We start from the raw sequence: 70,522 nt of genomic DNA, 5'->3' as shown, positions 1-70,522 counted from the left end.
CCAATAGGGGAGAGGCGTTGTGTCGCGAGGTGTGGCTTTATCTGTTTTTTGAAAGCAGGTTTGCTGTTTATTTGAGGAATATGAGATGGAAGGAAGAGCCCATGCAATAAGGGCTCTATATAATACTGTACGCTTTCTTGAATTTGTTCTGGATTTGGGGACTGTGAAAAGACCCCTGGTGGCACGTCTGGTGGGGTAAATCGACTATGGAAACAATTTAGGATTTAACACGTTAATGTTTAGCAACACCTATCTACAGAGTCCTACTATTGCACCCTAGCAACACTATTTTCAGAGACCTGCTATTGTTCCTAAGCAACACCCATCTAAAGATATCTACTATTGTTCCCTAGCAACACCTATCTACAGAGACCTGCTATTGTACCCTAGCAACACCTATCTACAGAGACCTACTATTGTACCCTAACACCTATCCACAGATACCTGCTATTGTACCCTAACAACACCTATCTACAGATACCTGCTATTGTACCCTAGCAACACTTATCTATAGATACCTGCTATTGTACCCTAGCAACAACTATCTAAAGACGTGCTATTGTACCCTAGCAACACCTATCTACAAAGACCTACTGTTGTACCCTAGCAACACCTATCTACAGAGACCTACTATTGTACCCTAGCAACACATATCTACAGACACCTACTATTGTACTCTAGCAACAACTATCTACAAAGACCTACTGTTGTACCCTAGCAACACCTATCTACAGAGACCTGCTATTGTACCTTAACAACACCTATCTACAAAGACCTACTGTTGTACCTTAACACCTTCTATCTACCAAAAACTATTATTGTACCCTAGCAACACCTATCTAAAGACCTACTATTGTTTCCTAGCAACACCTATCCAAAGACCTACTATTGTGTCCTAGCAACACCTATCTACAGAAACCTACTATTGTACCCTAGCAACACCTATCTAAAGACTTACTATTGTACCCTAGCAACACCTATCTACAGAGACCTGCTATTGTACCCTAGCAACACCTATCCAGAGAGACCTGCTATTGTACCCTAACAACACCTATCTACAGATACCTGCTATTGTACCCTAGCAACACTTATCTACAGATACCTGCTACTGTACCCTAGCAACACTTATCTACAGATACCTGCTAATGTACCCTAGCAACACCTATCTACAGTGACCTGCTATTGTACCCTAGCAACACCTATCTAAAGACCTACTATTGTTTCCTAGCAACACCTATCTACAGAGACCTACTGTTGTACCCTAACAACACCTATCTACACAGACCTACTATTTGAACCTAGCAACACCTATCTACAAAGACCTGCTATTGTTCCCTAGCAACACCTATCTACAGAGACCTACTATTGTTTCCTAGCAACACCTATCTAAAGACCTACTATTGTACCCTAGCAACACCTATCTAAAGACCTACTATTGTATTCCCTAGCAACACCTATCTAAAGACCTACTATTGTTCCCTAGCAACACCTAGCTACAGAGACCTACTGTTGTACCCTAGCAACACCTATCTACAGAGACCTACTATTGTACCCATGCAACACCTATATACAAAGACCTACTGTTGTACCCAAGCAACACCTATTTACAGTGACCTACTTTGTTCCCTAGCAACAACTATAGACAGAGACCTACTATTGTACCCTAGCAACAACTATCTACAGTGACGTACTATTGTACCGTAGCTAAACCTATCTACAAAGACCGACTATTGTACCTTAACACCTTCTATCTACCAATAACTATTATTGTAGCCTAGCAACACCTATCTAAAGACCTACTATTGTTGCCTAGCAACACCAATCTAAAGACCTTCTATTGTTCCCTAGCAACACCTATCTAAAGACCTACTATTGTTCCCTAGCAACACCTATCTACAGAGACCTACTATTGTACCCTAGCAACACCAATCTAAAGACCTTCTATTGAACCCTAGCAACACCTATCTACAGATACCTGCTATTGTACCCTAGCAACACCTATCCACAGAGACCTGCTATTGTACCCTAGCAACACCTATCCACAGAGACCTGCTACTGTACCCTAACAACACCTATCTACAGATACCTGCTATTGTACCCTAGCAACACCTATCCACAGAGACCTGCTATTGTACCCTAACAACACCTATCTACAGAGACCTGCTATTGTACCCTAGCAACACCTATCCACAGAGACCTGCTATTGTACCCTAACAACACCTATCTACAGATACCTGCTATTGCACCCTAGCAACACCTATCTAAAGACCTTCTATTGTACCCTAGCAACACCTATCTAAAGACCTACTATTGTACCCTAGCAACACCTATCTACAGAGACCTGCTATTGTACCCTAGCAACACCTATCCACAGAGACCTGCTACTGTACCCTAACAACACCTATCTACAAATACCTGCTATTGTACCCTAGCAACACCTATCTAAAGACCTACTATTGTTCCCTAGCAACACCTATCTAAAGACCTACTATTGTTCCCTAGCAACAGCTATCTACAGAGACCTACTGTTGTACCCTAACAACACCTATCTACAGAGACCTACTGTTGTACCCTAGCAACACCTATCTACAGAGACCTACTATTGTACCCTAGCAACACCTATCTACAAAGACCTGCTATTGTTCCCTAGCAACACCTATCTACAGAGACCTACTGTTGTACCCTAACAACACCTATCTAAAGACCTACTATTGTACCCTAGCAACACCTATCTACAGAGACCTACTATTGTACCCTAGCAACACCAATCTGCAGAGACCTGCTATTGTACCCTAGCAACACCTATCTACAAAGACCTACTATTGTACCTTAACACCTTCTATCTACCATGATCTATTATTGTAGCCTAGCAACACCTATCTACAGAGACCTACTGTTGTACCCTAACAACACCTATCTAAAGACCTGCTATTGTACCCTAACAACACCTATCTACAGATACCTGCTATTGTACCCTAGCAACACTTATCTACAGATACCTGCTAATGTACCCTAGCAACACCTATCTACAGTGACCTGCTATTGTACCCTAACAACACCTATCTACAGATACCTGCTATTGCACCCTAGCAACACCTATCTAAAGACCTTCTATTGTACCCTAGCAACACCTATCTAAAGACCTACTATTGTACCCTAGCAACACCTATCTACAGAGACCTGCTATTTTATCCTAGCAACACCTATCCACAGAGACCTGCTACTGTACCATAACAACACCTATCTACAAATACCTGCTATTGTACCCTAGCAAAACTTATCTACAGATACCTGCTATTGTACCCTAGCAACACCTATCTAAAGACCTACTATTGTTCCCTAGCAACACCTATCTAAAGACCTACTATTGTTCCCTAGCAACAGCTATCTACAGAGACCTACTGTTGTACCCTAACAACACCTATCTACAGAGACCTACTGTTGTACCCTAGCAACACCTATCTACAGAGACCTACTATTGTACCCTAGCAACACCTATCTACAAATACCTGCTATTGTTCCCTAGCAACACCTATCTACAGAGACCTACTGTTGTACCCTAACAACACCTATCTAAAGACCTACTATTGTACCCTAGCAACACCTATCTACAGAGACCTACTATTGTACCCTAGCAACACCAATCTGCAGAGACCTGCTATTGTACCCTAGCAACACCTATCTACAAAGACCTACTATTGTACCTTAACACCTTCTATCTACCATGATCTATTATTGTAGCCTAGCAACACCTATCTACAGAGACCTACTGTGTCCTAGCAACACCCATCTACAGAGACCTACTGTGCCCTAGCAACACCCATCTACATAGACCTGCTATTGTACCCTATCAACACCTATCTACAGATACCTGCTATTGTACCCTAGCAACACCTATCCACAGAGACCTGCTATTGTACCCTAACAACACCTATCTACAGATACCTGCTAATGTACCCTAGCAACACCTATCTACAGATACCTGCTATTGTACCCTAGCAACACTTATCTACAGATACCTGCTATTGTACCCTAGCAACACTTATCTACAGATACCTGCTATTGTACCCTAGCAACACCTATCTACAGTGACCTGCTATTGTACCCTAGCAACACCTATCTAAAGACCTACTATTGTTCCCTAGCAACACCTATCTAAAGCAACACATGGAGTAGGTTTTTTTCCTGTTTCCGGTCACAACTTGCAGACTTGTTTACGCTGCTGTGCGTTTTGTTGCCGATCTTACTTTGCTACCTGACGGTTTTTGACTTTTTCATTACCGTATATTTTTACTTTTTCCTTCACTCAACTTTTTTCATTCAACTTTTCACCCCGGAGGTTTTATCTGGACATGGTTTGTCAGGACTTCAAACAGCCGAAGCTAAGTAACATTAACATGATGCCTTCTAATTGCAGTCGTTGTACCTATAATATACAGGAGAACGATCGCCTTACGGCGAGGATAGCTGTGCTGCAAGCCCAGCTTCAGACGCGATCGTTAGGCAAGGGTAATTTCAGTGTAGGAAAGGATGAAACAGCGTCTGTGCCACCAGTAAGTACAGATAGTAACGTTAGTATAAACCCCCTCGCACGGTCCCCGCAGCCGGACAACTTTCTCATGGCTTCTGGAGGGAAACGCTGTAGGAATGCTCAACCGGTGTCGCTTATTCAGCCGACAGAAACTTTCAACCGGTTCTCCCCATTAAGCGAGTCGGAGTCGGAGGCCGAGACTTCTCTGGTCTCTACTCCTCCCGTTGTGGGGTCTGAGACGCCGACGGCTCCCACCATTAGCTCTGACAAATTGAAAACCCTAGTCATTGGCGACTCCATTACCCGCAGTATTAGACTTAAAACTAATCATCCAGCGATCATACACAGTGTATACCAGGGGGCAGGGCTACCGACGTTAAGGCTAATCTAAAGACGGTGCTGGCTAAAGCTAAAACTGGCGAGTGTAGAGAGTATAGAGATATTGTTATCCACGTCGGCACCAACGATGTTAGGATGAAACAGTCAGAGGTCACCAAGCGCAACATAGCTTCAGCGTGTAAATCAGCTAGAAAGATGTGTCGGCATCGATTAATTGTCTCTGGCCCCCTCCCAGTTAGGGGGAGTGATGAGCTCTAGAGCAGAGTCTCACAACTCAATCGCTGGTTGAAAACTGTTTTCTGCCCCTCCCAAAAGATAGAATTTGTAGATAATTGGCCCTCTTTCTGGGACTCACCCACAAACAGGACCAAGCCTGGCCTGTTGAGGAGTGACGGACTCCATCCTAGCTGGAGGGGTGCTCTCATCTTATCTACGAACATAGACAGGGCTCTAACTCCTCTAGCTCCACAATGAAATAGGGTGCAGGCCAGGCAGCAGGCTGTTAGCCAGCCTGCCAGCTTAGTGGAGTCTGCCACTAGCACAGTCAGCGTAGTCAGCTCAGCTTTCCCCATTGAGACCGTGTCTGTGCCTCGATCTAGGTTGGGCAAAATTAAAAATGGCGGTGTTCGCTTTAGCAATCTCACTAGTATAAAGACCTCCTCCATTCCTGCCATTATTGAAAGAGATTGTGATACCTCACATCTCAAAATTGGGTTACTTAATGTTAGATCCCTCACTTCCAAGGCAGTTATAGTCAATGAACTAATCACTGATAATAATCTTGATGTGATTGGCCTGACTGAAACATGGCTTAAGCCTGATGAATTTACTGTGTTAAATGAGGCCTCACCCCCTGGTTACACTAGTGACCATACCCCCCGTGCATCCGGCAAAGGCGGAGGTGTTGCTAACATTTACGATAGCAAATTTCAATTTACAAAAAAAAAAACTATGACGTTTTCGTCTTTTGAGCTTCTAGTCATGAAATCTATGCAGCCTACTCACTCACTTTTTATAGCTACTGTTTACATGCCTCCTGGGCCATATGCAGTGTTCCTCACTGAGTTCCCTGAATTCTTATCGGATCTTGTAGTCATAGCAGATAATATTCTAATTTTTGGTGACTTTAACATTCACATGGAAAAGTCCACAGACCCACTCCAAAAGGCTTTCGGAGCCATCATCGACTCAGTGGGTTTTGTCCAACATGTCTCTGGACCTACTCACTGCCACAGTCATACTCTGGACCTAGTTTTGTCCCATGGAATAAATGTTGTGGATCTAAATGTTTTTCCTCATAATCCTGGACTATCGGACCACCATTTTATTACGTTTGCAATTGCAACAAATAATCTGCTCAGACCCCAACCAAGGAGCATTAAAAGTCGTGCTATAAATTCTCAGACAACCCAAAGATTCCTTGATGCCCTTCCAGACTGCCTCTGCCTACCCAAGGACGTCAGAGGACAAAAATCAGTTAACCACCTAACCGAGGAACTCAATTTAACCTTGCGCAATACCCTAGATGCAGTTGCACCCCTAAAAACTAAAAACATCTGTCATAAGAAACTAGCTCCCTGGTATACAGAAAATAGACAAGCTCTGAAGCAAGCTTCCAGAAAATTGGAACGGAAATGGCGCCACACCAAACTGGAAGTCTTCCGACTAGCTTGGAAAGACAGTACCGTGCAGTATCGAAGAGCCCTTACTGCTGCTCGATCATCCTATTTTTCCAACTTAATTGAGGAAAATAAGAACAATCCGAAATTTCTTTTTGATACTGTCGCAAAGCTAACTAAAAAGCAGCCTTCGCAAATGGAGGATGGCTTTCACTTCAGCAGTAATACATTTATGAACTTCTTTGAGGAAAAGATCATGATCATTAGAAAGCAAATTACAGACTCCTCTTTAAATCTGGGTATTCCTCCAAAGCTCTATTGTCCTGAGTCTACACAACTCTGCCAGGACCTAGGATCAAGGGAGATACTAAAGTGTTTTAGTACTATATCTCTTGACGCAATGATGAAAATAATCATGGCCTCCAAACCCTCAAGCTGCATACTGGACCCTATTCCAACTAAACTACTGAAAGAGCTGCTTCCTGTGCTTGGCCCTCCTATGTTGAACATAATAAACGGCTCTCTATCCACCGGATGTGTACCAAGCTCACTAAAAGTGGCAGTAATAAAGCCTCTCTTGAAAAAGCCGAATCTTGATCCAGAAATTATAAAAAACTATCGGCCTATATCGAATGTTCCATTCCTCTCAAAATTTTTTGAAAAAGCTGTTGCACAGCAACTCACTGCCTTCCTGAAGACAAACAATGTATACGAAACGCTTCAGTCTGGTTTTAGACCCCATCATAGCACTGAGACTGCACTTGTGAAGGTGGTAAATGACCTTTTAATGACGTCAGACCGAGGCTCTGCATCTGTCCTCGTGCTCCTAGATCTTAGTGCCGCTTTTGATACCATCGATCACCACATTCTTTTGGAGAGATTGGAAACCCAAATTGGTCTACATGGACAAGTTCTGGCCTGGTTTAGATCTTATCTGTCGGAAAGATATCAGTTTGTCTCTGTGAATGGTTTGTCTTCTGACAAATCAATTGTAAATTTCGGTGTTCCTCAAGGTTCCGTTTTAGGACCACTATTGTTTTCACTATATATTTTACCTCTTGGGGATGTCATTCGAAAACATAATGTTACATTTCACTGTTATGCGGACGACACACAGCTGTACATTTCAATGAAACATGGTGAAGCCCCAAAATTGCCCTCGCTAGAAGCCTGTGTTTCAGACATAAAGAAGTGGATGGCTGCAAACTTTCTACTTTTAAACTCGGACAAAACAGAGATGCTTGTTCTAGGTCCCAAGAAACAAAGAGATCTTTTGTTGAATCTGACAATTAATCTGGATGGTTGTACAGTCGTCTCAAATAAAACTGTAAAGGACCTCGGCGTTACTCTGGACCCTGATCTCTCTTTTGAAGAACATATCAAGACTGTTTCAAGGACAGCTTTTTTCCATCTACGTAACATTGCAAAAATCAGAAATTTTCTGTCCAAAAATGACGCAGAAAAATTAATCCATGCTTTTGTTACTTCTAGGCTGGACTACTGCAATGCTCTACTTTCCGGCTACCCGGATAAAGCACTAAATAAACTTCAGTTAGTGCTAAATACGGCTGCTAGAATCCTGACTAGAACCAAAAAATTTGATCATATTACTCCAGTGCTAGCCTCCCTACACTGGCTTCCTGTTAAGGCAAGGTCTGATTTCAAGGTTTTACTGCTAACCTACAAAGCATTACATGGGCTTGCTCCTACCTATCTTTCCGATTTGGTCCTGCCGTACATACCTACACGTACGCTACGGTCACAAGACGTAGGCCTCCTAATTGTCCCTAGAATTTCTAAGCAAACGGCTGGAGGTAGGGCTTTCTCCTATAGAGCTCCATTTTTATGGAATGGTCTGCCTACCAATGTGAGAGACGCAGACTCAGTCTCAACCTTTAAGTCTTTACTGAAGACTTATCTCTTCAGTAGGTCCTATGATTAAGTATAGTCTGGCCCAGGAGTGTGAAGGTGAACGGAAAGGCTGGAGCAACGAACCGCCCTTGCTGTCTCTGCCTTGCCGGTTCCCCTCTTTCCACTGGGATTCTCTGCCTCTAACCCTTTTACAGGGGCTGAGTCACTGGCCTACTGGTGTTCTTCCATGCCGTCCATGGGAGGGGTGCGTCACTTGAGTGGGTTGAGTCACTGACGTGGTCTTCCTGTCTGGGTTGGCGCCCCCCCCTTGGGTTGTGCCATGGCGGAGATCGTTGTGGGCTATACTCGGCCTTGTCTTAGGACGGTAAGTTGGTGGTTGGAGACATCCCTCTAGTGGTGTGGGGGCTGTGCTTTGGCAAAGTGGGTGGGGTTATATCCTGCCTGTTTGGCCCTGTCCGGGGGTATCATCGGATGGGGCCACAGTGTCTTCTGATCCCTCCTGTCTCAGCCTCCAGTATTTATGCTGCAGTAGTTTATGTGTCGGGGGGCTAGGGTCAGTCTGTTACATCTGGAGTATTTCTCTTGTCTTATCCGGTGTCCTGTGTGTATTTAAATATGCTCTCTCTAATTCTCTCTTTCTCTCTTTCTGTCTTTCTCTCGGAGGACCTGAGCCCTAGGACCATGCCTCAGGACTACCTGGTATGATGACTCCTTGCTGTCCCCAGTCCACCTGGCCGTGCTGCTGCTCCAGTTTCAACTGTTCTGCCTGCGGCTATGGAACCCTGACCTGTTCACCGGACGTGCTTGTTGCACCCTCGACAACTACTATGATTATTATTATTTGACCATGCTGGTCATTTATTAACATTTTAACATTTTAACATCTTGACTATGTTCTGTTATAATATCCACCCTGCACAGCCAGAAGAGGACTGGCCACCCCTCATAGCCTGGTTCCTCTCTAGGTTTCTTCCTAGGTTTTTGGCCTTTCTAGGGAGTTTTTCCTAGGGAGTTTTTGCTTGCTGTTTGGGGTTTTAGGCTGGGTTTCTGTACAGCACTTTGAGAATATCAGCTGATGTACGAAGGGCTATATAAAAATAAATTTGATTTGATTGATTTGATTTGATTTAAAGACCTACTATTGTTCCCTAGCAACAGCTATCTACAGAGACCTACTGTTGTACCCTAACAACACCTATCTACAGAGACCTACTGTTGTACCCTAGCAACACCTATCTACAGAGACCTACTATTGTACCCTAGCAACACCTATCTACAAAGACCTGCTATTGTTCCCTAGCAACACCTATCTACAGAGACCTACTGTTGTACCCTAACAACATCTATCTACAGAGACCTACTATTGTACCCTAGCAACACCTATCTACCATGACCTGCTATTGTTTCCTAGCAACACCTATCTACAGAGACCTACTATTGTTCCCTAGCAACACCTATCTAAAGACCTACTATTGTTCCCTAGCAACACCTATCTAAAGACCTGCTATTGGTCCCTAGCAACACCTATCTACAGAGACCTGCTATTGTACCCTAGCAACACCTATCCACAGAGACCTGCTATTGTACCCTCACTACACCTATCTACAGATACCTACTATTGTACCCTAGCAACACTTATCTACAGATACCTGCTAATGTACCCTAGCAACACCTATCTACAGTGACCTGCTATTGTACCCTAACAACACCTATCTACAGATACCTGCTATTGTACCCTAGCAACACTTATCTACAGATACCTGCTATTGTACCCTAGCAACAACTATCTAAAGACGTGCTATTGTTCCCTAGCAACACCTATCTACAAAGACCTACTGTTGTATCCTAGCAACACCTATCTACAGAGACCTACTATTGTACCCTAGCAACACCTATCTACAAAGACCTACTGTTGTACCCTAGCAACACCTATCTACAGAGACCTACTTTGTTCCCTAGCAACAACTATAGACAGAGACCTACTATTGTACCCTAGCAACAACTATCTACAGTGACCTACTATTGTACCCTAGCTAAACCTATCTACAAAGACCTACTATTGTACCTTAACACCTTCTATCTACCAATAACTATTATTGTACCCTAACAACACCTATCTACAAAGACCTGCTTTTCACCCTAGCAACACCTGTCTATGAAGACCTACTATTGTACCTGAACACCTTCTATCTACCAAGAACTATTATTGTACTCTAGCAACACCTATCTACAAAGACCTACTGTTGTACCCTAGCAACACCTATCTACAAAGACCTGCTATTGTTCCCTAGCAACACCTATCTACAGAGACCTACTATTGTACCCTAGCAACACCTATCTACAAAGACCTACTGTTGTACCCTAGCAACACCTATCTACAGAGACCTACTTTGTTCCCTAGCAACAACTATAGACAGAGACCTACTATTGTACCCTAGCAACAACTATCTACAGTGACCTACTATTGTACCCTAGCTAAACCTATCTACAAAGACCTACTATTGTACCTTAACACCTTCTATCTACCAATAACTATTATTGTACCCTAACAACACCTATCTACAAAGACCTGCTTTTCACCCTAGCAACACCTGTCTATGAAGACCTACTATTGTACCTGAACACCTTCTATCTACCAAGAACTATTATTGTACTCTAGCAACACCTATCTACAAAGACCTACTGTTGTACCCTAGCAACACCTATCTACAAAGACCTGCTATTGTTCCCTAGCAACACCTATCTACAGAGACCTACTATTGTACCCTAGCAACGCTTATCTAAAGACCTACTATTGTACCCTAGCAACACCTATCTACAGAGACCTACTATTGTACCCTAGCAACACCAATCTGCAGAGACCTGCTATTGTACCCTAGCAACACCTATCTACAAAGACCTGCTATTGTACCGTAGCAACAATTATCTACAGAGACCTACTATTGTACCCTAGAAACACCTATCTACAAAGACCTACTATTGTACCTTAACACCTTCTATCTACCATGATCTATTATTGTAGCCTAGCAACACCTATCTACAGAGACCTACTGTGTCCTAGCAACACCCATCTACAGAGACCTACTGTGTCCTAGCAACACCCATCTACAGAGACCTGGTATTGTTTCTTAGCAACACCTCCATTATTTTCCCTACTAATCACACACCTTTCTAAAGAAGGGCTGTAGGCGTTGCAACTGCATTCATTAATGAAATAACTGTCTGTGTATTCCAGTAAGATGATTCAAATCTTCCCTATTATCATATACTGTCATTAAAGCCACAGCCTGGCTTTTCGATAGATTCAGCCGCAACATACCTTCTAAAGTCAATCTGAGGTACATGGCGTGTGAGCCCCAGCCGTCCATCTCATTGAGTAAGTCTCGGCTCTCTCTCTCTCTTCGCTTTTGTTTTGCCGGTGAAGGTTGTGTTTCAGATGGGTTTTGACTGTGGTGTTCTAGTGCTAGCTGGCTTAAAATATGTCAGTTGGGCTCTGGCTTGTTGCTTTGCCAACCGTGGTGGTTTCTGTGTGGATTTATCTGAACGTTTCTGTTCCTCCTGGTTGTCATGTAACGCTGGCTCCTCTCGGTTACTCCTTTTTCAACTCTGCCCTGGGTTACTATGGTTCCCCCCCCCCCTCCCTGTTTTTTCCCCCAGACCAAGTACTACTTCCCCTTGCCTTGATCTTCACTTCCTGAATAACATGGTCTCTCCTCTGATGTTCTTATTCCTGGCTGCTCATCATGCATCCTACGTAGACGTTATTACCTGCATCGTGGCTCACGTTGTAACTGGTCTGTCAACTATACTACTGGTAGAAACATTTACTCTCTCGGGTCACACTTGCGCCCTGCTCCCAATGTACCATCTCGTACTGTAAAACCATGACTGCCTACACCCTCTTCAGCCACTGTCCATAAACTCATCTGTCAGTCTCACAATACTAACTTTCCTCTCCTCAATACTTGATCAATGAACAACAAAGCCCCCTTGCTGAACAATCATCTGACAACTAGCTAGACTCACCCGTTGAACTAGCTAGACTCACCCGTTGAACTAGTTAGACTCACCCAATGAACTAGTTAGACTCACCCTATGAACTAGCTAGACTCACCCAATGAACTAGTTGACTCACCCAATGAACTAGCTAGACTCACCCAATGAACTAGCTAGACTCACCCAATGAACTAGCTAGACTCACCAGTTGAACTAGCTAAACTCACCCAATGAACTAGTTGACTCACCCAATGAACTAGCTAGACTCACCCTATGAACTAGCTAAACTCAACCAATGAACTAGCTAAACTCACCCAATGAACTAGCTAGACTCACCGTTGAACTAGCTAGACTCACCCAATGAACTAGTTGACTCACCCAATGAACTAGCTAGACTCACCCTATGAACTAGCTAAACTCAACCAATGAACTAGCTAAACTCACCCTATGAACTAGCTAGACTCACCCAATGAACTAGCTAGACTCACCCAATGAACTAGCTAGACTCACCCAATGAACTAGTTGACTCACCCAATGAACTAGTTGACTCACCTGAAGGTGTGTTTATAACTAGTGAGCTGTTCGTTCATAAGGTCTGTTTATAACTAGTGAGCTGTTCCTTCATAAGGTCTGTTTATAACTAGTGAGCTGTTCGTTCATAAGGTCTATTTTATCTTTAACTCTCATAAAGAAATAGCGTTATGTCTGTGTCCCAAACGGAACCCTAATCCCTAATACAGTGCCTCTCTGTAGGCCGTCACTCTGGTCAAACGTAGTGCACTACGGAAGAAAAGGTGCCATTTTGGCTACATAAATTCTGTCTGTCGATGTATCACAAGGAAAAGAGGAAGACTAAAAAGCGCTGGTGTCCTTGAGCTCGACCCTCAGATGTGTCTTTAAAATAAGACCTTGAGCTGCCTGCTGTTTCCTCCATAACAAGAGGTTTCAAGAGGGAGGAGAGGGGTGAGGAAGGGGAGTCACGCCCTCACCCATACGGTGCTGAGACAAACCAACAACAGGATGACAACAAATCAAATTAACGTTTATTTGTCACGTGCGCCCGAATACAACAGTTGTAGACCTTACAGTGATATGCTTACTTACAGGCTCTAACCAACAGTTTAAAAAATGGTATTAGGTGGACAATAGGTAAGTAAGTCCTGATCTCAATCCTATAGAACATTTGTGGGCAGAACTGAAAAAATGTGTGCGAGCAAGGAGGCCTACAAACCTGACTCAGTTACGCCAGCTCTGTCAGGAGGAATGGGCCAAAATTCACCCAACTTATTGTGGGAAGCTTGTGGAAGGCTACCCGAAACGTTTGACCCAAGTTAAACAATTTTAAAGGCCATGCTACCAAATACTAATTGAGTGTATGAAAACTTCTGACCCACTGGGAATGTGATGAAAGAAATAAAAGCTGAAATAAATCATTCTCTCTACTATTATTCTGACATTTCACATTCTTAAAATAAAGTGGTGATCTTAACTGACCTAAGACAGGGAATATTTACTAGGATTTAATGTCAGGAATTGTGGAAAAACTGAGTTTAAATGTATTTGGCTAAGATGTATGTAAACTTCCGACATCAACTGTAGTCTTGGTTTGGCATATTTAGTCTATATCTGGACTAAACACATATCCTTTTACTGTAGAGAAGAGCACAGAGCACCTGTTTAGTGAATGTTATGTGGTATTATTGGAGAGGTCATGAACATGAATGGTCTGACATATTTAGTTTAGAGTGACCCTGGGGAATCACAGCTGATGTAGAAGCAGAAGTAGTGTTTCTTGTTTCTCTCCCAGTCCAGCCCTAACAGTAACCCAGTCTAACCCAGTCCAGCCCTAACAGTAACCCAGTCTAACCCAGTCCAGCCCTAACAGTAACCCAGTCTAACCCAGTCCAGCCCTAACAGTAACCCAGTCTAACACAGTCTAGCCCTAACAGTAACCCAGTCCAGACCTAACAGTAACCCAGTCTAACCCAGTCCAGCCCTAACAGTAACCCAGTCTAACCCACTCTAGCCCTAACAGTAACCCAGTCTAACACAGTAAAGCCCTAACAGTAACCCAGTCCAGCCCTAACAGTAACCCAGTCTAACCCAGTCTAGCCCTAACAGTAACCCAGTCCAGTCCTAACAGTAACCCAGTCTAACCCAGTCCAGTCCTAACAGTAACCCAGTCTAACCCAGTCCAGCCCTAACAGTAACCCAGTGCAACCCAGTCCAGCCCTAACAGTAACCCAGTCTAACCCAGTCCAGCCCTAACAGTAACCCAGTCTAACACAGTCTAGCCCTAACAGTAACCCAGTCTAACCCAGTCCAGCCCTAACAGTAACCCAGTCCAGACCTAACAGTAACCCAGTCTAACCCAGTCTAGCCCTAACAGTAACCCAGTCTAACCCAGTCCAGCCCTAACAGTAACCCAGTCCAGTCCTAACAGTAACCCAGTCTAACCCAGTCCAGCCCTAACAGTAACCCAGTCTAACCCAGTCCAGCCCTAACAGTAACCCAGTCTAACCCAGTCCAGCCCTAACAGTAACCCAGTCCAGCCCTAACAGTAACCCAGTCCAGTCCTAACAGTAACCCAGTCTAACCCAGTCTAGCCCTAACAGTAACCCAGTCCAGTCCTAACAGTAACCCAGTCTAACCCAGTCTAGCCCTAACAGTAACCCAGTCCAGACCTAACAGTAACCCAGTCTAACCCAGTCCAGCCCTAACAGTAACCCAGTCTAACCCAGTCCAGCACTAACAGTAACCCAGTCTAACCCAGTCCAGCCCTAACAGTAACCCAGTCTAACCCAGTCCAGCCCTAACAGTAACCCAGTCTAACCCAGTCCAGCCCTAACAGTAACCCAGTCCAGCCCTAACAGTAACCCAGTCTAACCCGGTCCAGCCCTAACCCAGTCCAGCCCTAACAGTAACCCAGTCTAACCCAGTCCAGCCCTAACAGTAACCCAGTCTAACCCAGTCCAGCACTAACAGTAACCCAGTCTAACCCAGTCCAGCACTAACAGTAACCCAGTCTAACCCAGTCTAGCCCTAACAGTAACCCAGTCTAACCCAGTCTAGCCCTAACAGTAACCCAGTCCAGTCCTAACAGTAACCCAGTCCAGGCCAGTCCAGCCCTAACAGTAACCCAGTCTAGCCCTAACAGTAACCCAGTCTAACCCAGTCTAGCCTTAACAGTAACCCAGTCTAACCCAGTCCAGCCCTAACAGTAACCCAGTCCAGCCCTAACAGTAACCCAGTCTAACCCAGTCTAGCCCTAACAGTAACCCAGTGCAACCCAGTCCAGCCCTAACAGTAACCCAGCTTAACCGCCAGCCCTCGCCCAGCCGCCCTAAGCCCAGTCAACCCGGCCAGCCCTCCCAGCCGCCCTAACAGACCCGTCAACCCAGTCCGCCCTAACGCCCGCCCCCCGCCCTCGCCCAGCCCCTAACGCCCAGTCCGCAGCCGCCCTAACAGTAACCCAGTCTAACCCGGCCAGCCTCCAGCGCCTAACAGTAACCCAGTCTAACCCAGTCCGCCCTCGCCCAGCCCCTCCAGCCCATAGTAACCCAGTCAAATCAAATCAAATGTATTTATATAGCCCTTCTTACATCAGCTGATATCTCAAAGTGCTGTACAGAAACCCAGCCTAAAACCCCAAAGAGCAAGCAATGCAGGTGTAGAAGCACGGTGGCTAGGAAAAACTCCCTAGAAAGGCCAAAACCTAGGAAGAAACCTAGAGAGGAACCAGGCTATGAGGGGTGGCCAGTCCTCTTCTGGCTGTGCCAGGTGGAGATTATAACAGCACATGGCTTAGATGTTCAAATGTTCATAAATGACCAGCATGGTCAAATAATAATAATCATAGTAGTTGTCGAGGGTGCAACAAGTCAGTAACACAAGAGTAAGTGTCAGTTGGCTTTTTCATAGCCGATCCTTGAGAGTATCTCTACCGCTCCTGCTGTCTCTCGAGAGTTGAAAACAGCAGGTCTGGGACAGGTAGCACATCCGGTGAATAGGTCAGGGTTCCAGCAGGTCTGGGACAGGTAGCACGTCCGGCGAACAGGTCAGGGTTCCATAGCTGCAGGCAGAACAGTTGGAACTGGAGCAGCAGCACGGCCAGGTGAAGTGGGGACAGCAAGGAGTCATCAAGCCAGGTAGTCCTGAGGCATGGTCCTAGGGCTCAGGTCCTCCGAGAGAGAGAAAGAAAGAAAGAGAAAGAGAGAATTAGAGAGAGCATATTTAAATTCACACAGGACACCGGAAAAGACAAGAGAAATACTCCAGATGTGACAGACTGAACCTAGCCCCCCGACACATAAACTACTGCAGCATAAATACTGGAAGCTGAGACAGGAGGGGTCAGGAGACACTGTGGCCCCATCCGATGAAACCCCTGGACAGGGCCAAACAGGTAGGATATAACCCCACCCACTTTGCCAAAGCACAGCCTCCACACCACTGGAGGGATATCTCCAACCACCAACATACCATCCCGGGACAGGGCCGAGTATAGCCCACAAAGATCTCTGCCACGGCACAGCCCAAGGGGGGGGCGCCAACCCAGACAGGAAGACCACGTCAGTGACTCAACCCACTCAAGTGATGCACCCCTCCCAGGGATGGCATGGAAGAACACCAGTAAGCCAGTGACTCAGCCCCCGTAATAGGGGCAGAGGCAGAGAATCCCAGTGGAAAGAGGGGAAACCGGCCAGGCAGAGACAGCAAGGGCGGTTCGTTGCTCCAGCCTTTCCGTTGACCTTCACACCCCTGGGCCAGACTACACTTAATAATAGGACCTACTGAAGAGATGTGTCTTCAGTAAAGACTTAAAGGTTGAGACTGAGCCTGCGTCTCTCACATGGGTAGGCAGACTTTTCCATAAAAATGGAGCTCTATAGGAGAAAGCCCAGGGCTGGACTGGCCCAGTCCAGGCCAGTCTAGCCCTAACAGTAACCCAGTCTAACCCAGTCCAGCCCTAACAGTAACCCAGTCCAGCCCTAACAGTAACCCAGTCTAGCCCTAACAGTAACCCAGTCTAACCCAGTCCAGCCCTAACAGTAACCCAGTCCAGCCCTAACAGTAACCCAGTCCAGCCCTAACAGTAACCCAGTCTAACCCTAACAATAACCCAGTCTAACCCAGTCCTGCCCTAACAGTAACCCAGTCTAACCCGGTCCAGCCCTAACAGTATCCCAGTCTAACCCTAACAGTAACCCAGTCTAACCCAGTCCAGCCCTAACAGTAACCCAGTCCAGCCCTAACAGTAACCCAGTCTAACCCTAACAGTAACCCAGTCTAATCCAGTCCAGCCCCAACAGTAACCCAGTCTAACCCAGTCTAGCCCTAACAGTAACCCAGTCTAGCCCTAACAGTAACCCAGTCCGGTCCTAACAGTAACCCAGTCTAACCCAGTCCAGCCCTAACAGTAACCCAGTCTAACCCAGTCCAGCCCTAACAGTAACCCAGTCTAACCCAGTCTAGCCCTAACAGTAACCCAGCCTAACCCAATCCAGCCCCAACAGTAACCCAGCCTAACCCAGTCCAGCCCTAACAGTAACCCAGCCTAGCCCTAACAGTAACCCAGTCTAACCCGGTCCAGCCCTAACAGTAATCCAGCCTAGCCCTAACAGTAACCCAGTCTAACCCAGTCTAGCCCCAACAGTAACCCAGCCTAACCCAGTCCAGCCCCAACAGTAACCCAGCCTAACCCAGTCCAGCCCTAACAGTAACCCAGTCCAGCCCTAACAGTAACCCAGCCTAACCCAGTTTAGCCCTAACAGTAACCCAGTCCAGCCCTAACAGTAACCCAGTCTAACCCTAACAGTAACCCAGTCTAACCCAGTCCAGCCCTAACAGTAACCCAGTCTAACCCAGTCCAGCCCTAACAGTAACCCAGCCTAACCCAGTCCAGCCCTAACAGTAACCCAGTCTAACCCAGTCCAGCCCTAACAGTAACCCAGTCTAACCCTAACAGTAACCCAGTCTAACCCAGTCTAGCCCTAACAGTAACCCAGTCTAACCCAGTCCAGCCCTAACAGTATCCCAGTCTAACCCAGTCTAACCCAGTCTAGCCCTAACAGTAACCCAGTCTAGCCCTAACAGTAACCCAGTCTAGCCCTAACAGTAACCCAGTCTAGCCCTAACAGTAACCCAGTCTAACCCAGTCCAGCCCTAACAGTAACCCAGTCTAACCCAGTCCAGCCCTAACAGTAACCCAGCCTAACCCAGTCCAGCCCTAACAGTAACCCAGTCTAACCCAGTCCAGTCCCAACAGTAACCCAGTCTAACCCTAACAGTAACCCAGTCTAACCCAGTCTAGCCCTAACAGTAACCCAGTCTAACCCAGTCCAGCCCTAACAGTATCCCAGTCTAACCCAGTCTAACCCGGTCTAACCCGGTCCAGCCCTAACAGTAACCCAGTCTAGCCCTAACAGTAACCCAGTCTAACCCAGTCTAGCCCCAACAGTAACCCAGTATTACGTTCTCCCCTCGGGTGTAGCTCGTCTGAGGAGGAGACGTAAATGCCTGGGCCTAAACACACCAGGTAATACAGATGAAAAGGGAAGAAATGTGGGGTGCAATGAGCGATAAATAAATCAGACCACAACCAGAACTCAATTTTAACCCTCAGGGGATGTTTAGTGAATTAGTTAAATAAACAATATAACACACCCATAAATAATTAATAAGAAACAAAACAACCACAACAAGGGAAGGTAAGAGAAGGGAAATGTTTGGGTTCGGGGTCCAAGTAATGAAAATAAACAAAAGGTCCCTCCTCTTCTACACACCTAATCCTTCCTAACACATTCTAAACCCTAACCCACTGTCCTACCTGGTTCCAAGAAAAATACAAGGGTGACACCCGCCCGGCTAACCTAGTGTATAAAACAATGGGTTATCTACGTGAGAATGTACACCCATGGGCAGATCTACCTTTTCCCTTCTCCAGGACCTAGGTAGGGTGGAGCGCCTCAGGAGGACAGGCTGAAACACAAGGAAATTAACACAAATAATCAAACAAAAAACAAGTGTCCTCTCTCTCTCTCTCTCCCCCTCCTCCCTTCTCTTCTCACACGGCAAACAGATATCCTCTCTGTAATCAGCTACAGCCACGCCCACCATCGTTAGCCGCAACTCGGTACACCTGTAATGCCCAAGACAAACACACTAGCAGGGGAAAAATGGGGAACAAGAAAAACGTAACACGTAACACCCAGCCTAACCCAGTCTAGCCCCAACAGTAACCCAGCCTTACCCAGTCCAGCCCTAACAGTAACCCAGTCCAGCCCTAACAGTAACCCAGCCTAACCCAGTTTAGCCCTAACAGTAACCCAGTCCAGCCCTAACAGTAACCCAGTCTAACCCTAACAGTAACCCAGTCTAACCCAGTCCAGCCCTAACAGTAACCCAGTCTAACCCAGTCCAGCCCTAACAGTAACCCAGCCTAACCCAGTCCAGCCCTAACAGTAACCCAGTCTAACCCTAACAGTAACCCAGTCTAACCCAGTCTAGCCCTAACAGTAACCCAGTCTAACCCAGTCCAGCCCTAACAGTATCCCAGTCTAACCCAGTCTAACCCAGTCTAACCCGGTCCAGCCCTAACAGTAACCCAGTCTAGCCCTAACAGTAACCCAGTCTAACCCAGTCTAGCCCTAACAGTAACCCAGTCTAACCCGGTCCAGCCCTAACCCAGTCTAACCCAGTCTAGCCCTAACAGTAACCCAGTCTAGCCCCAACAGTAACCCAGTCAGGGACAGGTTGAAAATGTCAGTGAAGACACTTGCCAGTTGGTCAGCGCATGCTCAGAGTACACGTCCTGGTAATCCGTCTGGCCCTGCGGCCTTGTGAATGTTGACCTGTTTAAAGGTCTTACTCACATCGGCTACAGATAGCGTGATCACACAGTTGTCCGGAACAGCTGGTGCTCTCATTCATGTTTGAGTGTTACTTGCCTTGAAGCGAGCATAGAAGTGATTTAGCTTGTCTGGCAGGTTTGTGTCACTGGGCAGCTCACGGCTGTGCTTCCCTTTGTAGTCTGTAATAGTTTGCAAGCCCTGCCACATCCGACGAGCGTCGGAGCCGGTGTAGTACGATTCGAACTTAGTCTTGTATTGACACTTTGCCTGTTTGATGGTTCGTCGGAGGGCATAGTGAGATTTCTTATAAGCTTCCGGGTTAGAGTCCCACTCCTTGAGAGCGGCAGCTCTACCCTTTAGCTCAGTGCGAATGTTGCCTGTAATCCATGGCTTCTGGTTGGGGTATGTCCGTACAGCCACTGTGGGGATGACATCATCAATGCACTTATTGATGAAGCCAATGACTGATGTGGTGTACTCCTCAATGCCATAGGATGAATCCCGGAACATATTCCAGTCTGCGCTAGTAAAACAGTCCTGTAGCTTAGCATCTGCTTCATCTGACCACTTTCTTATTGACAAGGTCACTGGTGCCTCGTGCTTTAGTTTTTTTCTTGTAAGCAGGAATCAGGAGGACAGAATTATGGTCAGATTTGCCAAATGGAGGGTGAGGGAGAGCCTTGTACGTGTCTCTGTGTGTGGAGTAAAGGTGGTCTAGAGTATTTTCCCCTCTGGTTGCACATTTAACATGCTGATAGAAATTAGGTCAAACGGATTTAAGTTTCCCTGCATTAAAGTCCTCCGGCCACTAGGAGCGCCGCCTCTGGGTGAGCGTTTTCCTGTTTGCTTATGGCGGAATACAGCTCATTGAGTGCCAGCATCGGTCTGCTGTGGTATATAGACAGCTATGAAAAATAAACTATTTTTGTAAATATCTTGGTAAATAGTGTGGTCCACAGCTTATCATGAGATACTCTACCTCAGGTGAGCAAAACCTTGAGACTTCCTTAGATTGTTTACAAATATACATAGGCACATTTTGATTTGATCAGTGATATATTTAACACCTGCTGTTTGCAACAAGCTTTTATCCAAATCATACACGCATACAATTTTATGAATGGGCGGTCCTGGGAATGAAACCCACTACGCTGGCATTACAAGGTCCCCGCTGTACCAGCTGAACTACAGAGGACCACTAAATTGTAATGTAAATTATCTTTATGGAAACGACATTGATATGCCCACAGGAAACAGATGTGAAGTTTTAACTAAACGTCTTTGTGGTGACTACTAGTTGTATTAAGTGCTCCCAATTGAGTTAGATCTCATTTAAGATTTAAAAGACTGGTTTCTGGAATCTCATTGAATACATTTCCAATTGTCTCCCATGACGTGTGTTTTTCTCTCTTCGGTCTGTGTGTTCATTAAGAAAAGGCCCCTGTGAAGGCTGCCTTCACGTTAAGTTTCCTATTTAAAAAATAAATTTAAAAAAACTGTAGAAAAAGGTTGTCAAGGCAAGACTAGTTGGCGTGGCAACAAGCTGGAATGATCGCAAACTGACACCCAGGCTAAGGTAAATGAAAGACATCACAACGGTCTTTATTTTCTGTAATAAATCATACATTGTTAAACAACCATTTATTTAAATATTAAAGACAAAACATCTCTGATTAATCGAAAAAAGCTAAGCAGAGATCACTCAATTAGGTAAAAAAAGCTCTTTCACCTGTTCTCATCATTACTCTTCAATACATTTTAAAACATTTTTTATTTTATTTACATTTTCCTCAGTGGAATACTTTCGAATAAAGACATTTAGTTAAAAAGTATGAACAGTATCACAAAGTTGTTCATCATACAGTCAAAAAAACATGACTGATTCCCATTGAAGTAATTCATATCCATGATTTCAAGATGTAAACAGTGCAATAAATATGTAAACAGTACATGAAAGGGGCATCCCAGGAGTGGTATGTAGTACTGATCAGTGTACAGTATAGGAATTAGTGATGAATTAATACTGCTATCCATCACTCATAGGTCCACACCTCATCTCACCTGAGTCATATTCACTAGGCACCGAACAGAAGAAATGGACTGAAACAGGGAGGGACTAACTGAAGGGCTGAAACAGGGAGGGACTACCTGAAGGGCTGAAACAGGGAGGGACTTCCTGAATGGACTGAAACAGGGAGGGACTACCTGAATGGGCTGAAACAGGGAGGGACTACCTGAAGGGCTGAAACAGGGAGGGACTTCCTGAATGGACTGAAACAGGGAGGGACTACCTGAATGGGCTGAAACAGGGAGGGACTTCCTGAAGAGCTGAAACAGGGAGGGACTACCTGAAGGGCTGAAACAGGGAGGGACTACCTGAAGGGCTGAAACAGGGAGGGACTACCTGAATGGACTGAAACAGGGAGGGACTACCTGAAGGGCTGAAACAGGGAGGGACTTCCTGAAGGGCTGAAACAGGGAGGGACTTCCTGAAGGGCTGAAACAGGGAGGGACTACCTGAATGGACTGAAACAGGGAGGGACTACCTGAATGGGCTGAAACAGGGAGGGACTACCTGAAGGGCTGAAACAGGGAGGGACTACCTGAAGGGCTGAAACAGGGAGGGACTTCCTGAATGGACTGAAACAGGGAGGGACTACCTGAATGGGCTGAAACAGGGAGGGACTACCTGAAGGGCTGAAACAGGGAGGGACTTCCTGAATGGACTGAAACAGGGAGGGACTACCTGAATGGGCTGAAACAGGGAGGGACTTCCTGAAGAGCTGAAACAGGGAGGGACTACCTGAAGGGCTGAAACAGGGAGGGACTACCTGAAGGGCTGAAACAGGGAGGGACTACCTGAATGGACTGAAACAGGGAGGGACTACCTGAAGGGCTGAAACAGGGAGGGACTTCCTGAAGGGCTGAAACAGGGAGGGACTACCTGAATGGCTGAAACAGGGAGGGACTACCTGAATGGGCTGAAACAGGGAGGGACTACCTGAATGGGCTGAAACAGGGAGGGACTACCTGAACATTTCCCATAAGAAACACTTGTTTTCAGTTGTAAAACGTTTCACTACTGTGTGCACTAATGAATATGACCCTCGTGATCAGGAAGGAGTAAAGTTCAGAACTGCACTGCACAGTAAATTCTATGCAACTATTCAGTATTCAGCCTACATTACACAACGAATGACTGACAAAACTGATAATCTGACAATAGTCGTAATAAAAAGGGTCTTCCTGAATGAAAAACACACACACACACACACACACGCACACGTACACACACGTGCACGTAATGTTGATATGTACTTATCTTTGCCTTTACACTTACTAGTATAGATTTTGCAGACAGCTGGGTGTTTGAAGGTTTCTCTTGTACAGTGATTGTGCCAGTTGATTTATCTACTGTAGTTGAAAGAACTGATTGATTGTAAGCCGCTCTGGAAAGGAGTTAATGCTGAAGGACTCCATTGTAATGGAAATTATCTTTATGGAAATCACATGAACATCCCCACAGAAAAAACAGTTCAAGGGAAGTTTGGTGACTCGTTTCAGTTGGATTAAAGTGCTGTCATTTAGTCATTCATATGTAATACATAAGATGAAATGCAATCTGGGTGTATTGTGGCAGTGTGTATTGTAATTGAGCGTGTATTATGGCAGTGTGTATTGTGGCATGTGGCAGTGTGTATTGTAATTGTGTGTATTGTGGCAGTGTGTATTGTGGCAGTGTGTATTGTGGCAGTGTGTATTGTTATTACGTGTATTGTGGCAGTGTGTATTGTGGCAGTGTGTATTGTGGCAGTGTGTATTGTGTGTATTGTGGCAGTGTGTATTGTGGCAGTGTGTATTGTGGCAGTGTGTATTGTGGCAGTGTGTATAGTGGCAGTGTGTATTGTGGCAGTGTGTATTGTGTGTATTGTGTGTATTGTGGCAGTGTGTATTGTGGCAGTGTGTATTGTGGCAGTGTGCATTGTGGCAGTGTGTATTGTGTGTATTGTGGCAGTGTGTATTGTGTGTATTGTGGCAGTGTGTATTGTGGCAGTGTGTATTGTGGCAGTGTGTATTGTGGCAGTGTGTATTGTGGCAGTGTGTATTGTGTGTATTGTGGCAGTGTGTATTGTGTGTATTGTGGCAGTGTGTATTGTGGCAGTGTGTATTGTGTGTATTGTGGCAGTGTGTATTGTGGCAGTGTGTATTGTGTGTATTGTGGCAGTGTGTATTGTGGCAGTGTGTATTGTGGCAGTGTGTATAGTGGCAGTGTGTATTGTGGCAGTGTGTATTGTGGCAGTGTATATTGTGGCAGTGTGTATTGTGGCAGTGTGTATTGTGGCAGTGTGTATAGTGGCAGTGTGTATAGTGGCAGTGTGTATTGTGGCAGTGTGTATTGTGTGTATTGTGGCAGTGTGTATTGTGGCAGTGTGTATTGTGGCAGTGTGCATTGTGGCAGTGTGTATTGTGTGTATTGTGGCAGTGTGTATTGTGGCAGTGTGTAGTGTGTGTATTGTGGCAGTGTGTATTGTGGCAGTGTGTATTGTGGCAGTGTGTATTGTGGCAGTGTGTATTGTGGCAGTGTGTATTGTGTGTATTGTGGCAGTGTGTATTGTGGGGCAGTGTGTATTGTGTGTATTGTGGCAGTGTGTATTGTGGCAGTGTGTATTGTGGCAGTGTGTATTGTGTGTAGTGTGGCATTGTGTGTATTGTGGCAGTGTGTATTGTGGGCAGTGTGTATTGTGTGTATTGTGGCAGTGTGTATTGTGGCAGTGTGTATTGTGTGTATTGTGGCAGTGTGTATTGTGGCAGTGTGTATTGTGGCAGTGTGTATTGTGGCAGTGTGTATTGTGGCAGTGTGTATTGTGGCAGTGTGTATTGTGGCAGTGTGTATTGTGGCAGTGTGTATTGTGGCAGTGTGTATTGTGGCAGTGTGTATTGTGGCAGTGTGTATTGTGGCAGTGTGTATTGTGGCAGTGTGTATAGTGGCAGTGTGTATAGTGGCAGTGTGTATTGTGGCAGTGTGTATTGTGGCAGTGTGTATAGTGGCAGTGTGTATTGTGGCAGTGTGTATAGTGGCAGTGTGTATAGTGGCAGTGTGTATTGTGGCAGTGTGTATTGTGGCAGTGTGTATTGTGGCAGTGTGTATTGTGGCAGTGTGTATTGTGGCAGCGTGTATTGTGGCAGCGTGTATTGTGGCAGCGTGTATTGTGGCAGTGTGTATTGTGGCAGTGTGTATTGTGGCAGCGTGTATTGTAATTGCGTGTAATTTAGCAGACGCTCTTATCCAGAGCGACTTACAGTAGTGAATGCATACATTTCATACATTTCTTTTGTACTGGCCCCCCGTGGGAATCGAACCCACAACCCTGGCGTTGCAAACACCATGCTCTACCAACTGAGCCACACATACAGTGTGGACAAACTGTTGTAGTTTACAGACAGACTACTGTAGTGGACAGACAGACTACTGTAGTGGACAGACAGATTAGTGTAGTGGACAGACAGACTACTGTAGTGTACAGACAGATTAGTGTAGTGGACAGACAGATTAGTGTAGTGGACAGACAGACTACTGTAGTGGACAGACAGACTACTGTAGTGGACAGACAGACTACTGTAGTGGACAGACAGACTACTGTAGTGGACAGACAGTGCTTTATTAGGACCCCTTGACTTTTCCCACATTTTGTTACATTACAGCGTTATTGTAAAATGTATTAAATCATTTTTTCCCCTCATCAATCTACACACAATACCTCGTAATGACAAAAGTGAAAACAGGTTTTTAGAAATGTTTGCAAATGTATAGAAAATAAGAAAACAAAAAGCACCTTATTTACATAAGTATTCAGACCCCTTGCTGAGAAAATTGAGCTCAGGTTTATCCTGTTTCCATTGAAAGCATTTCAATGTAAGGTCTACTACACCTGTTGTATTCAGTGCATGTGACAAATACCATTTTATTTTATTTTGATCATCCTTTGAGATGTCTCTACAACTTGATTGGAGTCCACCTGTGGTAAATTCAATTGATTGGACATGATTTGGAAAGGCACACACCTGTCTATATAAGGTCCCACAGTTCACAGTGCATGTCAGAGCAACAACCAAGCCATGAGGTGGAAGGAATTGTCCATAGAGCTCCGGGACAGGATTGTGTCGAGGCACAGATCTGGGGAAGGGTACCAAAACATTTCTGCAGCATTGAAGGTCCCCAAGAACACAGTGGCCTCCATCATTCTTAAATGGAAGAAGTTTGGAACCACCAAGACTCTTCCTAGAGCTGGCTGCCCAGCCAAACGGCGCAATCGAGAGAGAGAAGGACCTTGGTCAGGGAGGTGACTAAGAACCTGATGGTCACTCTGACAGAGCTCCAGAGTTCCTCTGTGGAGATGGGAGAACCTTCCAGAAGAACAACCATCTCCTCAGCACTCCACCAATCAGGCCTTTACGGTAAAGTGGCCAGATGGAAGCCACTCCTCAGTAAAAGGCACATGACAGCCCGCTTGGAGTTTCCCAAAAGGCACCTAAAGACTCTCAGACCATCAGAAACAAGATTCTCTGGTCTGATGAAACCAAGATTGAAGTCTTTGGCCTGAATGCCAAGCGTCATGTCTGGAGGAAACCTGGCACCATCCCTACGGTGAACCATGGAGGTGGCAGAATCATGCTGTGGGGATGTTTTTCAGCGGCAGGTACTGGGAGACTAGTCAGGATCAAGGCAAAGATGAACAGAGCAAAGTACAGAGAGATCCTTTATGAAAACCTGCTCCAGAGCGCTCAGGATCTCAGACTGGGGGGAAGGTTCACCTTCTAACAGGACAACAACCCTAAGCACACAGCCAAGACAATGCAGGAGTGGCTTCAGGACAAGTCTCTGAATGTCCTTGAGTGGCCCAGCCAAAGCCCAGACTTGAACCCGATCGAACATCTCTGGAGAGATCTGAAAATAACTGTACAGCGACGTTCCCCTCCAACCTGACAGAGCTTGAGAGGATCTGCAGAGAAGAATGGGAGAAACTCCCCAAATACAGATGTGCCAAGCTTGTAGCATCATACCCAAGAAGACTCGATGATATAATCGCTGCCAAAGGTGCTTCAACAAAGTACTGAGTAAAAGGGTCTGAATACTTATCAAAAATGTCTAAAAAACAGTTTTTGCTTTGTCATTATGGGGTATTGTGTTTAGATTGATGGGGGGGGGGGGGGGGGGGGGGCGATTTAATCAATTTTAGAACAAAGCTTTAACGTAACAAAATGTGGAATATGTCAAATGGGTCTGAATAGTTTCCCAAGGCACCGTAGACCACTGTAATGGACATCCTGTAGACAAGTGGACATAAAGCTAGGTAGGCAGATCGCTAGGTAACATCAGTGGTCCATAGACATCTGCTCTAGTTCATCCATCCAGTCACAGGGACAGTCCTCTTCAAAGTCTCTGAGAATAGGACATGGGGATTGTTAGAAAACAGGGCCACTGTATGTATCAAGCTCCTCGTGGACCCCCCCCCCCCCCCCCTCCAATGTCCATGTAATCTTATTCATTATTATTTAAAAGGACACAACTGATCCTAAAAATCAGCACTCTTACTCTGATACATACATGCTCAGATGAAAGAATAAAAAGGGGAATATAAACAGAATGGATGGGTATGGACTGGTCAATATAATCGCACTGAAACATTAGTTATTTAACTCATTCAATGCATCAGAGGGACCAATACTGCCTTACAAAGCAAAAAGACAGTAACTGATCATAGCGTAAAACTGAGGAAATAAAAAAATTAAAAAAAGGCTTTTATTTACCTTTGGTTTCACAGTAACTTTATTCAGTTACTACTAACATGACCCCCATTTATTCTCCTGAACACAATACAATACGAGGCAGGATACTTGTCCACATGATTAAGTATGTATTTAAATGTAGCAAAGATTACATTAACTACGTTTTTTGACCAAATGAGCAGTTACTGCCTTTTTTGCTTGTTAGGGCAGTATAATCTAATGGTTATTACTACTTTCTACTCTCTCTGTCTGTCCCAAAGGAGACCCTATTCACCTTTATAGTGTACAGGCCCATAGGGCCCTGGTTAAAAGTAATGCACTATATGGGGGAATAGGATTCCGTTTGGGATACACAATATGTCTGGTCTGGCCAATGGGCTTCCAGGAGGACTCACGTGTCCTCGTCATCAGAGCGTGGCTGTAGCCATTCTTCATCCTCTGTCTCTCCAGCCGTCGGTCCGTCTGTGTCGTCACTTCCTCCCGGGGACAGGGGACCTACCAGAGGGTCTTCACCTGGAGGAGAGGGACACGATTCAAATCGGACCCTTTACCCTATGTAGTGTGGGACAAGGCCCTGTTCCCTACATTCTAGGGCCCTACTTTAGACCCGATAAATTAATGCCTAGTCCTAAAAATCAGGATGAGTGTTCATGTACACTGAGTATACAAAACATTAAGAACACCTTAATATTGAGTTGAACTGCCTTTTTGCCCTCAGAACAACCTCAATTCGTCGGGGCATGGACTCCACGAGGTGTCGTAAGCTTCCCACAGGGATGCTGGTCCATGTTGACTCCATTGCTTCACACAGTTGTGTCAAGTTGGCTGGATGTCCTTTGGATGGTGAACCATTCTTGATACACACGGGAAACTGTTGAGTGTGAAAAACCCAGCAGCGTTGCAGTTCTTGACACAAACCGGTGTGCCTGGTACCTACTACCACACCCCGTTCAAAGGCACTTCAATATTTAGTCTTGTTCATTCACCCTCTGAATGGCACACATACACAATCCATGTCTCAATGGTCTCAAGGTTTAAAAATACTTATTTAACCTTTAATCCCATTAATCTACACTGATTTGAAGTGGATTTAACAAGTGACATCAATAAGGGATCACAGAGTTCACCCGGATTCACCTGGTCAGTCTATGTCATGGAAAGAGCAGGTGTTCTTAATGTTTTGTATACTCAGTGTATATTATATCCTGCTCAATTCCAAAAAAAAAACATTGAAAAATATTGCAGGTACCCAAGCACTACGGGGCACTATAAGGAATGTGGTGTGACGGTGTACTAGACTGCACTTCAGGAAGACATGACTCCGTACAACCGCCATGCACCGTCAGTTGTAATAACGAATAGGATTTTAATATGGACACCTCCTCTCCTCAAAAATGACCTGTGAAGGCTTTTCGACTACATCTATTAGTACCAGTGTTTCAGTTCCTAAAGTACCTGCTCTGAGTCACAGTAACTTACAGTAACAACTGTCAATCACATCCCCTTCTCATCAAGTTCAACTAAAACTAAAAAGTAAAACTGAAAACAGAACCAAAAGGTGTATCTTTTAACGCTACAGTTTGCAGCTCCTTGACATGTTCAACCATCTTGGGTAGCGCACCTTTCAACAGTTCTGGCAGACACAGGCATGTCAATTTATCTTTGAAATTATTGTGTCTTTGTTGGGTCAAACCATCACATAAAGCCTGCGAAGATTTTTCTTTGCTGATTACAATTTGCATCCTGAACTTAAAAAAAAATAAAATACTTGCTAGCCGCTAGCCATGTGAAAATGAATCTCTCCTCTTCAGTGCTGCCTTGGTTTTTGAATTTGGCCAGAGAGGCGATTTGTCTTGCGCTGAACTAATAATATGAAACTCCTGCAAAATCATGAAAGCTGTGCTTCCAACTTGTGGCAACAGTTTGGGGAAGGTCCTTTCCTGTTTCAGCATGACAATGCCCCCGTGCACAAAGCGAGATCCATACAGGAATGGTTTGTCGAGATCGGTGTGGAAGAACTTGACTGGCCTGCGCAGAGCCCTGACCTCAACCCCATCGAACACATTTCGCCGACTGCGAGCCAGACCTAATCGCCCAACATCAGTCTTCCCGACCTCACTAATGCTCTTGTGGCTGAATGGAAGCAAGTCCCCACATCAACGTTCCAACATCTAGTGGAAAGCCTTCCCAGAAGACTGGAGGCTGTTATAGCAGCAAAGGAGGGGACCAACTCCGTATTAATGCCCGTGATTTTGAAAAGAGATAAATCGACGAGCAGGTGTCCACATACTTTTGGTGATGTTGTGTATCATAGCTTTAAATAGCTGTGGTAGAACCTTACAGTAAGTCAAAACAGTAGAGATGGAAGCAAATGGAAGAGGTGTAACTGCATCGATCACTTATAGGTTGTTGAGAGATCGACATCACATGGAAAGTCATACGTCAATCATCTATTACAATACCTTCAATCAGAAATAAGGGATTCCGCACGCATGACCAACCATGTGGTAGACAAGTAAATTATACTGTAAAATGTTTTCTAGAAAGATTCCCCTCTAAGCGGGACTTACCTTCTCTGTGTATGGAGTAGGTTCTGAAAGCGGTGCTGAGCTGGGCTTTCTCTAACAGTCTTAGTAGCTTCTCTGGTGGACTCCTGTCCCATCGTTTCCGCTCTCTGTTCTCTACAAAATACAGAAACTTTATTTTTTTTTTTTTTTTTTATAAATACGTTTTATTTTATTGAATGGTGAAATCTGAGGGCAGATTGTAGGACTCAAATGTTCGTGGACGCTTTAGTGGGCTCAAAACATCACTTCTCAAATGTTTATTGCAAATATATACTGTGGCTGTTCATTCTACGTTGTTTTAGTGTACCTGGATATCCTGTGATGTTTGTACGACGACAACGTTACTTTCTCGAATGTTTCAGTGAGTCGGCCTGTCGAGGGGTGTTGTCAAGCATTGTTTCAGTCCCTGAGTAGGGGTGTGTCAAGCATTGTTTCAGTCCCTGAGTAGGGGTGTGTCAAGCATTGTTTCAGTCCCTGAGTAGGGGTGTGTCAAGCATTGTTTCAGTCCCTGAGTAGGGGTGTGTCAAGCATTGTTTCAGTACCTGAATAGGGGTGTGTCAAGCACTGTTTCAGTCCCTGTCTAGGGGTGTGTCAAGCATTGTTTCAGTCCCTGAGTAGGGGTGTGCCTGGCCTGTCTCAGTGAGAGTACCTGCATACCTAAATGTGTCTGGCCTGTAGTTGCCAGACTCCTAGAGGAGAGGAGGTCTGCGTTAGCCAACACCTGTAGAGCTGTGTCTGAGGGGCCTGGGGTCCACTGTCTACGAGGGCCACGCTGCTCTCTACTGGTGCTGATCCCAGCAGGGGCCTCAGTAGGGGCCACACAGGACTCCAGACCTGTATGAAGACATGATCAAACATGTTCAAGTTCCTTATATATATATATATATATATATATATATATATATATATATATATATATATATATATATACAGTCGTGGCCAAAAGTTTTGAGAATGACACAAATATTGATTTTCACAAAGTTTGCTGCTTCAGTGTCTTTAGATATTTTTGTCAGATGTTACTATGGAATACTGAAGTATAATTAAAAGCATTTCATAAGTTTCAAAGGCTTTTATTGACAATTACATGAAGTTGATGCAGTGTTGACCCTTCTTTTTCAAGACCTCTGCAATCCGCCCTGGCATGTTGTCAATTAACTTCTGGGCCACATCCTGACTGATGGCAGCCCATTCTTGCATAATCAATGCTTGGAGTTTGTCAGAATTTGTGGGTTTTTGTTTGTCCACCCGCCTCTTGAGGGTTGACCACAAGTTCTCAATGGGATTAAGGTCTGGGGAGTTTCCTGGCCATGGACCCAAAATATCGATGTTTTGTTCCCCGAGCCACTTAGTTATCACTTTTGCCTTATGGCAAGGTGCTCCATCATGCTGGAAAAGGCATTGTTCGTCACAATATCCAGAAAAACGTATGTCAGAATTGTTATAAATTGATTTGCATTTTAATGAGAGAAATAAGTATTTGACCCCCTCTCAATCAGAAAGATTTCTGGCTCCCAGGTGTCTTTTATACAGGTAACGAGCTGAGATTAGGAGCACACTCTTAAAGGGTGTGCTCCTAACCGCAGCTTGTTACCTGTATAAAAGACACCTGTCCACAGAAGCAATCAATCAATCAGATTCCAAACTCTCCACCATGGCCAAGACCAAAGAGCTCTCCAAGGATGTCAGGGACAAGATTGTAGACCTACACAAGGCTGGAATGGGCTACAAGACCATCGCCAAGCAGCTTGGTGAGAAGGTGACAACAGTTGGTGCGATTATTCGCAAATGGAAGAAACGCAAATGAACTGTCAAAATCCCTCGGCCTGGGGCTCCATGCAAGATCTCACCTCGTGGAGTTGCAATGATCATGAGAACGGTGAGGAATCAGCCCAGAACTACACAGGATGATCTTGTCAATGATCTCAAGGCAGCTGGGACCATAGTCACCTAGAAAACAATTGGTAACACACTACGCCGTGAAGGACTGAAATCCTGCAGCGCCCGCAAGGTCCCCCTGCTCAAGAAAGCACATATACATGCCCATCTGAAGTTTGCCAATGAACATCTGAATGATTCAGAGGACAGATGAGACCAAAATGGAGCTCTTTGGCATCAAATCAACTCGCCGTGTTTGGAGGAGGAGGAATGCTGCCTATGACCCCAAGAACACCATCCCCACCGTCAAACATGGAGGTGGAAACATTATGCTTTGGGGGTGTTTTTCTGCTAAGGGGACAGGACAACTTCACCGCATCAAAGGGACGATGGACGGGGCCATGTACCGTCAAATCTTGGGTGAGAACCTCCTTCCCTCAGCCAGGGCATTGAAAATGGGTCATGGATGGGTATTCCAGCATGACAATGACCCAAAACACACGGCCAAGGCAACAAAGGAGTGGCTCAAGAAGAAGCACATTAAGGTCCTGGAGTGGCCTAGCCAGTCTCCAGACCTTAATCCCATAGAAAATCTGTGGAGGGAGCTGAAGGTTCGAGTTGCCAAACGTCAGCCTCGAAACCTTAATGACTTGGAGAAGATCTGCAAAGAGGAGTGGGACAAAATCCCTCCTGAGATGTGTGCAAACCTGGTGGCCAACTACAAGAAACGTCTGAACCTCTGTGATTGCCAACAAGGGTTTTGCCACCAAGTACTAAGTCATGTTTTGCAGAGGGGTCAAATACTTATTTCCCTCATTAAAATGCAAATCATTTTATAACATTTTTGACATGCGGTTTTCTGGATTTTTGTTGTTATTATTCTGTCTCTCACTGTTCAAATAAACCTACCATTAAAATTATAGACTGATAATTTCTTTGTCAGTGGGCAAACGAACAAAATCAGCAGGGGATCAAATACTTTTTTCCCCTCACTGTAAATACTGTTTTTCAGAATACATTCTCATATGTTTCAGTCAGAGGGCCTATGTAGGAGTGTGTCAAGCATTGTTTCAGTACCTGAATAGGGGGTGTGTCTGGCATGTTAATAAAAAAATTAAATAAACTGGTTTTCACACAAGGACACTTTTACCACGAGTGGTTTAAAGGAATTGTCATACATGGAGGGACAGGATGGATTAAAATGTTTAGTTTAATTCAAATGAATCTCACAGAAACACAGTAATTCATAGGTTATGACTGTTATTACTACTCTACCGCGTAATATATAGTAAATACATATATATATGTATATATATACACACACACACCATAAAATAAAGTCTTACCATACTTGCATTGGTATGTAAAGTATAACAGGTTGTAAATTGATGATAAATTATGTTTACATTTCCTGCTCAACCTGCTCGTCTATCCACTAGGACCCTGGAGTTCAATCTCACTACGAAATGAATAACATATCTGAATGGGTGTTAATCGTCTCCTTACCCTCCAGGGTAGAGCCTGTCATGAGGGTCTTCTGCCCCAGGAGTGAGGCAACCTTCTCCCCCTCCTCTCTCCTCCATCTCCCTGTTCTCCTCTCCGACTCCTACAGATCAGATCCAGAAAGCAACATGCTGAATCAGAAACTACCAGACAGACAGACAGACAGACACAGACAGACAGACAGACAGACAGACAGACAGACAGACAGACAGACAGACAGACAGACAGACAGACAGACAGACAGACAGACAGACAGACAGACAGACAGACAGACAGACAGACAGACAGACAGACAGACAGACAGACAGACAGACAGACAGACAGACAGACAGACAGACAACAATAAGCTGATTGATGTGCTGCTGTGATTTTTTTTTTTTTATTGTAGCTAGACGTGTTTTATTTCTACTAAATGTCTTGGTAAGTCATGGTATTTAACAAACTTTCAAATGTACTTTATTTTTTTTAAGGGAGAGATTGGCCAACGCACAGCAGCAGCTCAAGATCATTTTGATTGGTCGCCTGAACTGCTTCAGAAACCTCATGCTTTTACAGACCGGTAAAATGGCCGTTCATATCTCCAGAGAAGAAGGTTTCGTGTCGGCATTTTTTAAATAAAACGTTGTGTAGCCTAACCCTAACAGACAGACTTGCTATAACTGGAGGCACTTTCTAGAGGCCACATTCCATTATGTATGAAAAAGGGGTAATCGATAAAGGCTACTGGTTGCCTACTGTAATATAGAGCTGCCTAACCCGAGCTCGTAAAGACTGACCCAAAGATACCACTGTATCCCGAAGGTGGTGCCATGAATAGGCTAGGATATTCTACTTCCCAACAGACCGAAGACTGAACACACTCTTGCATCATTAGCAGAGAGAGAGAGAGAGAGAAAGAGAGAAAGAGAGAGAGAGAAAGAGAGAGAGAGAGAGAAAGGGCAGGCCGAAACGTGCTCAAGCATGCACGAACAAACTGGTAAGTGTCTTCACTGACATTTTTCAACCTCTCCCTGTCTGAGTCTGTAATACCAACATGTTTCAAACAGACCACCATAGTCCCTGTGCCCAAGAATGCTAAGGCAACCCGCATAAATGATTACCGCCCTGTAGCACTCACGTCGCTAGCCAAGAAGTGTTTTGAAAGGCTGGTCATGGCTCACATCAACACCATCATGCCAGAAACCCTGGACCCACTCCAATTCGCATACCTCCCCAACAGATCCATCAATTTTGGCCCATTCATCCTGACAGAGTTGGTGTAACTGAGTCAGGTTTGTAGGCCTCCTTGCTCACACACGCTTTTTCAGTTTTGCCCACAAATCTTCTATAGGATTGAGGTCAGGGCTTTGTGATGGCCACTCCAATACCTTGACTTTGTTGTCCTTAAGCCATTTTGCCTCAACTTTGGACGTTTGCTTGGGGTCATTGTCCATTTGGAAGACCCATTTGCGACCAAGCTTTAACTTCCTGACTGATGTCTTGACATGTTGCTACAATATATCCACATCATTTTCCTTCCTCATGACGCCATGTATTTTGTGAAGTGCACCAGTCCCTCTTGCAGCAAAGCACCCCCACAACATGATGCTGCCACCCCCGTGCTTCACGGTTGGGATGGTGTTCTTCGGCTTGCAAGCCTCCCCCTTTTTCCTCCAAACATAACGATGGTCATTATGGCCAAACAGTTCCATTTTTGTTTCATCAGACCAGAGGACATTTCTCCTAAAAGTACGATCTTTGTCCCCATTTGCAGTTGCAAACCGTAGTCTGATTTTTTATGGCGGTTTTGGAGCAGTGGCTTCTTCCTTGCTGAGTGGCCTTTTAGGTTATGTCGATATAGGACTCGTTTGACTGTGGATATAGATACTTTTGTACCTGTTTCCTCCAGCATCTTCACAAGGTCCTTTGCTGTTGTTCTGGGATTGATTTGCACTTTTCGCAACAAAGTACGTTCATCTCTAGGAGACAGAACGCGTCTCCTTCCTGAGCGGTATGACGGCTGCGTGGTCCCATGGTGTTTATACTTGCGTACTATTGTTTGTACAGATGAACGTGGTACCTTCAGGCGTTTGGAAATTGCTCCAAGGATGAACCAGACTTGTGGAGGTCTACAATTATTTTCTGAGGTCTTTGCTGATTTCTTTTGATTTTCCCATGATGTCAAGCAAAGAGGCACTGAGTTTGAAGGTAGGCCTTGAAATACATCCACAGGTACACCTCCAATTGACTCAAATTTTGTCAATTAGCCTATCAGAAGCTTCTAAAGCCATGACATGATTTTCTGGAATTTTCCAAGCTGTATAAAGGCACAGTCAACTTAGTGTATGTAAACTTCTAACCCACTGGAATTGTGATACAGTGAATTATAAGTCAAATAATCTGTCTGTAAACAATTGTTGGAAAAATTACTTGTGTCATGCACAAAGTAGATGTCCTAACCGACTTGCCAAAACTATAGTTTGCTAACAAGACATTGTGGAGTGGTTGAAAAACGAGTTTTAAGTACTCCAACCAAAGTGTATGTAGACTTCGGACTTCAACTGTATATGAAATGTATAGACTATAATGATTTAATAGAACAAAACGTTGTTTAAATGTGGTGAGCTTAATGTCCCAGGCTCCCTGCAAGCCTAGTGTCACACTCCCAAATTCTTCACAATGTATTTCTTCGTAGGCTATAGCCTTGAAATAATTGAAATAGCATAGCCTAAATCGTTCATTTTTGTTGCTTCTTAGGCTCCCTGTTTGAAATGACGAGCGCTTCTTCCATTTACCTTTCTCATGTTAATTAAAATACTTTTCAAAAATCACCAAATCATATGGTTTGGTTTCAATACTTCAAAACCCAAATGGAAAGGTCCAGGTAACCACAAAAAAATAGATTCGTTTTTGGTTAAATTCTGATTTTAATGAACGGATCGAAGCACCGCTCCACGAGCGATGAGCGGGATTTCCGACCGCTCAACTCCGCTCAAATGCTCTGGTAAGGGATGGTGCCTTGTGGGCAAGGACGTGGTTCTGAACTGGGCTTACATCTAGCACCTTGTTGGGCAGGTGTCTGTGCAGGAGACCGGCTACGCGGTGAGACGTGAGGATGGTGTGGAGGGACGGACGGTCTTTGGGGTTGGTCTTGAACATTTGTTTGATCAGGTAGTGCAGCTCATAGGGCAGGTGTTGGGGAAGAGGAGGGTAGGAACCACGACACACCTTCATGATCAGACTCTTCCAACTAGGAGCCTGGAACTGAGATGAGGAAGGAGAACAGAGGTTTAGGAGGATTCCTGGAAACACAAGACAGACTGCTACGGTTCCAGACAGACAGCTACAGGCTACAGCTCCAGACAGCTACAGGCTACGGTTCCAGACAGACAGCTACAGGCTACAGCTCCAGACAGCTACAGGCTACGGCTCCAGACAGACAGCTACAGGCTACGGCTCCAGACGGCTACAGGCTACAGCTCCAGACAGCTACAGGCTACAGCTCCAGACAGATGGCTACAGGCTACGGCTCCAGATGGCTACAGGCTACAGCTCCAGACAGACGGCTACAGCTCCAGACAGCTACAGGCTACAGCTCCAGACAGCTACAGGCTACAGCTCCAGACAGATGGCTACAGGCTACGGCTCCAGACAGACGGCTACAGGCTACGGTTCCAGACAGACGGCTACAGGCTACGGCTCCAGACAGCTAAAGGCTACAGCTCCAGACAGCTACAGGCTACAGCTCCAGACAGCTACAGGCTACAGCTCCAGACAGATGGCTACAGGCTACGGCTCCAGACAGACGGCTCGGCCGGCTCCAGCAGGGCTACGGCTCGGCCCAGACAGACGGCTACAGGCTACGGTTCCAGACAGACGGCTACAGGCTACGGTTCCAGACAGCTACAGGCTACGGCTCCAGACTGACACTCTGCTACAGGCTACAGCTCCAGGCTACAGCTCCATACTACTACAGGCTACAGCTCCAGACAGCTACAGGCTACGGCTCCAGACAGCTACAGGCTACGGTTCCAGACAGCTACAGGCTACGGTTCCAGACAGACAGCTACAGGCTACGGTTCCAGACAGACAGCTACAGGCTACGGTTCCAGACAGCTACAGGCTACGGTTCCAGACAGACAGCTACAGGCTACGGTTCCAGAAAGCTACAGGCTACGGTTCCAGACAGCTACAGGCTACGGCTCCAGACAGACGGCGACAGGCTACAGCTCCAGAAAGCTACAGGCTACAGTTCCAGACAGACGGCTACAGGCTCCAGACAGACAGTTACATGTTCCAGACAGCTACAGGCTACAGATCCAGGCAGCTACGGCTCCAGACAGAAAGCTACAGGCTACGGCTCCAGACAGCTACAAGCTACAGCTCCAGGCTACAGCTCCAGGCTACAGCTCCAGACTACAGCTCCAGACTACAGCTCCAGGCTACAGCTCCAGGCTACAGCTCCAGGCTACAGCTCCAGACTGACACTGCTACAGGCTACAGCTCCAGACTACAGCTCCATACTACTACAGGCTACAGCTCCAGACTGACACTGCTACAGGCTACAGCTCCAGACTACAGCTCCATACTACTACAGGCTACAGCTCCAGACTGACACTCTGCTACAAGCTACAGCTCCAGGCTACAGCTCCATACTACTACAGGCTACAGCTCCAGACTGACACTCTGCTACAGGCTACAGCTCCAGGCTACAGCTCCATACTACTACAGGCTACAGCTCCAGACTGACACTCTGCTACAAGCTACAGCTCCAGGCTACAGCTCCATACTACTACAGGCTACAGCTCCAGACTGACACTCTGCTACAGGCTACAGCTCCAGGCTACAGCTCCATACTACTACAGGCTACAGCTCCAGACTGACACTCTGCTACAGGCTACAGCTCCAGGCTACAGCTCCATACTACTACAGGCTACAGCTCCAGACTGACACTCTGCTACAGGCTACAGCTCCAGGCTACAGCTCCAGACTGCTACAGCTCCAGACTGCTATAGGCTACAGCTCCAGACTGCTACAGGCTACAGCTCCAGACTGCTACAGGCTACAGCTCCAGACTGCTACAGGCTACAGCTCCAGACTGACACTGCTCCAGGCTACAGCTCCCTGGGCTGGGACACATGTCCTGATTCAACTCTGCTGAAGACACCGTCCTTCCCTCACTATGAAACAATGGTTCTTACAGTGGGAGTCACGAGTCAGCTGAACCACTGTACACACACACAATATTTAGACAGACGAGACAGTGTGTGAGTACCGGGTGTCGTAGGGTGCAGAGCTCGTAGAGGACACAGCCGAGAGACCACACATCGCTGTAACACACACACACACACACACACACACACACACACACACACACACACACACACACACACACACACACACACACACACACACGAGAGATGGCATGGGAATCACACATCACTGTAACACTGACAGAGTTAGATATCCCACATCCCTAAGTTCAAAATTAAACTATTTCAAAATGGATAATCCACAAATATATATTATTTCAATACAGTAGATTGTAGGGTTAAACATAATTATAAACGGGGTGGGTTCGAGTCCTGAATGCTGATTGGCTGAAAGCCGTGGTATACAGTCTGATATACCACGGCTTTCAGCCAATCAGCATTCAGAGTATGACAAAACATTTTTTTACTGTTCTAATTAGGTTGGTAAACAGTTTATAACAGCAATACGGCACCGCGGGGGGGGGGGGGGTTTGTGGTATATAGCCGATATACCACGGCTAAGGTCCGTGTCCCGTGTCCTTTAGCCGTGATATATCAGCTATCTACCACACCCTCCTCGGGGCCTTATTGCTTAAATATAAATCATTGATCAATACAATAAGGATGTCATTGTACAGGTTACTATGACCCTACCTCTTATTGTTGTATGGCTTACTGTCCCAGATCTCTGGAGAGACATAGTAAGGCGTACCGACGTACGTGTGAGCATAGGCCTTCGCACTGTGACAGAGAATACAGGACATCATTTAAAGCAATGAGAAATAACATCTTAAAACGATTACATACACTGAGTGTACAAAACATTAAGAACACCTGCTCTTTACCGTGACATAGACTGACCAGGTGAATCCGGGTGAAAGCTACGATCCCTTAATGATGTCACTTGTTAAATCCACTTCAAATCAGTGTAGATTAATGGGATTAAAGGTTAAAGAAGGATTTTTAAACCTTGAGACAATTGAGACATGGATTGTGTGTGTGTGCCATTCAGAGGGTGAACGGGCAAGACAAAATATTTAAAGTGCCTTTGAACGGGGTATGGTAGTAGGTGCCAGGCACACCAGTTTGTGTCAACAACTGCAACACTGCTGGGTTTTTCACGCTCAACAGTTTCCCGTTTGTATCAAGAATGGTTCACCACCCAAAGGACATCCAGCCAATTGGACACAACTGTGGGAAGCATTGGAGTCAACATGGACCAGCATCCCTGTGGGACCGCTTTCAACACCTCGTAGAGTCCATGACCTGACGAATTGAGGATGTTCTGAGGGAAAAGGCGGGGGGGGTGCAACTCAATATTATAAAAGGTGTTCTTAATGTTTTGTCCACTCATTGTATAATTATAGTAATATAAAAACAGTATTAGCGCACAAAGCATCTTCTGGTACCTGTTTAGAACACAGGCTGAGCCAAAGTCACCCAGCTTCACTGTCCCATCGTCTGTCAGGAAAATATTCTGAGGAGAAACGAGAAGGAAGCCATGAAAAATATACAGTAAAAAAAAAAAAAAAAATGGCAGAACTTCAACTCACACTGATTCCTTCTGTCTCTTTCTGTGTTTCTCTCTCGGAGGACCTGAGCCCTAGGACCATGCCTCAGGACTACCTGGTATGATGACTCCTTGCTGTCCCCAGTCCACCTGGCCGTGCTGCTGCTCCAGTTTCAACTGTTCTGCCTGCGGCTATGGAACCCTGACCTGTTCACCGGACGTGCTTGTTGCACCCTCGACAACTACTATGATTATTATTATTTGACCATGCTGGTCATTTATGAACATTTTAACATCTTGACCATGTTCTGTTATAATATCCACCCGGCACAGCCAGAAGAGGACTGGCCACCCCTCATAGCCTGGTTCCTCTCTAAGTTTCTTCCTAGGTTTTTGGCCTTTCTAGGGAGTTTTTCCTAGGGAGTTTTTCCTAGCCACCGTGCTTCTTTCACATGCATTGCTTGCTGTTTGGGGTTTTAGGCTGGGTTTCTGTACAGCACTTTGAGATATCAGCTGATGTACGAAGGGCTATATAAATACATTTGATTTGATTCTATCACTGACCAGATTTAGGAGGTGAAACATAACGTGAATGAGCTTTAAATGCTTTTCAGACGAAGGCTTACAATACAGTGAGGGGAAAAAAGTATTTGATCCCCTGCTGATTTTGTACGTTTTTGCCCACTGACAAAGAAATGATCAGTCTATAATTTTAATGGTAGGTTTATTTGACCAATGAGAGACAGAATAACAACAAAAAAAATCCAGAAAAACGCATGTCAAAAATGTTATAAATTGGTTTGCATTTTAATGAGGGAAATAAGTATTTGACCCCTCTGCAAAACATGACTTAGTAGTTGGTGGCAAAACCCTTGTTGGCAATCACAGAGGTCAGACGTTTCTTGTAGTTGGCCACCAGGTTTGCACACATCTCAGGAGGGATTTTGTCCCACTCCTCTTTGCAGATCTTCTCCAAGTCATTAAGGTTTTGAGGCTGACGTTTGGCAACTCGAACATTCAGCTCCCTCCACAGATTTTCTATGTGATTAAGGTCTGGAGACTGGCTAGGCCACTCCAGGACCTTAATGTGCTTCTTCTTAAGCCACTCCTTTGTTGCCTTGGCCGTGTGTTTTGGGTCATTGTCATGCTGGAATACCCATCCACGACCCATTTTCAATGCCCTGGCTGAGGGAAGGAGGTTCTCACCCAAGATTTGACGGTACATGGCCCCGTCCATCGTCCCTTTGATGCGGTGAAGTTGTCCTGTCCCCTTAGCAGAAAAACACCCCCAAAGCATAATGTTTCCACCTCCATGTTTGACGGTGGGGATGTTGTTCTTGGGGTCATAGGCAGCATTCCTCCTCCTCCAAACACGGCGAGTTGAGTTGATGCCAAAGAGCTCCATTTTGGTCTCAGTTGTCTTCTGAATCATTCAGATGTTCATTGGCAAACTTCAGACGGGCATGTATATGTGCTTTCTTGAGCAGGGGGACCTTGCGGGCGCTGCAGGATTTCAGTCCTTCACGGCGTAGTGTGTTACCAATTGTTTTCTTGGTGACTATGGTCCCAGCTGCCTTGAGATCATTGACAAGATCCTCCCGTGTAGTTCTGGGCTGATTCCTCACCGTTCTCATGATCATTGCAACTCCACGAGGTGAGATCTTGCATGGAGCCCCAGGCCGAGGGAGATTGACAGTTCTTTTGTGGTTCTTCCATTTGCGAATAATTGCACCAACTGTTGTCACCTTCTCACCAAGCTGCTTGGCGATGGTCTTGTAGCCCATTCCAGCCTTGTGTAGGTCTACAATCTTGTCCCTGACATCCTTGGAGAGCTCTTTGGTCTTGGCCATGGTGGAGAGTTGGGAATCTGATTGATTGATGGCTTCTGTGGACAGATGTCTTTTATACAGGTAACAAACTGAGATTAGGAGCACTCCCTTTAAGAGTGTGCTCCTAATCTCAGCTCGTTACTTGTATAAAAGACACCTGGGAGCCAGAAATCTTTCTGATTGAGAGGGGGTCAAATACTTATTTCCCTCATTAAAATGCTAATCAATTTCTAACATTTTTGACATGCGTTTTTCTGGATTTTTGTTGTTGTTATTCTGTCTCTCACTGTTCAAATAAACCTACCATTAAAATTATAGACTGATCATTTCTTTGTCACTGGACAAACGTACAAAATCAGCAGGGGATCAAATACTTTTTTCCCCTCACTGTACATACCAGTGGTTCCTCAAAATTAAAGGTTTCGAGGTTATTGCCACAACAGTTTGTCGTAGAGGACGGCAGATGGTGGTAAATTGCATCATTCTGTCATTGCGCCACACTATCACAAGGGTGAGTTAGTGTAACAGTGTAGCTTCCGTCCCTCTCCTCGCCCCAACCTGTGCTTGAACCAGGGGACCCTCTGCGCACATCAACACCTGACACCCCACGAAGCATCGTTACCCATCGCGCCACAAAAGCCGAGGCCCTTGCAGAGCAAAGGGGAACAACTACTTCAAGGTCTCAGAGCGAGTGACGTCACCCGATTGAAACGCTATTAGCGCTCACCACCGCTAACTAACTAGCCGTTTCACATCGGTTACATTAGAACGCTGATAAATCGGTAGTCTAAACCTGTGTGGCAAATTGTGGGATTTTTTTTTCACAATCTAGCCGAGCTATTAGAATATCCTTTTGTAAATGAATGGTGTGAATGTTTCTGTCTGCGAGTCACTCTCCTCTTGCACTAGAGTCCTGCATCAGGCCAACAACAACAACAAAAATTGCTTGCGGGTAGTTTCCGGAGTTGAGCGAGAACTTGCTGGGCTCCCTGCCTGTGCCATTAAACCCCTACAACTCATCCAGAACGCCGCAGCCCGTCTGGTGTTCAACCTTCCCAAGTTCTCTCACGTCACCCCGCTCCTCCGCTCTCTCCACTGGCTTCCAGTCGAAGCTCGCATCCGCTACAAGACCATGGTGCTTGCCTACGGAGCTGTGAGGGGAACGGCACCTCCGTACCTTCAGGCTCTGATCAGGCCCTACACCCAAACAAGGGCACTCCGTTCATCCACCTCTGGCCTGCTGGCCCCCCTACCTCTGAGGAAGCACAGTTCCCGCTCAGCCCAGTCAAAACTGTTCGCTGCTCTGGCACCCCAATGGTGGAACAAGCTCCCTCACGACGCCAGGACAGCGGAGTCAATCACCACCTTCCGGAGACACCTGAAACCCCACCTCTTCAAGGAATACCTGGGATAGGATAAAGTAATCCTTCTAACCCCCCCCTTAAAAGATTTAGATGCACTATTGTAAAGTGGTTGTTCCACTGGATATTATAAGGTGAATGCACCAATTTGTAAGTCGCTCTGGATAAGAGCGACTAAATGACTAAAATGTAAATGTAAACTTGGGTAAATAACAATGGAGCAATTACACTTGACATGTGTACTGACAAAAAAAAAAAAATAATAATAATAATATTATAATATATACCAATATATATATTTGAATAAAGTAGGCTAACGAAATTGAAGGCATCACATTAATGCTTCCTGAAACACCCAAAGTCATCCAATTGTTATAGCAAGATTTTGAAATATATCGTTCATTATTTACTCAGTATTCTTCATGCACATTCTCCACTCAAGAGAAATGTACATGAAAATATCAAAAGATGGCAGCAACGGGACGATAAACATCATGTCTGCAACTCACACCGTGACCTTTAAAATAAAAATATATGTGTTGCCAATCAGAAAAGGTAACTATGTAAAAACTCTGAACCTTACCTTGGACTTGAGATCCCTGTGTAAAACCCGTTTGTCATGGATGTGCTTCGTACCAGAACACATCTGAGCAAACCACTTCAGAATCTAGTAACACATGAAATACAGTCTGAGTGGGGTCCTGTTTCAGAGAATACACAAGAGTTAGGGATGGCACAATGACCATATAAACGCGTAACTGACGGTTATGGATGGAGACCTGCACTCCTTTTTTCTCTCCTATTTCCTGGTATTCAAATGGTAGTTACAGTCTTGTCTCATCGTTGCAACACCTGTACGGACTCGGGAGAGGTGCAGGTCGAGAGCCGATGCGTCCTCCGAAACACAACCCAACCAAGCCACACTGCTTCTTGACACAATGCCCACTTAACCAGGAAGCCAGCCGTACCAATGTGTCGGAGGAAACACCGTACACCTGGCGACCTGGTCAGCGTGCACTGCGCCCGGCCCGCCACAGGAGTCGCTAGTGCGCGATGAGACAAGGATATCCCTGCCGGCCAAACCCTCCCTAACCCGGACGATGCTGGGCCAATTGTGCGCCGCCCCATGAGCCTCCCGGTCGCGGCTGAGCCTGGACTCGAACCCAGGATCTCTAGTGGCACAGCTTACACTGTGATGCAGTGTCTTAGACCACTGCGCCACTCGGGAGGCAGGACTGGACTCTTAACAATGTGATGAAACTGTGTTGCCCTTTGCTAAAACAAGTAAGGTGTTTTAGCAAACAGTGAATAGAATGGGCTTGGATCGGCTGCCTGGTATTGTGATGCAATAATTTCCATGGTAATGTAAAATGTTCATTCAAATTATGTTAAGTGATGTGGCTCATGCAATGGAATGTAAAAGCTTCATACCATAACCGCTACACACAGCCTACATCATTGTCACCATATTAGCTGGCTCACCATATTTGTAGGCAGAGTTGCAAAGAAAAAGCCATATCTCAGACTGGCCAATAAAAATAAAAGATTAAGATGGGCAAAAGAACACAGACACTGGACAGAGGAACTCTGCCTAGAAGGCCAGCATCCCGGAGTCGCCTCTTCACTGTTGACGTTGAGACTGGTGTTTTGCGGGTACTATTTAATGAAGCTGACAGTTGAGGATATGTGAGGCATCTGTTTCTCAAACTAGACACTCTAATGTACTTGTCCTCTTGCTCACTTGTGCACCGGGGCCTCTCACTCCTCTTTCTATTCTGGTTAGAGCCAGTTTGCGCTATTCTGTGAAGGGAGTATTACACAGCGTTGTACGAGAGCTTCAGTTTGTTGGCAATTTCTCGCATGGAATAGCCTTCATTTCTCAGAACAAGAATAGACTGACGAGTTTCAGAAGAAAGGTCTTTGTTTCTGGCCATTTTGAGCCTGTAATCGAACCCACAAATGCTGATGCTCCAGATACTCAATTAGTCTAAAGAAGGCCAGTTTTATTGCTTCTTTAATCAGAACAACAGTTTTCAGCTGTGCTAACATAATTGCAAAAGGGTTTTCTAATGATCAATTAGCCTTTTAAAATGATAAACTTGGATTAGCTAACACAACGTGCCATTGGAACACTGGAGTGATGGTTGCTGATAATGGGCCTCTGAACGCCTATGTAGATATTGAATTAAAAATCATCCGTTTCTAGCTACAATAGTAATTTACAACATTAACAATGTCTACACTGTATTTCTGATGAAGTTGATGTTATTTTAATAGACCCAAAAAAAAAGTGCTTTTCTTTCAAAAACAAGAACATTTCTATGTGACCGTAAACTATTGAACAGTCGTGAAAATATATATATTTTTTGCTATTCGAATGGTTATTACGGAGACCGCGGTCATTTGGCTGGCCAATTACAGTCATCCAAAATTCCATGTTCGTCACAGCCTTCCTTACCAGTTAGTTTGTACCAGTTCGTACCAGTTCGTGTTTTCAAAACAGTGGGAAACCATTTACTGGTCTACTATTTGAGATATGGCTGAGTTAGCGATCCATGAATTGATGAATTAAAGTGTCATACTGTATCCTGTGAGAACAGTGTGTTTTTCTGTTGCTGTATCCTCTGGAGCAGGTCTCCACCACCACAGAACTCCATTACTATGTAGAGGTGGCCGTCACCTACAGGAGGACAAGACACAAGCTCTACTTTATTTGGAACAGTTTCCTATATACAGACTTCACATATCACATTCATAAGCCACACATACCCAACTACATACATACGCAGAACAAAAGCATTCGACTGACTGTGGTCACAGACGTCGGTTCAACGTCTAGATTTGACTTACATTTGGTTGAGTTGTCAACTAAATGTGAATTTAACATGAAATCAACCAAAAAAAATGACACTATGTCATTGTATTTAGGTTAAAAGTTGGGTGAAAAAAAAATTACCCCAAAAATTCCCTTACTGATGACTTTTCAAATCTAAATCTTTTTTTCCAATGTTGATTGAATGTTATGTCATTACATTCGGGTGTTGAAAATAACGTGGAAACAACATTAATTCAACCAATTTTTTGCCCAGTGGGATTGCATAATCTGACAAGGACGGCAGTATCAAAAGCAGTTGCATTTCAAAATCAAGATCGCCACAGTGTCTACCTTCAAAAGAGTCCCTGAAGGCCACTATGCTGGAATGTTTCATCCTGGACAGGAGTACAGCTTCTCTTCTGGTGTTCGCCATCTTGGATTGTGTCTGAAAAAAGACGGTTATTACTTTTATTTCTTTTTTTAATTTAAATTCTTATTTACAATGATGGAGCCCTGCAGGGCCGGGCGTGCCTGGGATTAAAATAAATAAATACATACAATATAAATATAGGACAAAACACACATCACAACAAGAGAGACAACACAACACTACCTAAAGAGAGACCTAAGACAACAACATAGCATGGCAGCAACACATGACAACACAGCATGACAACAACATGGTACAAACATTATTGGGCACAGACAACAGCACAAAGGGCAAGAAGGTAGAGACAACAATACATCACACAAAGCAACCACAACTGTCAGTAAGAGTGTCCATGATTGAGTCTTTGAATGAAGAGATTGAGATAAAACTGTCCAGTTTGAGTGTTTGCTACAGCTCGTTCCAGTCGCTAGCTGCAGCGAACTGAAAAGGAGGAGCGACCCAGGGATGTGTGTGCTTTGAGGACCTTTAACAGAATGTGACTGGCAGAACGGGTGTTGTATGTGGAGGATGAGGGCTGCAGAAGGTATCTCAGATAGGGGGGAGTGAGGCCTGAGAGGGTTTTATAAATAAGCATCTTTCGACAGATATACAGAGATGACCAGTTTACAGAGGAGTATAGAGTGCAGTGATGTGTCCTATAAGGAGCACTAGTGGCAAATCTGATGGTCGAATGGTAAAGAACATCTAGCCGCTCGAGAGCAGCCTTACCTGCCGATCTATAAATTATGTCTCCGTAATCAAGCATGGGTAGGATGGTCATCTGAATCAGGGTTAGTTTGGCAGCTGGTGTGAAATAGGAGCGATTACGATAGAGGAAACCAAGTCTAGATTGAACTTTAACCTGCAGCTTTGATATGTGCTGAGCTGGTCCAGTGTTAAGAAGCCATGAAGAAGAAGGAAGTAGACACATCTGAACCAGATGTAGTTATTTTGATAAATGCGTTAACATGTAGGTTAACGACCAAAAGGAAAACAGGCAAAGTGATATAGCTAGATATCCAGGTAAGTGCCAAATAATCGAAACAATTGAAGTAAATGAGGGATACCAAGTATAGTGAAAGCAGGTGCTTCGACACAGTAGGGACGATACCAGTATCGCGATACTCGTTAGTATACTGGCAAGGAAACAAAACGCGAAGTGGATTTCACAATGGAAGGGAAATGATGGAAACAAACATAATTATGTTGTTAACTAAAGTCACATTTACTTTATTTTCTTCAGCACACAATATTTTACATACACTTTTTTTTTTTTTTTTTTTAAAGGACCAAAGAGTTTGGTCTGCTTCCCAACAACAGGTGTGGTTCCTGAGTTAAAAAAATTAACATCATGTTTAGAAATACAGGGCAGGTCATTATTGTGACAACCACAGCTATGTTGTTATGTTGCCCTACAAGAAATATGTCACAAACAACCACAGATCCTCAAAAGGTTTTACAGCTGCACCATCGACAGCATCCTGACTGGTTGCATCACCGCCTGGTATGGCAACTGCTCAGCCGAGGGTAGTGGGTAGTGCTCGGAAACTGCTCGGCTTCCGACCGCAAGGTAACACAGAGGGTAGTGCGTACGGCCCAGTACATCACCGGGGCCAAGCTTCCTGCCATGCAGGACCTCTATACCAGGCGGTGTCAGAGAGAAGGCCATAGAAATTGTCAAAGACTCCAGCCACCAGATTCATACAGTTGAAGTCGGAAGTTTACATACATCTTAGCCAAATACATTTAAACTACATTTTTCACAATTCCTGACATTTATTCCTAGTAAAGGTCAGTTAGGATCACCACTTTATTTTAAGAATAATAGTAGAGAGAATTATTTATTTCAGCTTTTATTTCTTTCATCACATTCCCAGTGGGTCAGAAGTTTACATACACTCAATTAGTATTTGATAGCATTGCCTTTAAATTGTTTAACTTGGGTCAAACGTTTCGGGTAGCCTTCCACAAGCTTCCCACAATAAGTTGGGTGAATTTTGGCTCATTCCTCCTGACAGAGCTGGTGTAACTGAGTCAGGTTTGTAGGCCTCCTTGCTCACACACACTTTTTCAGTTCTGCCCACAAATGTTCTATAGGGTTGAGGTCAGGGCTTTGTGATGGCCACTCCAATACCTTGACTTTGTTGTCCTTAAGCCATTTTGCCACAACTTTGGAAGTAGACCAGAGGACATTTCTCCAAAAAGTATAATCTTTGTTCCCATGTGCAGTCGCAAACTGTAGTCTGGCTTTTTTATGGCGCTTTTGGAGCAGTAGCTTCTTCCTTGCTGAGCGGCCTTTCAGGTTATGTCGATATTGGACTCGTTTTACTGTGGATATAGATACTTTTGTACCTGTTTCCTCCAGCATCTTCACAAGGTCCTTTGCTGTTGTTCTGGGATTGATTTGCACTTTTCGCACCAAAGTACATTCATCTCTAGGAGACAGAACGCATCTCCTTCCTGAGTGGTGTGACGGCTGCGTGGTCCCATGGTGTTTATACTTGCGTACTATTGTTTGTACAGATGAACGTGGTACCTTCAGGCGTTTGGAAATTGCTCCCAAGGATGAACCAGACTTGTGGAGGTCTACAATTTATTCTCTGAGGTCTTGGCTGATTTCTTTTGATTTCCCCATGATGTCAAGCAAAGAGGCACTGAGTTTGAAGGTAGGCCTTGAAATACATCCACAGGTACACTCCCAATTGACTCAAATGATGTCAATTAGCCTATCAGAAGCTTCTAAAGCCATGACATCATTTCCTGGAATTTTCCAAGCTGTTTAAAGGCACAATCAACTTAGTGTATGTAAACTTCTGACCCACTGGAATTGTGACACAGTGAATTTTAAGTGAAATACTCCCAAGCCATAAGACTCCTGAACAGCTAATCAAAAGGCTACCCAGACTATTTGCCCACCCCCCCCCTGCTGCTACTCTCTGTTATCTATGCATAGTCACTTTAATAACTCTACCTACATGTACATATTACTTCATTTACCTTGACACCGGTGCTCCTGCACATTGACTCTGTACCGTAACACCCTGTATATAGCCTCCACATTGACTCTGTACCGGTACCCCCTGTATATAGCCTCCACATTGACTCTGTACCGGTACCCCTGTATATAGCCTCCACATTGACTCTGTACCGGTACCCCCTGTATATAGCCTCCACATTGACTCTGTACCGGTACCCCCTGTATATAGCCTCCACATTGACTCTGTACCGGTACCCCCCTGTATATAGCCTCCACATTGACTCTGTACCGTAACACCCTGTATATAGCCTCTACATTGACTCTGTACCGGTACCCCCTGTATATAGCCTCCACATTGACTCTGTACCGGTACCCCCTGTATATAGCCTCCACATTGACTCTGTACCGGTAACCCCCTGTATATAGCCTCCACATTGACTCTGTACCGGTACCCCCTGTATATAGCCTCCACATTGACTCTGTACCGGTACCCCCTGTATATAGCCTCCACATTGACTCTGTACCGGTACCCCCCTGTATATAGCCTCCACATTGACTCTGTACCGGTACCCCCCTGTATATAGCCTCCACATTGACTCTGTACCGGTACCCCCTGTATATAGCCTCCACATTGACTCTGTACCGGTACCCCCTGTATATAGCCTCCACATTGACTCTGTACCGGTACCCCCCTGTATATAGCCTCCACATTGACTCTGTACCGGTACCCCCCTGTATATAGCCTCCACATTGACTCTGTACCGGTACCCCCTGTATATAGCCTCCACATTGACTCTGTACCGGTACCCCCTGTATATAGCCTCCACATTGACTCTGTACCGGTACCCCATGTATATAGCCTCCACATTGACTCTGTACCGGTACCCCCTGTATATAGCCTCCACATTGACTCTGTACCGGTACCCCCCTGTATATAGCCTCCACATTGACTCTGTACCGGTACCCCCTGTATATAGCCTCCACATTGACTCTGTACCGGTACCCCCTGTATATAGCCTCCACATTGACTCTGTACCGGTACCCCCTGTATATAGCCTCCACATTGACTCTGTACCGGTACCCCCTGTATATAGCCTCCACATTGACTCTGTACCGGTACCCCCTGTATATAGCCTCCACATTGACTCTGTACCGTAACACCCTGTATATAGCCTCCACATTGACTCTGTACCGTAACACCCTGTATATAGCCTCCACATTGACTCTGTACCGTAACACCCTGTATATAGCCTCCACATTGACTCTGTACCGTAACACCCTGTATATAGCCTCCACATTGACTCTGTACCGTAACACCCTGTATATAGCCTCCACATTGACTCTGTACCGGTACCCCCTGTATATAGCCTCCACATTGACTCTGTACCGTAACACCCTGTATATAGCCTCCACATTGACTCTGTACCGTAATACCCTGTATATAGCCTCCACATTGACTCTGTACCGGTACCCCCTGTATATAGCCTCCACATTGACTCTGTACCGTAATACCCTGTATAGAGCCTCCACATTGACTCTGTACCGTAATACCCTGTATATAGCCTCCACATTGACTCTGTACCGTAATACCCTGTATATAGCCTCCACATTGACTCTGTACCGTAATACCCTGTATAGAGCCTCCACATTGACTCTGTACCGTAACACCCTGTATATAGCCTCCACATTGACTCTGTACCGGTAATACCCTGTATATAGCCTCCACATTGACTCTGTACCGTAATACCCTGTATATAGCCTCCACATTGACTCTGTACCGGTAATACCCTGTATATAGCCTCCACATTGACTCTGTACCGGTAATACCCTGTATATAGCCTCCACATTGACTCTGTACCGGTAATACCCTGTATATAGCCTCCACATTGACTCTGTACCGTAATACCCTGTATATAGCCTCCACATTGACTCTGTACCGTAATACCCTGTATATAGCCTCCACATTGACTCTGTACCGTAATACCCTGTATATAGCCTCCACATTGACTCTGTACCGTAATACCCTGTATATAGCCTCCACATTGACTCTGTACCGTAATACCCTGTATATAGCCTCCACATTGACTCTGTACCGTAACACCCTGTATATAGCCTCCACATTGACTCTGTACCGTAATACCCTGTATATAGCCTCCACATTGACTCTGTACCGGTACCCCCTGTATATAGCCTCCACATTGACTCTGTACCGTAATACCCTGTATAGAGCCTCCACATTGACTCTGTACCGTAATACCCTGTATATAGCCTCCACATTGACTCTGTACCGTAATACCCTGTATATAGCCTCCACATTGACTCTGTACCGTAATACCCTGTATATAGCCTCCACATTGACTCTGTACCGTAATACCCTGTATATAGCCTCCACATTGACTCTGTACCGTAATACCCTGTATAGAGCCTCCACATTGACTCTGTACCGTAATACCCTGTATATAGCCTCCACATTGACTCTGTACCGTAATACCCTGTATATAGCCTCCACATTGACTCTGTACCGTAATACCCTGTATATAGCCTCCACATTGACTCTGTACCGTAATACCCTGTATATAGCCTCCACATTGACTCTGTACCGTAACACCCTGTATATAGCCTCCACATTGACTCTGTACCGTAACACCCTGTATATAGCCTCCACATTGACTCTGTACCGTAATACCCTGTATAGAGCCCTGCTATTGTTATTTACTGTCTGCTGGTCTTTCATGATTCGTTATTCTTATCTCTTACTTTTTTTGTTGTTGGTATTTTCGGTATTTTCTTAAAACTGCATTGTTTGTTAAGTCTACACCTGTTGTATTCGGCGCATGTGACAAATAACATTTGATTTGAAGTGGTCACTGAATGTACCAATCTACCATGGCTATGCCCCCATAGGATAACAATGCCCACGAGTCGGCACGAGTCGTCACTGAATGGTTTGATGAGCATGAAAACCATGTAAACCGTACGCCACAGCCGTCTCAGTCACCAGATCTCAACCCCAATTTCACACTTATGGGAGATTCAGGAGCGACACCTGAGACAGCGTTTTTCCACCACCATCAACAAAACACCAAATTATGGAATTTATTGTGGGGGAAAAAATGGTGTCGCATCCTTCCAATAGAGTTCCAGACACTTGGAGAACCTAGACATGGTGCATTGAAGCTGTTCTGGCTCCTCGTGGTGGATCTACTTCCTGTTAGACACTACGTTGGTGTTTCCTTTACTTTGGCAGTTACCTGTATACTGTATTCCTTTTTTTTTTTTAATAGTAATAATAACCTACCTTTGGGAGTAGGATCTCTTTCATGACATAGTTCTCATGGTTGATTCTGGATTGGACAAGTAGTGCCCGACCAAAAGACCCTGTACCTATTACTTTACGGACCGAGTATCCATCCATTGTCACACTGGCATTGACCTGAAACAAGAAGAATATATTACTAGAAAAATCATTACAATCAATGTGTATGTTGTTGTTTTGTATTTATTCTAGCCATCTCAAACATTGGCCTGTCTTTATCACCCAATGTTTGTACCATGTTTTGTGATGCTACCATGTTGAGTTTCTACCATGCTGTGTTTTCATGTGTTGCTGCCATGCTATATCTGTTGTTTTTAGGTCTCTCTTTGTGTAGTGTTGTGGCGTCTCTCTTGTCCTGATGTGTTTTGTCCTATATTTTTTTATCCCAGGCCCCCGTCCCTGTAGGAGGCCTTTTGCCAGGCCGTCATTGTAAATAAGAATATGTTCTTTAACTGACTTGCCTGGTTAAATAAAGGTTTAAATAAATAAAAAATAACATCACTTTATTTATAAAGTGGTCTGTCAATTTGACTTGATGGCTTGGGCTATCACCTGACAGTTGAGCCAAAGATAGGTTACTAGCCAAACGTTTCACCTTCTATTTGAAGTTGAGCTGACAGTCTGAGCTGACAGTCTGATAATGAAACAAGAAACGGTGTAACTACTGTACACAATCTGGTTCACTAACATAATCAAATATTGAATAGACGAGGTAAAAAAATTATAATAAATGCTGACGTGTCGTTTATAGCTTGGTAGGTAACGTAAATAAAATGCTGTTTTTACATACTTTTCTGGTGGGATTGTGTCAATATTATCCGCGTGTTTCCGGTATTCTTTGTCCACCGCTCTGCTTCCGTATTATTGTATGACGTGTGCAAGGCGTAGTCCTTTTAAAGACATGCTCTTATACCATTCAGCCACTAGATGGAGGTAGAAGTACAGTAATACATCCACTATGTAAGTAGGATATTTTGAGCGTTTTTTTTTTTACAATAATGTAATTTAGTTACAAGTCATGAAATGGTTGCAGAAAAGTAACAGCCATCTTACCATATGTGTGATTAATTACTCAGTGATAAGATTTTAGCCTAAATGAGGAGCCCTGTCTCTCTGATATTAGGGAGGCAGGTAGCCTGAATGAGGAGCCCTGTCTCTCTGATGTAGGGCGGCAGGTAGCCTAAATGAGGAGCCCTGTCTCTCTGATGTAGGGCGGCAGGTAGCCTAAATGAGGAGCCCTGTCTCTCTGATGTAGGGCGGCAGGTAGCCTAAATGAGGAGCCCTGTCTCTCTGATATTAGGTCAGCAGGTAGCCTGAATGAGGAGCCCTGTCTCTCTGATGTAGGGCGGCAGATAGCCTAACGGAGCAATAAAACACGTCTTTATGACTAACTCCTCATTTCTGTCCTTTCATCCTCCTACACAACATTATGTTACTGACAGGGAACAAAGACAGTGAAATGTTTAGTAATTTGACACATTATAAAAAAAGGAAAAAGCAGAGCTCTATCAATGTAAGCTGGATGAGGACACACTGAGCTGTGTTCTCTGAAATGAGAGACAACCAAACAAGATGACTGGTAGGCCCTATAACCAAACTGTCCGGCCCTGGCCATAGAGAGGTTTTTGTTCTCTATTTTGGTTAGGCCAGGGTGTGACTAGGGTGGGCATTCTATGTTCTTTTTTCTATGTTTTTGTATTTCTTTGTTTTTGGCCGGGTATGGTTCTCAATCAGGGACAGCTGTAGATCGTTGTCTCTGATTGGGAGCCATACTTAGGTAGCCTGTTTTCCTTTGGGTTTTGTGGGTAGTTAATTTCTGTTTAGTTCTAGTTATCCTGACAGAACTGTTGGCAGTCGTTGTGTTTATTTGTAAAGTGTTCGTTTTTTTCCCATTAAATTACAAAGATGAATAAAATTCCACGCTGCACCTTGGTCTCTTCACAACGATGACCGTTACACAAACAAGATGACACGGCCGCCGGGTAAATGTGTGGCGAGCTGACATATGTACCAGCAGTTTTCAATCCATTTTGATATTAGTATAATAAAAACATTGAGGTGAAAACGTTAAAAGGAGGATAAAAAAAAAGTATGCTACAGTTTTTTTTTTTATACTGACTTGCCACATGATTCGTCAACTCGTGCAAATTGTATCTGTCCTTCACATATCAGAGCGCTGCAAGTTCTGTGTGTTCTTTGACCAATCAGATTTACAGAAATCCCCGGTCGCGAGGGCCGGGCACAATGCAGGTTTAGCAATGAGACACTTTCCTCTGGTATTTATTTAGCCAACCTGGTCTCAGAGCATTTCATATTATTCTGTACATAAATTTGAAACATTATATTTAGTATATGGTATGTACAGTATACATTTTTTATTACAATTCGTAAGATATGTTACAAATTTAAATTCGTACAACATGTTTGAATTGCAATTTGTAAGATATGTTACGAATTTGCAAAACGTACAGCTAACTGGCTAACGTTAGCTAGGCTAGGGGTTAGTGTTAGTGTTATGGTTAGCAGTTAGGTTAAAGGGTTAAGGTTTGGGTTATAGGGGAAGGGTTAGCTAGCATGCTAAGTAGTTACAAAGTAGCTCATTAGCTGAAATGCAAAAATTGTCCATCATGAGATTCAGACACGCAACCTTTGGGTTGCAAAATGTTCACGTTATACACACACCCATCCACCCTCCTTTCACATATCACACTAATTTGAGTTGACCAGATTTATATTTATTATGTTACGTCTAGTCTATGAGACCAGACTGCGCTCACAGCATGTCAGATCTGAGATTACTATTGTTTAGGTGTAGGCTGCTGCAACATTTATTTTTTTAAAGTTTTTGCTTATGTCTGTTGGTAGTGATATGTTTATCATGTTTGCTAAATCAGCCTGGTCTCAATAGACTGTACGGGATGAAAACAAGACCATTTTTCAGTCTGATCAACTATAGGCTTACTGATAACTGCAGCTGCGTACAGATTACAGAACCCCTGTCCACTCTGGCCAGGGTCAACAAAGCGGTAACATTATGTATTTAAAAAACATTTATTTGTGTAAGAAGAAAAATGTGAACGTGATCAAATGTAGTTTATATTCAAACTTGGGTTTGTAGCCTACCTAGACCTTATCAATCCAAAACTGTAATTAGTCAAGCAACACAATAGTGATGACATAAAGGCAAAGAGAAAAGGAAAGGGGGGGGGGGATACCTAGTCAGTTGTACAACTGAATGCATTCAAATGAAAAGTGTCTTCCACATTTAACCCCAACCCCTCTAAATCAGAGAGTTGCTGTGGGCTTGTCACGTCCTGACCAGCAGAGGGCGTAATGGTGTTAGTCTTGGTCAGGATGTGGCAGGTGCTTTGTGTTTGTTAAATGTTTGTGTTGTTGATTGGGACTTCCAATTGAAGGCAGGTGTGTTGAGTTGCCTTTGATTGGAAGTCCTATATAGGTGTGTGTGTTTTTTTCTTTGGGGTTGTGGGTGTTTGTTTTGCACTGCGTTTTTTTTTTAGCCTGCAAACTGTTGCTGCTGTCGTGTTTATTGTTTCCTGTGGATGCTTTACTCCTTTTGTTGGGTAATTAAATATGAGTATTCACATACCTGCTGCGCCTTGGTCTATTTCTGAAGACAGCCGTTACAGGGCTGTCATAATCAACATCTAGGTCTTCGACGCCCTGGGAACAGAGTGTTAACTGCGTTGCTCAACTGTGTGAGTAACTTTTTAAATACAGTTGCATAGGCCTATATGACGCAAACCTGCATAAACCAAGCTGAGCCCTGTGGGTTCTATTGTACAATCACAGCTATTTTGTCTGTGTAAAGGAAACCCTGTCTAGTTTTATATGATTCATACGAACAAGTACAAGGAGCTTCAGGAGTTTTTTTATCCTCCCTAAGGGCCAGGTTTTTGTTTTCTTTTAAACCATGTGACCTAACTAGAAAAACTCTGGTCCCATCATACCCCATACAAAACCTTTTTTTTTATAAATGATTAATTACGGTCATACCCTATATGGCCTGGAGTTTTACCTGGTTGGGTTGCCGGACCCCAGAGGCAAAAACAATCGCCCCACCACTCTGGGACCTGTGGTGCCACCTCATGATATGTGTTGGGTGAACCAAGGCAGAAACTTTGAGTCCCGTGTGTTCGCCACCATGTGTGAGAGGCTGGGTATGCACAAGACCCGCACTACTCCTCTCCATCCTGAAAGTGATGGCCTTGTGGAGCGCTTCAACCAAACGCTTGGACAGCAGTTGGCCATCGTCTCTCAGCCAAACACCAGCGTGACTGGGACAAGCACCTGCCCATGGTCCTCATCACATGCTGCTCCGTTGTCCAAGACTCCACCTCCTGCACGCCTGGCCTCCTCATGCTGGGGAGAGAGATCCGCACCCCTGCAGAGATGGTGTTTAGTAAGCCCCTAGATAGCCCTCCTGTTCCGGAGTATGTTCTGGAGCCCTCCTGTTCCGGAGTATGTTCCGGAGCCCTCCTGTTCCGGAGTATGTTCTGGAGCCCTCCTGTTCCGGAGTATGTTCCGGAGCCCTCCTGTTCCGGAGTATGTTCTGGAGCCCTCCTGTTCCGGAGTATGTTCCGGAGCCCTCCTGTTCCGGAGTATGTTCCGGAGCCCTCCTGTTCCGGAGTATGTTCTGGAGCCCTCCTGTTCCGGAGTATGTTCCGGAGCCCTCCTGTTCCGGAGTATGTTCCGGAGCCCTCCTGTTCCGGAGTATGTTCTGGAGCCCTCCTGTTCCGGAGTATGTTCCGGAGCCCTCCTGTTCCGGAGTATGTTCTGGAGCCCTCCTGTTCCGGAGTATGTTCTGGAGCCCTCCTGTTCCGGAGTATGTTCCGGAGCCCTCCTGTTCCGGAGTATGTTCCGGAGCCCTCCTGTTCCGGAGTATGTTCTGGAGCCCTCCTGTTCCGGAGTATGTTCTGGAGCCCTCCTGTTCCGGAGTATGTTCTGGAGCCCTCCTGTTCCGGAGTATGTTCCGGAGCCCTCCTGTTCCGGAGTATGTTCTGGAGCCCTCCTGTTCCGGAGTATGTTCTGGAGCCCTCCTGTTCCGGAGTATGTTCCGGAGCCCTCCTGTTCCAGAGTATGTTCCGGAGCCCTCCTGTTCCGGAGTATGTTCCGGAGCCCTCCTGTTCCGGAGTATGTTCTGGAGCCCTCCTGTTCCGGAGTATGTTCTGGAGCCCTCCTGTTCCGGAGTATGTTCTGGAGCCCTCCTGTTCCGGAGTATGTTCTGGAGCCCTCCTGTTCCGGAGTATGTTCTGGAGCCCTCCTGTTCCGGAGTATGTTCCGGAGCCCTCCTGTTCCGGAGTATGTTCCGGAGCCCTCCTGTTCCGGAGTATGTTCCGGAGCCCTCCTGTTCCGGAGTATGTTCTGGAGCCCTCCTGTTCCGGAGTATGTTCTGGAGCCCTCCTGTTCCCCCGAGGCCGGAGTACGCCCGGAGACTCCAGGACCGCCCGGAGACAGCCCACACCTTCGCCAGAGAGCACCTGGTGAATGCAGGTGTGAGGCACAAGAGGAACTATGATGTGCACACCAGAGGAAAGCACTTTGTGGCTGGGGAGCTGGTCTGGGTCTACAGCCCCCTGAGAAAGAAAGGCAGATGCCCCAAGTTGGACAGTCACTGGGTGGGGCTCTGCAGCGTCTTGGAGAGGGCAGGGGAGGTTGTTTACCAGGTGCAGCTTCCTCCCAGGGGAAGAAAGGTGACACTGCACCGGGACAGGTTAGCCCCATACAGAGGGGCCTCTTCTCCCCAAACCCCAGGGACCCCCACAATTCCCCTCTCTGGCAATGGCATTCCCCAAGCACCCACCCCCAGGCGCCGCAGCCGCAGACAGGGCTCCAGACAGCCCACTAACCAAGTTTCCCTCCCTGTGTCAACATGTGGTTCCCACACACTGCTAACCCTAACCTTTACCACCCTGCTAACCTTAACCTTAACCACACTGTTAACCCTAACCTTAACCACACTGTTAACCCTAACCTTAACCACCCTGCTAACCCTAACCTTAACCACCCTGCTAACCCTAACCTTAACCACCCTGCTAACCCTAACCTTAACCACCCTGCTAACCCTAACCTTAACCACCCTGCTAACCCTAACCTTAACCACCCTGCTAACCCTAACCTTAACCACACTGCTAACCCTAACCTTAACCACCCTGCTAACCCTAACCTTAACCACACCGCTAACCCTAACCTTAACCACACTGCTAACCCTAACCTGAACCACCCTGCTAACCTTAACCACCCTGCTAACCCTAACCTTAACCACCCTGCTAACCCTAACCTTAACCACCCTGCTAACCCTAACCTTAACCACACTGCTAACCTTAAACCTTAACCACCCTGCTAACCCTAACCTTAACCACCCTGCTAACCCTAACCTTAACCACCCTGCTAACCCTAACCTTAACCACACTGCTAACCTTAAACCTTAACCACCCTGCTAACCCTAACCTTAACCACCCTGCTAACCCTAACCTTAACCACAATGCTAACCCTAACCTTAACCACAATGCTAACCCTAACCTTAACCACACTGCTAACCTTAAACCTTACATTAAGACACAAAAAGCACGTTTCTTTTTCATACATTTTTACGATATAGTCAATTGACTATGTGGCTGTGGTAGGTAGTGACAACCATTCTGCTGTGCTTCGGTGCCTGTTTATTGTACGACGTAAACAAGGCGTGTCCCTGTCAAAATGTAATGCGATACAAGCTTTAGCCTCTAGATGGTGGTAAATGTACAGTTATAAAGCCAGAGATTACTGGTAGGCCAGTTATATAAAACGCGTGTTGGGTGGAGCTGTAGGTAATAAGAAAGAGGCGGGGTGGAAAAATCAAAACTTTGACTAGCTAGCTGACATCTAATACAATGACCACTGACTGGGCCTTACAGGAAATGAACCTTTATGTGGCAACACTGACTTTTGACGCTCCTTGTCTTGAGACACATATGAACTTAACATTGTTAAAAGAGGAACTTGGTCAGAGTGGTGGATATCTAAAAGAGATTGTGATGTAATGTCCATTCCGTCGACTTCCTGTTCGTGTGTGTTTTACGAAATAAGCAGTGAAGAAGGGATGTGATGTTGAGTTTTGATCCTCACGGATTAGAAACGAACCAAGTTGGAACAGTATGGAGAGAGTCATTGAGGGTTCATCTATAGATCAAGATCCTACAAATGCGTATGAAAATGTGACAGCCAAACAGGACACCAGAGACAGCTCAGAATCAACTCAGCACTCAAGGAGAAGAGTCTACAAATTAGTTGCTGTGGGTTTTGGGTTGCTGTGTGTCCTACAAGTTATTCTTAACATTTCCCTGCGTTTAGTCGACAACCTGAGTGAAGGGAGAGATCAGTTGGTATGTGAGAAAGACGTCCGCAAGATATGTCCCCAAGACTGGATGATACAGTCCGGCTGCAGTTGTTACTTCATCTCCCTTGACACTAAAAACTGGACTGAGAGCAGACAGGACTGTCTGGACAGAGGAGCAGACCTAGTGATCATCAACAGCAGAGAGGAACAAGTTTTCATCAAAGCATTGGGCCACAGAACCTGGATCGGTCTGACTGACGAGGAAGTTGAGGGAACCTGGAGATGGGTGGATGGGAAACTACTGACCGCAAGTTACTGGACTGGAACCGGCGAACCGAATGGACGAACTGAAGAGAACTGTGCTGAGATTATCGCCATTCACAATGACCCAGTATTGGCCTGGAATGATCAATCGTGTGACATTGACCAGCGTTGGATCTGTGAGAGGTCGTTGATTCTGTGAAAGGTCGTTGGTTCTGTGAAAGGTCGTTGGTTCTGTGAGAGGTCGTTGGTTCTGTTAGAGGGTCCAATCACAATCTCTAGATTCAGCCCTAACATGTCCCTAACGCCTACAATGGTATCCGCATCCATTCCAGAACCCAACCACCAAACAACATTATCTTAAGCGAGTAAGGCAAGTCACAATTAATTTAGGGAAAAGCAGGTCCCGCATTTATAAAAGTATTGCAATTGTTTTTCCTCTCTCTTTTGACTCCTTCTCACAGTTTCATCGCTTTGTTCCTTTTTTTTTTCTCTTCCCCATGCTCACGTAACACGTGTTGAATTTCATGTTGTATAATGACCCAGAATCTGAATAGTTACATGAAAATCATAATCAATCCTGTATGTTAAAAACACTTCTAAAAAAGTTTGTATGGTCACTGATAGTGTTTTATAATGGTCTCCCAACATTATATTGGGATATGTATGCATTTCAGTCATTTATGAACTTTGATTGATTTGTGAACACTGCACTGTTACATTTTACTTAGGGGCACAACTTTCACTGGGGGGGGGGGGGGTGGGGGCATGTCCCCCCCCAACCAGTTTTATCATTTGGAATGTGATTCAAAACGAGGCAACGGTGTGCTTTAGGACCATGCAGACGCCTCCGAGCGGATGGGTAGGCTGTTTAGAGTGTTTATCCGACTGAATAAAAAAATTTAAAACATGTAAAAAAATATATTTATATGCCCCTCCCACTTCTAAAACCAAAGTTGCGCCCCTGATTTTACTACACGTGGTCATTGGGCTAGCATGGCTATTTCATGGCCCCCCTTTCGTTGTTCATTTGTACTTTACAGAGGATGTGGTGCATTAGGGGCAGCACAACATTTGTTTTTTGGAAGTTGTTATTGTCATTATCAGCTATGTCATGTGTTTTTGTTAAGATATTTTGACAATATTTTACTGTTCGCAAGAGCACATAATGTACTGTAATGTACCTAACACCTGGCTGTAATTAAGAACGTTGTCTGGCTGAGGCCTATAGGCTACTGGATATTTACATTTAAAACTGTACATTTCATTTTTTATGTCAAACAACATTATTGTTATTGACCCCTGTCTACATTCACCAGTAATGACTCCTCTCTGGTAATGTATAGGATCTGCAGTTCTGGAGTTTAGAGAACAATTTGTACTGATGTGGATTAGAACAAACAACCCAACCGTCTAAATACAGTGGTGGATTAGAACAAACAACCCAACTGTCTAAATACAGTGGTGGATTAGAACAAACAACCCAACTGTCTAAATACAGTGGTGGATTAGAACAAACAACCCAACCGTCTAAATACAGTGGTGGATTAGAACAAACAACCCAACTGTCTACATACAGTGGTGGATTAGAACAAACAACCCAACTGTCTAAATACAGTGGTGGATTAGAACAAACAACCCAACCGTCTAAATACAGTGGTGGATTAGAACAAACAACCCAACTGTCTAAATACAGTGGTGGATTAGAACAAACAACCCAACTGTCTAAATACAGTGGTGGATTAGAACAAACAACCCAACTGTCTAAATACAGTGGTGGATTAGAACAAACAACCCAACTGTCTAAATACAGTGGTGGATTAGAACAAACAACCCAACTGTCTAAATACAGTGGTGGATTAGAACAAACAACCCAACTGTCTAAATACAGTGGTGGATTAGAACAAACAACCCAACTGTCTAAATACAGTGGTGGATTAGAACAAACAACCCAACTGTCTAAATACAGTGGTGGATTAGAACAAACAACCCAACCATCTACATACAGTGGTGACGACATATTATATTATATTATTATTATTGTATTATTACGTTTGTGTATGTTTTGTTATCAACATATCACTTTCCAGTTTAAATTTCTCTTTGAACAAAGTGAAGTGTGTGGCTTTCACTTTTTCCAACTTTAACTTGCTTGCAACTTGAATAAAAAACACGCATACAAATGAATGTGGTTAATAAAACACTTTTTTTTTCACTCCATGTTTCAAATAAAAGTATGTGAAGTCGGTGTGGGTGTATTTTCAGACTAAATTAAACATTACATCTTTCTTTAACTGCATATTTTCCAGACTTACACCCACGTCCATCAAATCCCTCCTTCACCTGGGCTCTTTGATATTTGATCCATAAAGTATATTCTGACTGTTCCATGTAACCTTAAAAAAAACAACTCAAAAACAGCCTCCCGAGTGGCGCAGCGGCCTAAGGCACTGCGTCGCAGTGCTTGAGGCGTCACAACAGACCCGGGTTCAATCCCAGGCTGTGTCACAGCCGGCCGTGACCGGGCGACCCGTGAGGCGGTGCACAATTGGCCCAGCGTCGTCCGAATTAGGGGAGGGTTTAGCCGGACAGGATGTCCTTGTCCCATTGTGCTCTAGTGACTCCTTGTGGCGGGCCGGGCGCCTGCAGGCTGACTTCGTTCGCCAGCTGGACGGTGTTTCCTCCGACATATTGGTGCGTCCCGGTTAAGCGGCTACTGTCGTGTTTCAGAGGACGCGCGGTTTTCGACCTTCGCCTCTCCTGAGTCCGTACGGGAGCTGCAGCGATGAAACAAGACTGTAACTACCAAATGGATACCAGGAAATAGGGGCAGTCTTGAATTAATCAACACAGATTTTTATCTTGTTTACATGTTATCTAAAATAGTATTACACATCCTTCGTATTACTTCTGAATGGTTCTATTTCAATATCAGATTAAGTACATTATTAACTGTTAATAATTTCAACATCAGATAAGTACATTATCAAATAAAATTTCCTTGACATGGTGTTACTCAACATATTTTCTTTCATTCCTACTTTATTAAGTAATGCATCTTTATAGTGAAATATCTAAGAAACTGAACTGGTAGACAGATTTTGGCATTAGCTGTCCAAGCTTCTTTCGCTTGATGTTTTGAATCATTCATATTTAATCATTTCTGACAAAGTATTAAAGCATTAGACCTATCACTAAAATCTTCAATCATACAAAAGTTATATTTAATCCAAACTGGTTTTCCAGCAGATTAGTAAGAATGTTTCACCCCATGTTCAAGAATGGCCTTTTCACCTTTATTCAGATTACAGCCTCTCACTTTCGGTTATTTGAAAATGAAATAATCTCGAGAATATCGCTATATTTAAAACAAGCCGTAGAAAGTTGGTTCCAATTTCAGTTTAATCCACCAGAAAAGACAGGACAAATATTACAACAAATATTATGGTTAAACTCAAATACACTAATTGATAAAAAAAAACTATATTTTGTTTATAAAAAGGTAGAATCTTAGTAAATTATATCATAAATAGGACTGATGGAGTTGTAACACACGCAGCTAACAAGAATATATGGAAATGTCTGTTCTACTCAAAAATTACAACCAACTAATTGCGGCATTACAGCAAAAATAGAAGAGGCAAGTGGAAGGAGGAGAAGGAACTTGCATTAAAGACCAAAATTGGCTAAAGAAAATTGTGATGGATAAAAAAGTATACCAGTTTAATTTAAGGACCAAAAAATGTACAGCTCTGCCATATAGATTGCAAAATACAGAGCATTCAGAAAGTATTAAGACCCCTTGACTTTTTCCACATTTTGTTACGTTACAGCCTTATTCTAAAATGTATTTTTTTTAAAAATCCCTCATCAATTTACACGCAATACCCCATAATGACAAAGCAAAAACAGATTTTAGAAATGTTTGCAAATTAAAAAAAAAAGAAATATTACATTTACATAAGTATTCAGACCCTTTACTCAGTACTTTGTTGAAGCACCTTTGGCAGCGATTACAGCCTTGAGTCTTCTTGGGTATGTCGCTACAAGCTTGGCACATCTGTTTTTGGGGAGTTTCTCCAATCCTTCTCTGCAGATCCTCTCAAGCTGTGTCAGGTTGGATGGGGAGTGTCGCTGCACAGTTATTTTCAGGTCTCTCCAAAAATGTTAGAAAAGGTTTCAAGTCCGGACTCTGGCTGGGCCACTCAAGAACATTCAGAGACCACTCCTGCGTTGTCTTGGCTGTGTGCTTTGGGTCGTTGTCCTGTTGTAAGGTGAACCTCTGGAGCAGGTTTTCCTCAAGGATCTCTCTGTACTTTGCTCTGTTCATCTTTCTTGACTATTCTCCCAGTTCCTGCCGCTGAGAAATATCCTGACAGCATGATGCTGCCACCACCATGCTTCACCGTAAGGGTGGTGCCAGGTTTCCTCTAGAAATTACGCTTGACATTCAGGCCAAAGTGTTCAATTGTGGTTTCATCAGACCAGAGAATCTTGTTTCTCATGGTCTGAGAGTCCTTTAGGTGTCTTTTGGCAAACTCAAAGCGGGCTGTCATGTGCTTTTTACTGAGGAGTGGCTTCCGTCTGGGTACTCTACCATAAAGGCCTGATTGGTGATTGGTGGAGTGGTGCATAGATGGTTGTCCATCAAGGTTCTCCCATCTCCACAGAGGAACTCTGGAGCTCTGTCATGTTTAAAAAACAGTTTTCGCCTTGTCATTATGGGGTATTGTGATGTCATTATGGGGTATTGTGATGCCATTATGGGGTATTGTGACGTCATTATGGGGTATTGTGATGTCATTATGGGGTATTGTGATGTCATTATGGGGTATTGTGTATAGATTGGTGAGGAAAATGTTTTATTTCATCCATTTTAGAATAAAGCTGTAACGTAACAAAATGTGGAAAAAGGGAAGGGGTCTGAATGCTTTCCGACTACACTGTAGTTGGGAAGAGATTTTCGATGTACCGATTCCATGGCAAATGGTTTATGAACTGACACACAAAACAATGCAAGATTCAAAACATAGAGTTTTTCAATTGAAATTATTATATAAAATTCTTGGAACCATATATATATGGGCATACAACTATCCCAGCTTTGCAGATTTTGCTGCGAAGAAACAGAATCATTAGACCATTTGTTTTGGTACTGTTCATATGTAGCTTGTTATTGGTCACATGTTATTGGTCGCATGAAGAATTGTAACATTTACCTGGAGCTAACTCTGCAGATAGCACTACTGGGTGATTTAAAAAGTCAGTCAATCGATCAATAATATAATAAAACTCTTAGCAAATCTTTTTATTTTTTTTATTTACAATCCTTAGAAACTATGAGAATAGAAAGGTTCAGAACTTTTGTGAAACATCACAGCACAGTTGAAAAATATATGGCAAATAGAAATCAAAACTGGATGGTGTTTAGAGAGATGGGAGGGGTTGAGTGGAGCTGAAGGATGGGACTGGATGGTGTTCAGAGATAGATGGGAGGGGTTGAGGGGAGCTGAAGGATGGGACTGGATGGTGTTGAGCGATAGATGGGAGGGGTTGAGGGGAGCTGAAGGATGGGACTGGATGGTGTTGAGCGATAGATGGGAGGGGTTGAGTGGAGCTGAAGGATGGGACTGGATGGTGGTCAGAGATAGATGGGAGGGGTTGAGGGGAGCTGAAGGATGGGACTGGATGGTGTTGAGAGATAGATGGGAGGGGTTGAGGGGAGCTGAAGGATGGGACTGGATGGTGTTGAGGAGATAGATGGGAGGGGTTGAGTGGAGCTGAAGGATGGGACTGGATGGTGTTGAGCGATAGATGGGAGGGGTTGAGTGGAGCTGAAGGATGGGACTGGATGGTGGTCAGAGATAGATGGGAGGGGTTGAGGGGAGCTGAAGGATGGGACTGGATGGTGGTCAGAGATAGATGGGAGGGGTTGAGGGGAGCTGAAGGATGGGACTGGATGGTGGTCAGGAGATAGATGGGAGGGGTTGAGTGGAGCTGAAGGATGGGACTGGATGGAGCTGAAGGATGGGACTGGATGGTGTTAGGAGATAGATGGGAGGGGTTGAGGGTTGAGGGATGGGACTGGATGGTGTTCAGAGATAGATGGGAGGGGTTGAGGGGAGCTGAAGGATGGGACTGGATGGTGGTCAGAGATAGATGGGAGGGGTTGAGTGGAGCTGAAGGATGGGACTGGATGGAGCTGAAGGATGGGACTGGATGGTGTTAGGAGATAGATGGGAGGGGTTGAGGGTTGAGGGATGGGACTGGAAGGTGTTTAGAGATAGATGGGAGGGGTTGGGGGTAGCTGAAGGATGGGACTGGATGGTGGTGAGAGATAGATGGGAGGGGTTGAGGGGAGCTGAAGGATGGGACTGGATGGTGTTAGGAGATAGATGGGAGGGGTTGAGTGGAGCTGAAGGATGGGACTGGATGGTGGTCAGAGATAGATGGTAGGGATTGAGTGGAGCTGAAGGATGGGACTGGATGGAGCTGAAGGATGGGACTGGAAGGTGTTTAGAGATAGATGGGAGGGGTTGAGGGGAGCTGAAGAATGGGACTAAAAACAAAGAAAATATTTTTTTACTATTGTAAAATATACTGTGTCCATAAAATGTATATATTATAGTATTTATGAGCTGGAAGTAGAAGCCTAAGAGTTGTCCCAATTAAGGGAGGGATGGTAAGGACAGGGGAAAATAATACATGATTTATTTTTTATATATATGTTATATACATTTACATAAAAATATATGGGGGATTGGAAAAGATTCAGACAATTACATTGATCGAAGCTGACCCCCCCCCCCCACCAAAAAAACATAATAAAATATATTTTCTTATTCCTACGTACGCTACATGGCCAAAAGTTTGTGGACATTGTTAAGGCTGTTTTTCATGGTTCGGGTTAGGCACCTTAGTTCCAGTGAAGGGAAATCTTAACTCTACAGCGTACAATGACATTCTAGACGATTCTATGCTTCCAACTTTGTGGCAACAGTTTGGGGAAGTCCCTTTCCTGTTTCAGCATGATATTGCACCCGTGCACAAAGCAAGGTCCATACAGTAACGGTTTGTTGAGTTCAGTGTGGAAGAACTTGACTGGCCTGCACAATGCCCTGACCTCAACCCCATCGAACACCTTTGGGATTAATTGGAACGCCGACTTGTGAGCCAGGCCTGATCGACCAACATCAGTGCCCGACCTCACAAATGCTCTTGTGGCTGAATGGAAGCAAGTCCCCACAGTAATGTTCCAACATCTAGTGGAAAGCCTTCTCAGAAGAGCGGAGGCTGTTATAGCAGCTAAGGGGGGACCAACTAATGCACATCATTTTGGAATTAGATGTTGGACAGGAAGTGTCCACATACTTTTGGTCATGTAGTGTATGTCTTGAGCTTTATGAGGTCACAAGTAAAACACTTCTATTCCATTGAGTCACATACATCACAGAGAGAGAGGGACACAGAGAGAGAGAGAGAGAGAGAGAGATGATGAGAGAGAAAGAGAGAGAGAGAAAGAGAGAGAGAAAGAGAGAGAGAGACAGAGAGGGGAGAAAAATAAGATAGAGGAACTCCTGACTTATTAAAGAGGGAACACAGAGAGACAGCACTGGGAGAGATCACTGAGAGACAGAGATCGAAAGGGAGAGAGAGGAAGAGAGAGAAAGGGAGAGAGGGGAAGAGAGAGAAAGGGAGAGGGGGAAGAGGGAGAAAGGAAGAGAGGGGGAGAGAGAGAAAGGAAGAGAGGGGAAGAGAGAGAAAGGGAGAGAGTGAGGGAGAGGGAAAAGAAGAGGGGGAGAAAGGGAGAGAGGGGGGGAGAGAGAGAGAAAGGGAGAGGGGGGAAGAGAGAGAAAGGGAGAGGGGGGAAGAGAGAGAAGGGGAGAGGGGGAAGAGAGAGAAAAGGAGAGAGGGGGGAGATAGAGAAAGGGAAAGAAGGGGAAGAGAAAGAAAGGGAGAGGGGGGAGAGAGAGAAAGGGAGAGAGGGGGGAAGAGAGAGAAAGAGAGAGGGGGAGAAAGGGAGAGGAGGGAGAGAGAAAAGGAGAGAGGGGGAAAGAGAGAGAGAAAGGGAGAGGGGGGGAGAGAAAGGGAGATCATCCAGGGTTCAGGGGTAGGTTACCATCATCCAGGGTTCAGGGGTAGAGTACCATCATCCAGGGTTCAGGGGTAGAGTACCATCATCCAGGGTTCAGGGGTAGAGTACCATCATCCAGGGTTCAGGGGGTACAGTACCATCATCCAGGGTTCAGGGGTAGAGTACCATCATCCAGGGTTCAGGGGGTACATTACCATCATCCAGGGTTCAGGGGTAGAGTACCATCATCCAGGGTTCAGGGGTAGAGTACCATCATCCAGGGTTCAGGGGTAGAGTACCCTCATCCAGGGTTCAGGGGTAGAGTACCATCATCCAGGGTTCAGGGGGTACAGTACCATCATCCAGGGTTCAGGGGTAGAGTACCATCATCCAGGGTTCAGGGGTAGAGTACCATCATCCAGGGTTCAGGGGTAGAGTACCATCATCCAGGGTTCAGGGGTAGAGTACCATCATCCAGGGTTCAGGGGTAGAGTACCATCATCCAGGGTTCAGGGGTAGAGTACCATCATCCAGGGTTCAGGGGTAGAGGACCATCATCCAGGGTTCAGGGGTAGGGTACCATCATCCAGGGTTCAGGGGTAGAGTACCATCATCCAGGGTTCAGGGGTAGAGTACCATCATCCAGGGTTCAGGGGTAGAGTACCATCATCCAGGGTTCAGGGGGTACAGTACCATCATCCAGGGTTCAGGAGTAGAGTACCATCATCCAGGGTTCAGGGGTAGAGTACCATCGTCCAGGGTTCAGGGGGTACAGTACCATCATCCAGGGTTCAGGGGTAGAGTACCATCATCCAGGGTTCAGGGGTAGAGTACCATCATCCAGGGTTCAGGGGTAGAGTACCCTCATCCAGGGTTCAGGGGTAGAGTACCATCATCCAGGGTTCAGGGGTAGAGTACCATCATCCAGGGTTCAGGGGTAGAGGACCATCATCCAGGGTTCAGGAGTAGAGGACCATCATCCAGGGTTCAGGGGTAGAGTACCATCATCCAGGGTTCAGGGGTAGAGTACCATCATCCAGGGTTCAGGAGTAGAGTACCATCATCCAGGGTTCAGGGGTAGAGTACCATCATCCAGGGTTCAGGGATAGAGTACCATCATCCAGGGTTCAGGAGTAGAGTACCATCATCCAGGGTTCAGGGGTAGAGTACCATCATCCAGGGTTCAGGGGTAGAGTACCATCATCCAGGGTTCAGGGGTAGAGTACCATCATCCAGGGTTCAGGGGTAGAGTACCATCATCCAGGGTTCAGGAGTAGAGTACCATCATCCAGGGTTCAGGGGTAGGGTACCATCATCCAGGGTTCAGGAGTAGAGTACCATCATCCAGGGTTCAGGAGTAGGGTACCATCATCCAGGGTTCAGGAGTAGAGTACCATCATCCAGGGTTCAGGGGTAGGGTACAATCATCCAGGGTT

General features: G+C 45.0%; 1 protein-coding gene across 2 annotated transcripts; it reads right to left on the bottom strand.

Annotated features, from left to right (window-relative positions):
* Positions 1–25,853: 25,853 nt before the first annotated feature.
* On the bottom strand, positions 25,854–54,292 carry nek3 (NIMA related kinase 3). 2 transcript variants are annotated; one of them, XM_045704122.2, is made up of 14 exons: positions 54,206–54,292; positions 53,398–53,532; positions 47,044–47,137; positions 46,460–46,557; positions 44,461–44,544; positions 40,587–40,654; positions 39,832–39,918; positions 39,201–39,255; positions 36,980–37,189; positions 33,950–34,049; positions 31,223–31,399; positions 30,569–30,679; positions 28,394–28,511; positions 25,854–27,651 (listed from the first exon to the last, which is right to left on the bottom strand). In XM_045704122.2, the coding sequence occupies exons 2-14, from the start codon at positions 53,512–53,514 to the stop codon at positions 27,585–27,587; spliced, it is 1,386 nt and encodes a 461-aa protein (XP_045560078.2). In that variant the 5' UTR covers positions 53,515–53,532; positions 54,206–54,292; the 3' UTR covers positions 25,854–27,584. The 2 variants fall into 2 exon arrangements, with proteins under 2 accessions (XP_045560078.2, XP_045560079.2); XM_045704123.2 differs by having other exon boundaries at positions 36,989–37,189.
* Between the last annotated feature and the right edge of the window lie 16,230 nt (positions 54,293–70,522).

The sequence above is a fragment of the Salmo salar genome, chromosome 20, assembly GCF_965601325.2.
Source record: "Salmo salar chromosome 20, fSalSal1, whole genome shotgun sequence".
Taxonomy (NCBI): domain Eukaryota; kingdom Metazoa; phylum Chordata; class Actinopteri; order Salmoniformes; family Salmonidae; genus Salmo; species Salmo salar.
This window is presented reverse-complemented; position numbering and strand designations above follow the sequence as displayed.

Bases quoted from the DNA above. Each gene is read 5' to 3' on its own strand.
- nek3 (XM_045704122.2), bottom strand. From the start codon at position 53,514: ATGGATGGATACTCGGTCCGTAAAGTAATAGGTACAGGGTCTTTTGGT. The intron at 39,256-39,831 runs GTAGGGTCATAG...TGTGTGTTACAG, and splicing joins AAGCCATACAACAATAAGAG to CGATGTGTGGTCTCTCGGCT. The intron at 34,050-36,979 runs GTAAGCCCAGTT...TCTGATCTGTAG, and splicing joins TGCCCAACAAGGTGCTAGAT to GAGTCGGAGAGGAGAACAGG.